We start from the raw sequence: 62,104 nt of genomic DNA, 5'->3' as shown, positions 1-62,104 counted from the left end.
CATCGGGATCCCTAGGTTAGAGTTTGAGTCGAGTCTGAGATGACGCGTTGTTTGAGTCGAGTTTGAGTCTGAGTGTGATTCATTGCTTGATATTGAGTTATGTTTCTGATTTGATACATGTTATGAATATTTGTTATTATGCTTTTATATATGTTTTTATATGATTGCATGTATACATTGTTTATACTGGGATTTATTCTCACCGGAGTTATCCGGCTGTTGTCTTGTTTTGTATTTGTGCATGACAACAGGTGGGACAGGTTCAGGGTTGAAGAGATGAAGAGAGATCATGAGTAGAGTGGAGGCTCCGGACTTGGATTAGAAATAAGGTTAGACACTTGATATTAGATGTTGAACCTTAGTTGAATAAATGTATGTGATACAGCACTTGTACCTTTATACTGAGATGTATATACGTTTTATTTCACTACGTTCCGTATTTTAAAAAATAATTTAGACCCTGTTTTATAATTGATTAATTAGTCCCAATGATGATTAAGAACATGATTAGCGTCCGGATCCCCACAATATGTAAAATATAATTCCACGTCTATAATTTTATTTTATTTTTGTGATTTGAGTTTAATTTCGACATAGATTCCCGGCTATTGAAGAACGTCCCAATAAAAAGGGAATTAATTTTTCAAAAATGGGTCCTTGAGTACTGAATTAAAGACACAAGTGCCAAAAATATCTTGCTTAGCTTCTCGGTCGTTTGTTAAAACCAATAATGAATATTAATGTCTATATATTATTATACAAAGCAAAATACCCAGAAAACTTTATTAACAGTATTTAAATCATAAAAATTATTCTTAAATTTTCATAAACTCGTGAATATATTTAGTAATTTAATAATTGTATTAAAATACATGTGTGTGTGTGTGTGTGTGTATATAAATAGCCTAGCTTGTTGCTTAAAGAGAGTCACAGACTTCTTTATTTCTTATTTTAATTAGTATATAATAATATAATAATAATATTTAATAAATATATAATGCTAATGATTAACCGTAATTGCGTGTTTAAGAGATTATTTTATTATGCAATCAGCTGGAGAATCAGCACTTGAAAGCAATTGAAGTGTAAACATAAAGGCTTAAATACAATTAAATTAAAGTCAATAATTTGTAGATGCATGCATCTTATTATGTATGGCCAGGGGACTGGTACATTTTCCTTTTCCCCCTTTAATTTTACTCTAGTTTAATTTGGCGAACAGAATATGGATAAACTCCCATGAAAACACATTTGTCCGTTCAATAATAATAATAACTTTTAAAAAATTATTAATTTTTAATATAAAGTTTGATTTAAACCTCTAATTACTCATATTAATATTAATAGATTTAAATTTAGATGTTAGCGCAAACATCTTTATAAAAATATACAGTAAATAACATTCCGAGTGTAGCATAGAACGACCCGCAAATGAAGGTGGCCTAAATAATGGTACTGGAATCCTTGTTTACAAATTTAACAAAATTACTCTCCAGACTTTGTCTTTTTTTTTTTTTTGAGATTTTCTTAAATAGTCTTCACCGAATTACTATAATCGATTTTAGTCTTCAATTAATTGAATTTATAACAATAATCTTTTTATTATATCAAATTACAAAGATATCATTTAAACCATACTCACCATCAATTTCTCTCTCAATCTCTTTTATTTTCTCATCAATTTCACGATTTAGGAGCTTTGAAACACATCTATTCTAGTTCTTCAAACACGTATAGATTTCATTTTTTTTGTCTACCTAATTTTTTTACACAAATAATGATTGATTTTTTGTTTATAATAATATATATGCATAAATATATAGCAAACATTTTTGTTTCTGTCAAATTGTTGAATATATTGACTCCAATAAAATTTTCTACTTTTGATTTTAATTTTTTTTTTGAAATTTGACTTGATTATTGTCAAGATTTTTCCATAATTTTAGTTTTTTTTAATTAAGAATATTTTTAAATTGAAATAAGTGGATGATTTGAGATTTATGCAATTGAAATATGTGTGAATTTTTTAAAGTTGAAATACGTGTGAATTTTTTAATATGTGTGAATTTTTTTATTTGTATGTAGTAATGAAGGGAAGATTCACGATATATTGATTCCAACAAGAATATTTTGAAGTTGAAATATGTTTGAATTTTTTTTATTTGTATGTATTAAAATGTGTATATTTATGTTTATTGCTGATTGTTGAAATAATTCTTTTGTTAAGTTATTGAAAACCATACAAACTTCACATAAATCCGAGTTCTAGGATCTTATTTTTGGGAATTGATGGAATGTCACAGTGTTATGGTGGACTTGAACCGTGTCCGATAGAGCCTCTTATGTTGAGTTAAATATTCTTAAGATTAGATTTCAATAAATGACGGAGAAGGGAATGAGGTCCATGGCAATTGGCATGAATATGCCTCTTTATTTATTTATTTTTTTCCGATAACTAAGCAATAAAGAATTGGAGCAAATAATTTAGAATAAAAAAAAAGGTAATATATGATATTTCAATCATATAAGACATGATGTAAAATGTTTAATAGAGAAGACCATTTTTAAAATATGACTTTGAAATATGTTAAAATAATCAATTTTATTTTTTTTTCATCTTTCGTTCTTTTGTCGTTCATATGAGGAAGACTTATTTTTAAATCTCTATCAGCATAGTCATATTTATGTTCTGTCTTTATCAGACCAAATTTTTTTCTTCAATCACTGATTCACACAAAAAAGAAAATGTTTATGCACTCCTTTGGCCTACACGTGTTTTTTCGAATGAAATCTAGTTAAAAAAAAATGGAAAATCTATAACTAATATATGATATTTGGATACTAACTGTTTAAGATCTGATACAAAATATACAATTTTGATTATAAAATTAAAACAATTATATTAATAACAACAATTGCTACACTAGTTTGTATGCTCAAATATCATATAATAATACTAAATATAATAGAGTTAATAGTGAAAAATCATATATTAATACTATATGTTTAATGTTGTGTATTGATTAATCAAAAAGACACGAGTCGATACTTTTTATATATTTTTGGGTACCCAAAAATCATATATTAGTATCAAATCTAAAATATTTTGTACTCAAATATCATATTTTCAATATTTGTATCGATTTTAATATAAGAAAAAACGTGTTATTAATATCAATTATTTCTATATATGTTCGAGTACTCAAAATCATATATAAATGTCAGATCCAAACTTTTTGTACTCAAATATCATATATCAATACTAGATTTTTAATGTTTTGTATCAAAATTCATCAGAGAAAACAATTGGAGACTCAGAAAGTACAAAAACATTGTGCGAATCAAGGACTGTAAAAAGAAATTTAGTCCGACAGATACTAAACAAAAATACAAATATAGTATGAAGATTTATTGATCATTTACTCTTGAGTGGGTCTCATGTGAGACCGTTATGATCCGTGAGACGGACCAACCCTACCCATATTCACAATAAAAAATAATACTCTTAGCATAAAAAGTAATATTTTTCATGAATGACCCAATTAAGAGATCCGTCTCACAAATACGATCCGTGAAACCGTCTCACATAAATTTTTGACTTTACTCTTCATGTGAGACATTAAATCGGCTAGATAGATAGTAAGCACCAAAAGACATGAGAAAAGCTAGGGAGAATCATTTTGACTTTCCGATTATTGCATGCACAGGATACAAAATGATATTTATGGCGAAGGCGACAAAATCCCGGCCGATCCTGGCTTATCTATGCCTTCTAATACATACATTCACACATACTTCGTGCTTTCTCTAGCCCTCGAAACGACGAAAAATCCAGAGAGCAACTGGCATCACGATGAAAATGTTTATTTTCTATTTCTTTCAGATGGGGAGAAAGTACATCCGGAGAATTAAATTAAAAGGAAAAAAGAATTCATTTCAGTAAACTCCGTTGGAGTTTTATCATATTAAATTTTTGCTCTTTTCCCGCATTTTTAACCGTTACTTTTTCCTGTGGATAAACCTGAACGACCAACATAGTAGCATGCAACTGGTCAAACCCTGTTTGACAAATTCAAACTTTTGATAAATGTACGCCACACTCAACAATCCCATCTACTCGGCCCTTTTCCGGCATTGTTGGTTTCATTTGGTTTGGTTTGACGGAAAGTGGTATCGATGGAGAATTTTGACAAGTTTAAACAAACTCATTGTGGAATATTTTGAAGTTGAAAATAAGTAATGTTAGCATAATAATGAATTAGCTAAAAATCATACTATATTTAATAGCGGAATATGTAGTGTTAAGTAAATATATATTTTCGTAGGCAAAAACTTGTGTCAGATTGTCTCACGGGTCGCATTTTGTGAGACGAGTCTCTTATTTGGGTCATCCACGAAAAAATATTACTTTTTATACTAAGAGTATTACTTTTTATTGTGAATATCGATAGGGTTGACCCGTCTCACAGATAAAGATTCGGAAGACCGTCTCACAAGAGACCTATTTTTATTGGAAGTACAGTAAAGTATTTTGAAGTGGGCAACTGGGCAGCGAAAAACTTACAACTGTTGCACAGTTAATCGACCCATAATAAAAAGCAGCAAACACATCCAAGCATCACGCGTGTATCAGTCAATTATTCAGCCCCGAGTTTCGATAATCACAGTAGGACTTCAGTTTCCACCTTTAAGTCCCACCACATATTTGAAGCTATCCAACATAAAAAAATAATGTTGAAAAAACCCATTAAATTAATTGCATAACGTGAACGGGTTATTTACAAATATGTACCTCAGCAAGGCCTAATCTGGAAATTGAAACTCTAATTACGAACATTCAGTTTCCAGGGTACCTGTACCATCATCTTGGGACGAGAATACTCAAGGGTCACTCCAATTACTATCATGATCACTGCCAACAGCCTGAATGTGTAAAAGAAAGTTAAAAATAGATAAATAAAGGCCAAGTCAACTTTTGTTTTTGTTTCAGATTTCTGAATAGTCCTTTGATTAGTGAATGTGATGTTACCTGGCGAACTGCATATGCCTTTTCCAGAATGGCAGTGACTTTGATGTTTTCATCCCCAACATATTGCACAAACCCGTTGACCCGGTTAACCGGCCAGTGCAACGGGTCGGTTCCAGTTCGGGTCCGGGCCAGACCCAGACCTTGGCCAGGTCTGCACTGACTATGAATGTGGGAGCAGAGAAGTTCAATCCACCAACAATAACAAACATATTATTAAAAAATTTAAAACTAGAGAACTAAGATGACGTCATGTTTCTAATACCAGAAGCTGAAAAGTGACATATCTTCGCGACTTCTACTTCCAATTTCATTGAAATTTTGAGTACTCTCTGGGTGAACTGACGGTCAAATAATGAACCCGGTCAATAAGGAAAAGATAATATACCTAGACTCCCATATCTCTCTCTGTATATCTACACGAAGATTGCAAGGTACTAATACTTAAGAACCACTCAATTTCATTAGTATATGCAAGGTTCAAAAACTCGAACTCAATTTCATTAGTATATGCAAGGTTCTAAAACTCAAGTCAAAAGCTTGAAAATAGCACTATTTTCTGGCAACTCACTCTTGTTCTTATTTGGTGCAGGAAGTCCTCATTTTATCTACGCCGCCCTTCTGCCGATTGTCTTCTTGTTTTGCATCAGACTCGAGCAACGCAGATTGCTGTTTACATAAATCACTATTATAAATTCTTTTCAACATAAAATATTAAATGAAATAGCAAGAAATATGAAGGGGACTCAAAATAGTTGACCTCACTATTCTGTATGTCTGCGTTCTCAAAAGTATGATGTTGATTCAAATGGCCTGGCTTAGGTTGCTGAGACACGGTAGATCCTGAAAGCTTAAGCTCAAATACATATTTAGAGGCTTTTGACAATGCCTCAGAATTGTCATCCATAGCATTCTGATTGGGCTTCATACCCCGCCATTGCGCAGGAGGTAGAGGTGGAGTAGCCAGGACTAATAAATTGTGGTCCTAAAGGGTAATGTGAATTGACGCTTTTTGTATGTTCCTCCATGAATGAGCTATTTTGGGTGTCTGAGCTCTGAAGATCAAATGAATGCTGAGATTCAGAATTTTGCACGCCATTTTCAACAAAAGGAGACAGAAGTTTGCTATTTTCAAGGTTATCTCCATGGTTTTTCCTCCCAGCATCACCAACTGTTGAAACAGAATCTGTCAAAGAGATTTGGAGAAAAGAATCATAAAAATCACGGTCCTTGGTACAGGGAGATTTGCCAGACTCCCACCTATCAGAATTTGATCCTGACTAACGACTGATACAACCATCTTCTAGAGAAGGCGACGATCTATAGAATATGTCATCATCTGAGTCTGAACCGTTATTTTGCAAAGTGCCAGACACCTCAGGTACCAACTGAAATGAAGGAAAGATACAACTGCTGCTTTCGTTATTACCGTTTCTATCAGGAAACTTTAATTTCAGCTTGGAAGTTTCAAATCCATCAATTGGTTGGAATGATATTTTCGTGTGATCAAGTGGAGGAGATGCTGAAGGAGAAAGTACCGGAGTTTCACCTCCTATTGGGTCTTGAAATGGTCTTGACTCTTGAAAATGTTTGATGTGCAACTTTTGATTATTTTTCTGCTCAAAGGCACCGGTAGCTTGATAGCTGGGCTAGTGCTTTCATTATGATCGTGCAATAGTTTCCCGTTAGCTCCCATTGTAAACAATCTATTGCTAAGTTAAAAAATACGAGAAGAACTTGTGCTATTAACTTGCTGATTTCTGGAAGCTTGGTATTCTGAATATCTAGGTAGAAGACTTCTAGAGGCCGCTGTACTGGCTACAGTGTAACTGTCATTACATTGATAAATTGAATTCCCAGTATTTCCATGTCTGGTTGCTGAATCAGCAGGTGGAATTTTGCAAGATGTTTTCCATCATCATTTTTGGACAACTGAAATCCGGTGGTTTTGATGGCTTGAGGCCTAGTAAGCCACCATTCGTCCAGAACATGACAGAAGTCGCATTAGAAGTTTCTGGTGCAGGCTTCTGAGACTCAGAACTGCTCCTTGCTCTATGGGTAATTGGCAACCCTGATATATCATCTTTACAGTCGGACAATATGGAATTTGAAAAACATCCTTCAACTGCACCATAATCAATGTTAACTTTCTAGAGAGGGTCAACTTTCTGCGGACCTCCTCGATTCAATGACTCCCCTGTTCTTAAAGCTGATTGGAGATTCTTGTCATCCGTCAAATCAGTTTTCACGGTTCCTCCATTAATAGAACTGTAAGCTGTAGAATGGGATTTTGGAGATCCAAAATGGGATCTTGTTCACAACTTATAGTGATCGTAGAACTGAAGGCCAATACATTACATTCAGATTCCAAAGATTGGTATTCCAAGTTATAATTTGTGAGATCACCCACTCTACCATCTGCTCCTATGTCATCCAAATCAGAGTGACAAGCTTCTTTCTTTTTAGTGCAATTTGTATCAGTTTCAAACTCTGACTCGATGGTATTAACTATTAAGTGCATCCATAAATCAATCAGCTGTCAATGTCTTCAACAAGGATATCACCGGACTCCATGTTGGCACAGCTTCATCACGGCGTGATATCATTTTTGTCAACAGTTTGCATATTAAAGTCATTAACACCCCCAGTTTCAAAGTTCAATTTTGAGGAACATGACACTGTATTTCTATCATGATCAAACTCCTGCGTCGTGCCACTGGTATCATACTCTTGTGCTGTAGACTCAACTGTATCCGTCTTTTCATCCCAAGTAACATAAGATGAATTATAGTTAGGCTGGTCTTGTGATGGACGGATCTGAAGACCATCATCATATATATCTGTAGCTTTTTGCTCAAGAGAATTGTGATGTAGCAAATCACTGTCATGTCTCTTTGCTGGAAAAGACAGATTCTCGAGACTCTAGTTCTTCATGTTGGATTGAGTAACTCGAACAAAAATCACTTTCAACGTAGCCAAACCCATTTCGCAAGTCTAAATTCGAGTGTTCACCCATATCTGATCTTAGTATATCCTCTGATAGGATCGATTATGGGGGTAATCGTTGAGCTAAAATAGCTCGGTTCTTGAAATATTGAACACCGATGAATTAAATCGAGTTTGGTGTTCAAACCAAGCGGAAAATACTCGAAATAATCCTTCGTAGAAACCGAATAAATAATTTTTAAACCATTTAAAATATATGCACGTTGAATGAGTTAAAATATTCAGTTGAAGCATTTTATCAAACACTTGGTGTACAATATTTTGGTATTTGAAGAACACATAAAATGCTTCAACAATGCATCTTTAAAACTATGAAATGATAAGTAAATGCAATAAAGAAATAGACACAAATTTGTTTATGGATGTTCGGAGATTTCAAACACTCCTACGTCACCCCTTCTTCCCCTTGGGAAGGATCCACTAGAAGACTTTGATTTATACAACTCATTGTACAAACCCATTCAGCTAGGGCTTACCCACTGCCTAAAACTGAACTCCTAGCACTCAAGATTGTAGGCAGCACCTCACAATCAGCATATTGTTTAATGTCTCATATGCAAAGACTACATACACAAGTTTATTGTCTTTGTGCAAGACTCACTCAACTAATCTTTGAAGCTCAACTCTCTTGTATAAGTGTGAGTGAATGTGTGTGAGGAATTTATCATTACAGTGTACATCTCAGTATCCTCACACAAGGGCTTGTGCTCTCAACTAGGGGTGTTCAAATTTCGGTTAAAACCGAAAAAACCGACCGAACCGTAAAATTCGGTTTTTACGGTTCGGTTTTTTCGGTTATTTGACCGGTTTCGGTTTCTATATTACGCATTTTCGGTTTTCCGGTTCGGTTTTCGGTTTTTTTTAAAAAAAACCGAAAAAACCGAAAAACCGAATATATGAGAATTATTTGTTTTTTTTATTGTATTGTACTCCAAACATGTCCCAACTTAAAAATTAAAAATAGAACTTAAAAATAAACCAACATGTCCCAACTTAGTTTTGACATTCAAAATTTCAGCCGCAGTCGCACACCTTTGTTGAATTGTTGTGCTTGTGCCTTGCTTCACACATTTCCTTTTCAATAAACCAACAACACAAGTCTAGATTGGAGAAGAAGAAACATGTGTTGCTTTGGTAGTTCTCTGCTCTCTAATTTATATATCTCATATCTTTAATGTTATAGTTATTTTATTCTTTATCGGTTGATGATACTTGTTTTTAAATTTTTCTAGATTTTATCAATGATGGAAGATATTCTTGCATTATTGCTATATAGTTGTGACTTGCAATCAGGTTTGTTAAGTTGATCTAATTTATATGAACTTATTCTTTTTATAATGTGTTGATATTTTAATTTCCATACACATGAGAATTTTTATTGCAAGAGTTGATAAATCCATTGCTGGAATTATTCACTATCAATATATCCAAATTCCAAATTGCTTATAATTGTCATTGCTGTAATTTTTATTATTTTGATGTTTGTGAGATACTTGACAAATTGGTAACACGAATGATAGCTATGCCTATTTTTGATTACTTTATTTTGGTTTTTGTAAGATAATCAAACAAATTTGATTGTGGTTTTTTATTATATTTTTTTTAAAATTTATAACGTACAACTTTATTTATAATTAAATTTATTACACAAACCGTAATAACCGACCGTAATAACCAAACCGTAATACAAAAAAACCAAACCGGACCGAATTAAAATGGTTTGGTTTAGGATTAGGCATTCGAAAAACCGTAAACCGAAAAACCGAACCGAAGTTTATTAAAACCGAACCAAACCGACCGTTGAACACCCCTACTCTCAACTAGCTGATTTCTTCATGCTAAGTGCTCATGCTTTTAATCTCCTTAAAAAGCTCTTGTTTGATCTTCAAGATGTTGTATTTATAAGCCCCAACAATGATATATACGTTAGACACAAGAATATGACCGTTGGAAAGTTTCTGTACTGTTTCGGGAAGTGCAACGGTCAAATTCAGCTTACTGGGCATTTTTCCGACTGGTCAACTAGTCAACTCTGGTCAACTCAACTGGTCTTTCAGTTAGTCTGGTTCAGTGGGTCAGTTCAGTTTCAGCAGGTGTGCTGAAATCAGCCCAGCTGATTTCAGTTTGTGCAGAACCAGTAGCTTCATCGCCATTTAGCAGCATCTTAAGCTTCGATTCAGACTTTGACTTCTATTAATGATTTGTAGATCTTTGTCTTGTCTTTCCAACGCATACTGAATCGCTTCGTTTCGATGACTGAGCTGAGAGATATGACCAAAATACCGCAGCTGCTCAAACCCAACTGATTGCTGTTTTCGTGTGATCAGTTCGGTGGTTCAGCGATCAGTTAGGCCATGATAACATCCGATTTTGCCCAACTGACGTGAAATACAACTTGTTCGAAATTGAGTTTTCTAATCAGTCCAATTGGCGGATTGTCGTTTGGATCATCCAGCTGAGAGATATCTTCAAAATACAGAAGCTCGCCAGAAATTCAGTTTGTGCAGAATTCAGTTTCGGTTTGCTTCTTGTGTTTGCAACTTCACACTTGAGTAAATATGTTAGAAACACAATAACAAGTTTTGTTAACATCAAAATCAAGATTGCGAACTTGAAAAGTTCCAACAATCTCCCCCTTTTTGATGATCACAAAACTTTAATAAACAATCAACTCAACTAACATATTTCTCCCCCTTTTTGTGTGAATCAAAAAGTCACATTTTCAAAATATTTTGTGCACAAAATTTTCTCCCCCTACAATATTTAAAAATAACATACTCATTAAAACTATAATGAGTTCTCCCCCTATATTTTTGAAATTTTGAAAATTATAAAAGAAGAGGGATAACTAACCAATTTTCTCCATGGCTCATTTTCTGCCGCAGCACATATGCTCTGTCTTCAAAGATTAAACTGCATTTTCTCAAGCATAATTAGGCTGCAAATTTTATACCGCTGTAAACCTCTACGAGTCTAGTTTGCAACGCAAAAAACGGTTTGTCATTTGGACACCCGAGCAAGGAGATATGTCAGTTTTCCCATGGTCGCTACAAGCTGCGCGAAAATTCAGTTTTGCATATATATGTGTAAAAAATCTGAAATAATGAATTTTAAACATCAAAATCAGTTTCAATGTTCTTTCAAGAACAACCCGCTCTGATACCAATTGATAGGATCGATTATGGGGGTAATCGTTGAGCTAAAATAGCTCGGTTCTTGAAATATTGAACACCGATGAATTAAATCGAGTTTGGTGTTCAAACCAAGCGGAAAATACTCGAAATAATCCTTCGTAGAAACCGAATAAATAATTTTGTAAACCATTTAAAATATATGCACGTTGAATGAGTTAAAATATTCAGTTGAAGCATTTTATCAAACACTTGGTGTACAATATTTTGGTATTTGAAGAACACATAAAATGCTTCAACAATGCATCTTTAAAACTATGAAATGATAAGTAAATGCAATAAAGAAATAGACACAAATTTGTTTATGGATGTTCGGAGATTTCAAACACTCCTACGTCACCCCTTCTTCCCCTTGGGAAGGATCCACTAGAAGACTTTGATTTATACAACTCATTGTACAAACCCATTCAGCTAGGGCTTACCCACTGCCTAAAACTGAACTCCTAGCACTCAAGATTGTAGGCAGCACCTCACAATCAGCATATTGTTTAATGTCTCATATGCAAAGACTACATACACAAGTTTATTGTCTTTGTGCAAGACTCACTCAACTAATCTTTGAAGCTCAACTCTCTTGTATAAGTGTGAGTGAATGTGTGTGAGGAATTTATCATTACAGTGTACATCTCAGTATCCTCACACAAGGGCTTGTGCTCTCAACTAGCTGATTTCTTCATGCTAAGTGCTCATGCTTTTAATCTCCTTAAAAGCTCTTGTTTGATCTTCAAGATGTTGTATTTATAAGCCCCAACAATGATATATACGTTAGACACAAGAATATGACCGTTGAAAAGTTTCTGTACTGTTTCGGGAAGTGCCAAATTCAGCTTACTGGGCATTTTTCCGACTGGTCAACTAGTCAACTCTGGTCAACTCAACTGGTCTTTCAGTTAGTCTGGTTCAGTGGGTCAGTTCAGTTTCAGCAGGTGTGCTGAAATCAGCCCAGCTGATTTCAGTTTGTGCAGAACCAGTAGCTTCATCGCCATTTAGCAGCATCTTAAGCTTCGATTCAGACTTTGACTTCTATTAATGATTTGTAGATCTTTGTCTTGTCTTTCCAACGCATACTGAATCGCTTCGTTTCGATGACTGAGCTGAGAGATATGACCAAAATACCGCAGCTGCTCAAACCCAACTGATTGCTGTTTTCGTGTGATCAGTTCGGTGGTTCAGCGATCAGTTAGGCCATGATAACATCCGATTTTGCCCAACTGACGTGAAATACAACTTGTTCGAAATTGAGTTTTCTAATCAGTCCAATTGGCGGATTGTCGTTTGGATCATCCAGCTGAGAGATATCTTCAAAATACAGAAGCTCGCCAGAAATTCAGTTTGTGCAGAATTCAGTTTCGGTTTGCTTCTTGTGTTTGCAACTTCACACTTGAGTAAATATGTTAGAAACACAATAACAAGTTTTGTTAACATCAAAATCAAGATTGCGAACTTGAAAAGTTCCAACAATCTCCCCCTTTTTGATGATCACAAAACTTTAATAAACAATCAACTCAACTAACATATTTCTCCCCCTTTTTGTGTGAATCAAAAAGTCACATTTTCAAAATATTTTGTGCACAAAATTTTCTCCCCCACAATATTTAAAAATAACATACTCATTAAAACTATAATGAGTTCTCCCCCTATATTTTTGAAATTTTGAAAATTATAAAAGAAGAGGGATAACTAACCAATTTTCTCCATGGCTCATTTTCTGCCGCAGCACATATGCTCTGTCTTCAAAGATTAAACTGCATTTTCTCAAGCATAATTAGGCTGCAAATTTTATACCGCTGTAAACCTCTACGAGTCTAGTTTGCAACGCAAAAAACGGTTTGTCATTTGGACACCCGAGCAAGGAGATATGTCAGTTTTCCCATGGTCGCTACAAGCTGCGCGAAAATTCAGTTTTGCATATATATGTGTAAAAAATCTGAAATAATGAATTTTAAACATCAAAATCAGTTTCAATGTTCTTTCAAGAACAACCCGCTCTGATACCAATTGATAGGATCGATTATGGGGGTAATCGTTGAGCTAAAATAGCTCGGTTCTTGAAATATTGAACACCGATGAATTAAATCGAGTTTGGTGTTCAAACCAAGCGGAAAATACTCGAAATAATCCTTCGTAGAAACCGAATAAATAATTTTTAAACCATTTAAAATATATGCACGTTGAATGAGTTAAAATATTCAGTTGAAGCATTTTATCAAACACTTGGTGTACAATATTTTGGTATTTGAAGAACACATAAAATGCTTCAACAATGCATCTTTAAAACTATGAAATGATAAGTAAATGCAATAAAGAAATAGACACGAATTTGTTTATGGATGTTCGGAGATTTCAAACACTCCTACGTCACCCCTTCTTCCCCTTGGGAAGGATCCACTAGAAGACTTTGATTTATACAACTCATTGTACAAACCCATTCAGCTAGGGCTTACCCACTGCCTAAAACTGAACTCCTAGCACTCAAGATTGTAGGCAGCACCTCACAATCAGCATATTGTTTAATGTCTCATATGCAAAGACTACATACACAAGTTTATTGTCTTTGTGCAAGACTCACTCAACTAATCTTTGAAGCTCAACTCTCTTGTATAAGTGTGAGTGAATGTGTGTGAGGAATTTATCATTACAGTGTACATCTCAGTATCCTCACACAAGGGCTTGTGCTCTCAACTAGCTGATTTCTTCATGCTAAGTGCTCATGCTTTTAATCTCCTTAAAAAGCTCTTGTTTGATCTTCAAGATGTTGTATTTATAAGCCCCAACAATGATATATACGTTAGACACAAGAATATGACCGTTGGAAAGTTTCTGTACTGTTTCGGGAAGTGCAACGGTCAAATTCAGCTTACTGGGCATTTTTCCGACTGGTCAACTAGTCAACTCTGGTCAACTCAACTGGTCTTTCAGTTAGTCTGGTTCAGTGGGTCAGTTCAGTTTCAGCAGGTGTGCTGAAATCAGCCCAGCTGATTTCAGTTTGTGCAGAACCAGTAGCTTCATCGCCATTTAGCAGCATCTTAAGCTTCGATTCAGACTTTGACTTCTATTAATGATTTGTAGATCTTTGTCTTGTCTTTCCAACGCATACTGAATCGCTTCGTTTCGATGACTGAGCTGAGAGATATGACCAAAATACCGCAGCTGCTCAAACCCAACTGATTGCTGTTTTCGTGTGATCAGTTCGGTGGTTCAGCGATCAGTTAGGCCATGATAACATCCGATTTTGCCCAACTGACGTGAAATACAACTTGTTCGAAATTGAGTTTTCTAATCAGTCCAATTGGCGGATTGTCGTTTGGATCATCCAGCTGAGAGATATCTTCAAAATACAGAAGCTCGCCAGAAATTCAGTTTGTGCAGAATTCAGTTTCGGTTTGCTTCTTGTGTTTGCAACTTCACACTTGAGTAAATATGTTAGAAACACAATAACAAGTTTTGTTAACATCAAAATCAAGATTGCGAACTTGAAAAGTTCCAACATCCTCACTTGAACATGTCACTGAGAAGTAGAATTCCCACCAACATTAAGTTGAGTGAACCCTGCAAATGTAAAAATTGCAAATTTATTACTGATCAACATCACGGTAGTTTTCATTTAAACAAATCTAAAGTCACCATTTCCCCCAATTTATTTCTCCTTTTCCAACTCCACACACAAAAGAGCATAAACAGCAATTACCTTCCACCATGGTAGAAAATGATGGACCTCGTGATACTTTTTTATCCTGGGATTTGACCTCATTTTTTGCTCAAGTTTCAAACCTCGTATGACCCAATTTAACCATCGCTAATCCCATATGACCCGATTTAACGCAGCGCTAAACCGTCAGCGCCAAGGCGCCATGCACCAGCGCTGCGGCGCTACAAGGGCCGAACATCGGGCGCTACGGCACCACCCTCTACGACCAAAACCCCAAAACGAATTCCTAAGCCGAACTCTACCACACTCTCAACCAACCCGAACCAGACTCGAACCAACCTCTCCTAGTTCACCACCGAATCCTCCTAGACCGACCTAACCACTGCCCTCAGCCCCATGCACGCAGCTTACTCGATTCCAGCGATGCAAGCCCAAAAATCCAATCACTCGACCCTAACTTGCGGCTAGCTCCTTCGATCTCCCTTCCACCCGAGACCAGCCGTGCACGAGCTGCTCCAGACCGTGTCTCAGACCCACCAAGGCCTTCTCCACGTCCCTGGACGTCCCATGCATCCAGTGGCGGAGCCAGGAATCTGGCGCTACCCGGGCTAGAATTTTAAACTCTAACATTTTTTAATATTTAAAATTGATCTACCCGGGCTAATATCAAATTTATCCAAAATTATACAAAAATTTACATATAAATTTTTTTAAAAAATTTGGACTGCCCGGGCTAAAGCCCGGGTACAAGAACAACTACCTCCGCCCCTGCATGCATCGGCGCCCTTCTATTTTTCCGATCTAACCGAATATGCACTCACCCGAGCCAAAACCGATCGACCCCTTGCTTTACTATGAACCGATGCACTCTCAGCCTTAGTCAACTTAGTATAGCCCCCCCTTGGAACCTAGGTCTAGCAGCCCCTTGCACACGCACAAGCGAAAACGTGAGTTGCATGTAAAAGAGTATGCATATTTCATGTCAAAACCATATAAATCTGATGCACACGATAGACCTAAGAATCCCTCATGCAAAAACATACAAATCAACTTATAATGATGTGAATAATGAGAAAAACGAGATTTAGGGCGTGCCTTTGCATATTTACACACGAAAACCTTGATATAATTGCGGAGAACGTGCACCAGAACGGGGAAGAAATCTTTTGAAAAAGCTTGAGAAAATTAGGCAAGCTGCTGAATTTTGAAACTTGCTGCTGCTGAATGGGGAAGGGGCGGTCGAATGGTAATATGGATGTTTAGGATTTTTTTGGGGGTAGGTTTGGTGTAATATAATTAGTATAATGACCCTTAGTTAAAATTAATTAGGAGTAGTAGGAGTTTAGGCCCAATATAACTTAAAGTAGGACCATTAAGCCCAAAAACACCCTTGCAAAATATTTTGTTTAAGTATGTTTTTGAAAATATTGTCCGAACCCTTAAAAAGTCCCCCGACTTGCTAAAATTTGCGTACCGGTTTAAAATATTACTTGATAAGTAAAAATACCCCACCAAACCCATTTTCGAAAATCTCACCTATAGACACCATGTATCAAATAATCAAAGATAATAATTAATAAAAATATTTTTCCTTAACTGTCATCGGTCACTGTTCCTTGGTCAAATGCGAAATACTACTAGAAAGTCCTAATTCATGAAATCTTAACAACCATGAGACGTAAAACTTATGTCCTTCTACTTGACATCAATTTATCAACATACAAATCACTCCTTAAATGCCCCTACAATTGGAATTAAGGATATATTCATTTTTCAGAAAATAGATGTCCAATTGACTTTCTACAAATTAAAGTTGGCAAAAACTTGTGTGAGACGGTCTCACAGGTCGTATTTGTGAGACGGATCTCTTATTTGGGTCACCCATGAAAAAATATTACTTTTTTCATGCTAAGAGTATTACTTTTAATTGTGAATATGTGTAGGGTTAACCCGTCTCACGGATTATGATCCGTGAGACGGTCTCACATAAGACTCACTCATTAAAGTTATCATCCTTGTGCATATCCAAGATTAGCAGGAAATGTTGTTGAAACAAATTTACATTGATTGTTCTGAAACATCTCACCTCTAACTCGCAGCCAACCTCTCTCCTACAGTCCTACTCCAACCCTTTTGCTCAGTGGATAGGTGCATTGCATTGTGCATGCGCCTAAATGTTTTGACAATCCTTATTCCTGGACTTCATAGCTCAATTAGTATGATTCGCACTTAAATTTATCACACAATACGAATTTTCGACCATTTAAATGAAAGCTTTACATATTTAGCAAAGTAATGCGTCGAACCCATCGCAAAACTGAAAAAATCGGAAAAGTAATTTCGATCACATATCAAATCGAATTCTCAGAAACAACATTAACTTGAAACGACCAAAATTCAAAGTCGAAATCAAACAACTCTCACTACAACAGGAAAAATGTGCGAGCCAGCATCAAGAAAGTAAAGCACAGTTCCCAAATAAAACCAATTAAAGAACCAAACTAAATTTTAGTCATATTAAGCAAATAAAAAAAGAACTTCAACCCACAAACGAATAGCTGAACAACGAACTAATCTGCCCTTGGGATCTTCCTTGTTAACCTGTCCGTACAGGTCCGGAGCTCCGAGTGTGTACTCACTTCTCACCTCCAATCTCACCGACGGCATCGTTCTTCCACCAAGGATCGCAGGAAACGGGGAATCCCAAGAGACTCGCTACTTCACTCTCCATGCCTATTTGATCTAAAACAATAATTTATTTGAATCTACTCCACACATTAAGATAAGAATAAATAAATAATAAATAAAAAATTAAAACTCATATCATTTTTTCTCCAATTAATTTCATTAGAGGGATCCGACTTGACTCAAAATATAATAATAAAATATTAATTTCTACATCAAAAATATCATTTTCATGATATCTATGGATCGAGTCGACTAACCTCACTATATAAATCTGTGAGCGTTTCACAATAAACATATTCATAATAAATTTAATATGTTCTATACATTAAGAAAAAAATATGCTCCATATGTTTATATATATCATCCCAATCTATGAAGATAAGGCAGCGTTTGGTTTGGACGATAAAATAAATTAATGATTAGTATGTAAATGATAAAGAAAATGATTGTAGTAGAAATGTAATATAGAGTGTAAAATAGTATTTTGTTTGGTAAGATTTTTAAGTGTGGGATAATTTTGAATTTTTTGATTAAAGGACAAAATTGTCATTTCCTCTTTTTTTTTTCCTTCAACTCCGGCGGCAGTCGGCGGCGGCGACTGGCGGTGGACGGCCGGAAGAGGTGGTCGGCAGGGTCGGCAGCTGGCGGTGGACGCCGGAGGCGAGGCGGTCGTCGGTCGGAAGTTGCTGCGCCGCCGGCAGTCGTCGACGGCGGCAGTGGTCGGTGGTTACCGGCGACGGTGGTCGGCGGCGGTGGTCGGCCTTTGGCGGGGGTTGCCAGTGGATGGTCGTTGGAAGGAAGTAACGGTGAGTTTGAATTTAGGAGAAGGGTAAAATTGGAAAATACGATGGATTAAGAGTGGGATAAATAATCCTAAGGGGTGAGAAGGTATTATTTTAACCTATCTAATATAACCTAATCATTCATAGGAGGGATTGACTTGGTTAAATAAAAAACGTACCAAACGAGTGATTAGGTGGGTTTAAAAAAAATAAACCAACCTAATCAAACAAACCAAACGTTACCTAAGTGTATTCGTATGGTGGATGACACTATTATCCGATTTCCATATTGCTAGTTCAATCGAGAATCACCCAGGTGCAGCTCATAATCGAAATGCTGAGAAGAAATGGCAACCACCGAGTAGCAGCACATTTAAGCTCAGTGTGGATGCTTGTGTTAGTGAGAGGCTGGATCCATACAGTGTGGGCGGGGGTGCTACGGGATAGATAAGAATGGCTCCTATTGGTATTTGGTAAATAGATAAACAAACCTCTTTCGGTTGTTCATGTAGAATTACTGGCTATCCGGGAAGGTTAGCAACAAGAATTTCTAGGATGTCCAAGTTGCATTAGATTCTTTTCTGGCAATCCAAGTAGTTGCGGCCTATCATGAAGATTTTAGCTACGTTATAAAGTGTGCATCAGAAATTCAAGATCGTTTGATGACTCCAGTTATTACAGACGTTGTTCATGAACATAGATTGGCTAATATCGTAATTCATTCTATAGCACATTCTGTTTTTATCTCACATCTTTTGTGTGGTTGGATGATGAGTTTTCTTCTCAGTTGGTATGTTTTGTTACAAACTATTCCCGTAAAAAAAGTTACAAATTTATTGTCAAAAGAAAGAAGAAAAAAAGCGTATCCTATATTTTTACATTTCTTTAAATTATTTGTATCGATTTTAAATAAAACGGATCAAATCTTTTTTTATTTCCTTTGTCCAAACAAATAAACCAAGATTTCCATATCTGATTCAATTTTTTTCCTCAGTTAAATTCTTGGTACGAGACTACGAGTTAAGGGTTTTTGACTTTCATGTAGGAGCGTGTTAGGTATCTTTGCATTTAATTAAATATTTACTGACTAGTCTCACCCACTACTCTTATTAACCCAAAAAAAAAAAACTTGTCAATAATGAATTGGAAGAATTTTTTCTTTGCATTTTATTAAATAATTACTGATTAATCTCACCCACTACTCTTATTAACAAAAAAAAAAAAAAAAAAAAACTTGTCAGTAATGAATTGGTAGAATTTTTTTTTTGAATTCACCGTCAATACTAGATTTGCAGGTTTATAGAAGTCTGACATAGTTTAATTTATGTTATCTATGCATAAATATTTGATTGTTATACGATTTAAAATATTTAAGTCATACATTATTTCCATTGACTATAAATTTTGTAAGGTTATAAACATTATATCTTACTTGAGTCAAATAGATTACTACTTCTTAATCTGAACCAACCAAATTGAATTTAGTTTGGATATTTAATTAAATTATTTCATATAAATCAATTTTTAATATATTTTTTTTAAAAAAATCCATTATGAAATATATATATATATATATATATATTTATATATAGAAAGATAATTGTGAGACGGAAAGATCCGTCAACTCTGATCATATTAATAATGAAAAATATTATTTTTTAATGAATGAGCAAAATATAAGAACTGTCTTATAAAATTGACTCATAAAATCGTCTAACAAAATTTTTTGTATTAGATAAATCAGCTATAATATTGTATTATATAGTCCATAACCATACAAATTTGTGGGCTGGAGTGTGAAGTTTAGAAGGGTGTTTTTTTTATAATTAATGTTAAAAAAAATTCAAAAATAATTTTGAATTTTTTTTTTTTTTGCAAAACTACTTTAATCTTTAATCCGCGCTTAGTGCTTACAAAACGCGGACTCTCCACGTGGACGAGCGCTCTCGTCCACATGGAATATTATTTATTATTATTATTTAATTATTATCATTTATTATTATTTTGTGATGGGCACTTGTCCATTTAAGCTTATTGTTATTATTGTTTTTTATTATTAATTTAAATAATTAATTTAATTCGAATATATTATTATTATTATTATTATTATTATTATTATTATTATTTATTATAATTTTTAATTATTAATTAAATTCGAATGAAATATATAAATATTTATAATATATGTTAATTATTAAATATTTTGTATTATTTGGTTGGATGATTGAAAAATTAGAGATATGAGAGGATTGAAAGGAGAAAATTAAAGAGATATGTGAGGATTGAAGGGAGAAAATTAAAGATAATAAAAATAGTAGTCTTTCACCAATACACCGATAATAGGTTTAACTTTAGCATATAGTATCGATGAAACTTAAGCTGTATTATAATATTTTCATTCTATTATTAAATTTATATTGTTTATTTTCTATTTAAGCTATTATTATTAATTTAATTTCAATCGCAACATAAAAACTCACACGACGTGAAAGTATATTTATAAATATGCTATTATTATTTTTAATATAATTAATTTAATTCAAATGAAAATATATATATATATATTTATAATATAAGTTAATTATTAAATATATTGTATTATTTGATTGTGTGATTGAAAAATTAGAGATATGAGAGGATTAAAAGGAGAAAATTAAGGAGAATAAAAATAGTAGGCATTCATCAATGAGTGGGTCTCATGTGAGACCGTCTCACGGATATCAATCTGTGAGACGGGTCAACCCTACTGATATTCACAATAAAAAGTAATAGAACCATTTCCAAAATAACACGCTAATAGACAACGGTTCATAGAACCGTTGTCATTGACCCAAAAACCGTTGTCTTTGACCCCCCAAAGACAACGGTTGTTTAAAACCGTTGTCTTTGGCCCCTCAAAGACAACGGTTTTAAAAAACCGTTGTCTTTGATCCCCAAAAGACAACGGTTTTGGCTAAAACCGTTGTTAAAAACTCTACGACAACGGTTTTGCACAAAAATCGTTGTCGTATGTGTGTTGTTGTATGGCGTTTTTCTTGTAGTGACTTTTTCATAGATAATCCAAATAAGAGATTCGTCTCACAAATACGATCTGTGAGACCGTTTTACACAAGTTTTTGCATTCATCAATACACCAATAATATGTTTAACTTTAACATATATTGTCGATAAAACTTACACTGAATTACAATATTTTCATTCTATTTATAAATGTACATTGTTTATTTTCTATTTAAGCTATTATTATCAATTGAATTTCAATCACAACATTAAAATAAAATATTAATCACAACATAAAAATACAATATTAATATATTATACAAGTAATTATTAATGCTTGCTTGCTTCCTCCACTGTTGGCCTTCTCATTTTTATAGATTGATTTATTTAATAAATCTATTAATAATAATAAACCCATTATATATAATTATATGTTTTACAATTAAATTTTTTTATGAAATATGTGTATATATAATTTTGAGAGAATTTGAAATAGGTCTTCCTAAAATATCTTTTTGAACAATTGATTTTATGTACGTTTTCTTGGAACAATAATTTAAAAATAAAAAATATTTTTCAATTCTCTCATATCTCTCATATTTTTAATCATCTCATATTTTTAAAATGGAACAATAAATATTTTTTCAATCCTCTCATATTTTTAAAATGTTGATTTTATGTACGTTTTTTTTCAATCCTCTCATATCTCTAATTTTTCAATCACCGAACCAAATAATACAAAATATTTATAATTAACATATATTATAAATATTTATATTTTATATTTTTAATTTGAATTAAATTAATTATTTAAAATAATAATAAAGAATAATAATAATAAGCTTATGTGGACAAGTGCCCATCACAAAATAATAATAAATAATAATAATAAAATAATAATAAATAATAATAAAAATATACGGAAAATACTTGTGTGAGACGGTCTCACGGGTATTATTTGTGAGACGGATCTCTTATTTTTGGGTCATCCACGAAAAAGTATTACTTTTTATGCTAAGAGTATTATTTTTTATTGTGAATATGGGTAGGGTTGACCCGTCTCACATATTAAGATCCGTGAGATGGTCTCACATAAGACCCACTCAAAATATACAGTGCTCGGCCACGTGGATGAGCGTCCGCGTTTACAAAGCGTAGCGCAGATTAAAGTAGTTTGCAAAAAAAAAAAATTAAATTATTTTTGAATTTTTTTTTTACATTAATTATAAAAAAAAACCCAGTTTAGAAAGACTATCTTAAAAATCCTGACTGTAGAACACAAGGCTCATTTTGCGGCAGAGACGGGAGAGATGAGACCAACGTATAAGCCGAATTATTCCTTGTATTGTAATATTTAATTATTAATTCATAAAACTCTACATATTACTGACATTGAATAATCAAATAAATTCTTGAAATACTCCGATCTACATTTTATAAATACCTCCTTTAAAATTTTTATAACTTATCATGTATCGCATTCCTCAAATTAAATTTCAAATTTTAAAAATAATTTCCCCAAATAAGAAAAAAAAACTGAATTAATATGTAATTTGCGTTTACTTATCGATTTTTAAATGTAGAGAATCTCAATAAATAATAATTTAATCACTTTGATACTCACGGGAAATTTAGGGTCTGATTTCAGCAATTGTCACTAGTCAAGGCGCAGGTTTCAAAATTGTCTTGAGCTTGAAATCACGAATAAGACCGTTAGAAGGGGGGCCAGGAGAGTGTCCTGGCGTAGCCACTCCGATGCTCAAGTTAGAGACCGATGATATAAGTAGAGAGCAGCTAAGAGTGCTGCTGAAAAAGAATATAGTGAATGCAATATCATATGCTCAAACCTGGTATTTATAGAAGAATACTTGGGCCCTTGATAGGCCTATATTTCATTTGGGCTAGGGATGGGCCAGGGGTAGTGGGCCCATCCAGGGGTATCACCAGTCTCCCCTTCTCCCGAGTCCAACTGAATCGTAGGTTCGAAGTTCGATTTATTTTGTTGTCCTTGGTTTACAAGGCGTGAATTATGCAGTTTTCCTCTGTTGCTCATTACATCGACTCGTCGTCCCGTTGGTGTGCTGTCGTTGTGCCACCAAACTTAAATTCCTACTCTTTAAATAAAACTAGTGTAATGGTCAGTATGGTCGAATCCACAGGGAACGGGGGATAATTCCTTTCGAGTAAAATACAAATAAAGGGGGGATTTTGGATATGAATTAAATAAAATACTAGATTTAATTTAACATGCAAGAAGAAATAACAAATCAAGATGAAAAACTAATTAAATGAAAATTAATATTACCAAGCTCGATTCAAGGGATTTCTACTATTCAATTGTATCACTGTTCATCGGCGAACATATATTTATTCATGCAATTACAAGCAATTAACTTTAGAATTATATGGATAGCCGCTAAAATTCTTGTGTTTTCCTAAAATAATTGAACAAACCCAGCATCCAGTCAAAACTTATTAATAATTAACTGGGCACGATAGCGTTCCATATTAATTAAAAATAGCATTTTCGTTTTGTGAAAACAGTTAATCCTAAATCTAACAATCGAGATAGCTGCAATTGATAGATCGAGTTTCGTTGATTTATTTAGATTAAATATGCTATGATAGCACAACACACCTAATCTATCGCTACTCATGTACCAATCGTTCATGACAATTACGGATCACTGAATTCATGGATAGCAGTAGAAAATTATATATCAAATTAAATTGTCAGATTAACCGAGATATAACTTTCATATAAATAAATCATAAATCAACGAATACTTGAACAAAACACGAATATTAAATTAAAGTGCAAAAAACCTCACAGTGATAAATCGAAATAGTAAAAATATCCCTTGAATAGAAATAAAACTTAGCCTAAAAGTGTGGAGAGAGTTTGAGAGAAAATCCTTGAGCCCCTTGTTCCTTGTGCTTCACGTGAGATTTTTGGAGAGGAGGGTGAGTTCTCAAAAGTGAATTGATTGTGCTTCCGCCTCCTCTTACGTGAATAGTAGGTCAAAGAAGGAAAAATTGGGTCCAAAATCTTTGCTAAAAGCCACTAATCTCTAATTAACCTAATTCTTAAAATATAATATAATAGATAATATTTTATCTATATTTTCCCTCTTTGTAATTTTTGGCAGCTGAAATATCATCACAAGGCGTGGCCACGCCTTATTCCCGGACCTCTTCTGGTTTGGCCATTTTCTTTCAAACGCTATCTTGGAAACTTCAAATATGATAAACATCACCTTTTTAGCTCAAATTTGCTCCAAGACCGTAAAAGTTCCTCCTACAATAAAATTACACAAAAATGTATCAATTAAACATATCGGAGGTTGAAATAACGGGAAATATGAAAATAAAATATTAACTATTACGAGCCTATCACCCGTCTTGCCTATCTCATCCTCACCCCTTCGCAGCCACGCCTACCTCTCTTTCTCCACTCGCCTCTCAACTATGCACGCACTTCCTTCTCCCTCGTCATTGCACTCCCTAGATATCTCAAAGCTAATGACTTGGTCTTGTGGTAAGTATGCACCCCAAGATATCTCAAAGTTCTCCAACTTTCTCCCATGCGCCTTCTTTGCTCGCCTAGAGTCTCCATCAGTAGCACCCTCCGAGATCATATGAATCATTTCTCTAATATGGTGGTTATCCTCATTTATTCCCCTCGGTTCGACGAGCTCCTGAGGGACATCTTGACCTCGACGTTCCTCTCTCTGCTCCCCGAGCCTCTGATTTATCCACGGAGGGCCTTGACCATGCCTAGGGGACAGGCGAGACCTCTGTCGACTCCCGGATGAGGATCTTTCTCGTCTGTCCTACGAAGGCAATCTAACACTTCTCTCAACCTTTTGCAACTTCTCCCACCTCCCCTCGGGCTCCCTCACCTCCATCACCTTGTCACGACTCCTATCCAGAGGAACAAAGGATGAGAATTGTGGTCTTCCCCTAGCTTTATCCTCCTCCCTCTCGCCCGCACCTCTCTTCCTGCCTCCTCTTTCCGCTCCCTCAACTCTACTTCCCCCAGGCCACTGCTCCATCATCTTATGATGCTGGGCATCTTCTAAATTTACATGTTTTTCCGCCCGAGATAACAGATCATCATAATTTGATGAAGGTTTCTTGACCAATGATTTAAAGAACTCCGCTCCCCTCAGTCCTTGGGTAAAGACACTTATCATGATGTCAGGGGAAACATCTAGTATATCCAGTGCCACGTCGTTTAAACGCCAGATAAATTCTCGCAGAGTTTCAGCTTCTTGCTGCTTCATCACAAACAGGCTCAAATAATTTCTCTGGCGTCTCTTGCTGGTAGTGAATCTGTGCAAGAAAGCAGCAGAAAAATCCTTGAAAGATCGTAGAGAATTGTGCTGCAAGGTGTTAAACCATTGTTGAGCTGACCTCACAAACGTGCCCAAAAACATCTTACACTTAACTCCATCTGAATACTGATGCAACAGAGCTGCGTTCTCAAACCTTCCAAATGTTCTTCTTGGTCAGTACGTCCATCGTATTCTCCCAAATTCGACTGCCGGAAATTTGGAAGAAGCCCTTCTTCCAAAATGGCCAGTGAAAAAAAACTTTCTCTCTTCCCTTCGCTTGGGAGGGGTTGTGTCTCTTCAATCCTGCTCTTCTGGCCCTCAGCATTTTCCCCTCGCTTCTGGCGAGTGGCCTGCTCTTCAACGAACATAGACTCTTGGTTCATCTTCATGGCCTCTTCCACTGTCCGGGTAATAAAATGGCCCAACTGTTCCAGGGTCAAGTTCCTCACATTCTCATTAGGACGGGGTGGCTCAACCTTTGTCTCATGACGGGGTTGCTTAGCTCTTGTTTCTTGACGGGGTTGTTCATGCCTCGTCTCAAGATGCTGTTGTTCATGTCTTGTCTCAACACGAGATTGTTCGGGTCCCATATGAGGACGCGACAATGATGTGTTAGTTCTTCTACTCCATTTCCTACCTGACATCTCTACGTCTCTGTCCAAATTTCCCACAGATGGCGCCAACTGATACGCATGGGAAATTTAGGGTCTGATTCCAGTAAGTGTCATTAGTCCAGACGTAGGTTTCAAAATTGTCTCGAGCCTGAAATCACGAAATAAGACTGTTAGAAGGGAGCCATGAGGATGTCCTGGCGTAGCCCCTCCGACGCTAAAGTCAGAGACTGATGATATAAGTAGAGAGCAGCTAAGGGTGCTGCTGAAAAACAATATATTGAATGGAATATCATATCCTCAAACCTGGTATTTATAGAAGAATACCTGGGCCCTTGATGGGGCTTGTCTTTCATTTGGGCTCGGGATGAGCTAGGGGTAGTGGGCTCATCCATGAGATATCACACTTGATATATATGGTACCATTTTTTCAATACTTTTTGTATTGAAGTGATAGTTATATATAAAATATTATCCCAAAAATATAGTAAAGAATATATATTTTACGCTCAAATAAGATGAAATCGAAAAGTCACAAAAGATGCTAAGATAAACAAACCTTCATCGTATTTTTCAGAATATGTGTAATATAATTAATTAGTTCTTAAACTTAAGTATAAGATATATGACTAAGACATAGAAATTATCATTAGCCCCGTGAGATTCTTGCTGTTTCTAAATTTAATAAAGACACTGATTATAAATTATAGAAGGTCACGAAAATAATTTAAAAGAGACACCTTTCGGTCAAAACGGATGGTTAGACAGATTCCTACCGGTATGTATATAACAAAGTAGGGGAAATAGGCCAAAAACTCCAGCAAAAACGACTATTATTTACGACATATATAAATAAAGTAAATCAGTTCTATCAAGTTTTTATATATCAAAGATTTTATATTATTTGTGGATATTAATGCACCTCCGGAGCAAAACTACTCCCTTCGTCCCATTCATTTAGGATGAATGTTTTTTCATCTGTTTTAATTATAAAATCCTTTTTTTTATATTTAGTATCATTTTCCTCGATCTTTTAACAATAAACAAGATTAAAGAGTCACAAGAATCGCAGATTACTCCACCTATCGCTGTATTATCTCCGTAACTGGAGTTGATCGCAAAACATTAAGTGTAAATAAATGCGTTTTATAACTTATAATACCTTCACCGATTAGGTGGAGTAGCCACTTTTTTCCTAGAAAACAACGTGCTAAATGCTAGAACTATTTTCATTAGCACAAATATTTTTGTGAGGAGGTGTCACGAGTCAATTTTATGAGACTGATATTGTTGGGTGCAATAATTGTTTCTGTTTGGTAGAGTGATCGAACCGTGATACTTGTGCTGCTGTGTGGTTTAAAAGATTTGAGTTGCACCATAACCACTAGCTATATATAGCTTATGGTAAAGCGACAAACGCTCGGTCCTACATATATCTTATTTGGGCTATTCATAAAAAAATATTAATTTTTATACAAAAAATATTACTTATTATTGTAAATATTGACAAAGTTGAAGCGTCTCACGGATAAAAATTTGTGATACCATCTCACAACAAACTTGATGATTCATTAGTTTTCCAATCACCCCTTGGACGATAATTTTGCAACATTATTTTGAAGGAATTAAATGCCTGGCATGATAAATAAATACTAGAAAGTAAAAATTATTGAATATCGATAAAAACTTAATCTAATATTAAAATCAACTGCTAAAACGTACATCAATTATGAAAAACCTAGTACATCATTGCGCTCACTTATAACTGGTTATATTTTGTACAAGGTTTCAGTATGAAATAAATTTGAATTCGATTATTTGCTCACTTTGTGCCTGAATAATATAATACACCAGGCTATTCTCAGATATAATTAACCAAAAAATAATCGAGGGTCTGTACAAGGTATGATCGTATGAGTGTAACTGTGTAAATTTTAACGGTCAGGGCGGATGAGACAAAATTATCTGTCATACTTAATGTTCCAAATCATGCTACACTTTGTTCAAATAAGCTCCGTTTACAAAATTTATTAAAAAGTAAAGGCACTAAACATCATTTATGAACAAAATACAATTGATCATTGATAAAACTTTCAATTCATCTATTTTAATTTAAAGGAATCGACAATAAATTATATATCAAGCATGATAAATGATTAAAATGATATGTGGATGATTTTTTTTATTTTAAAAAATATATGATCGAAAGTTTTTAGTGATTTATTATATTTTCTTCATGTATGGTGTTTATGGAATTTACTTTTTAATAATTTTTGCAAACGAGACTTGTTTGAGCAAAATGTAACATGGTTTGGATCATCAAGTATTATAGAGGACTTCGTCCCAGGGTGGATATGTGTAATTCGAAAAACAATTATGGGTCGGGTCTCGGGTCTTAGTGGACTTGACTTATATCTGATCTATTGCCATCTCTAATTGCGCTGACGCTAGTAAGAGTTGTGGATTCAAACTCGTGATTCAACAAAGTTGCAAATGAGAAATAATATTTCAGTTAGGATGTTTTGAATTTTATCTAAATATTTTGAATAAAAATTTCAATAATAAGAATGAATAAATCAAATATTCAAATCTTTTAAAATTATATGTTTATAGCCTAACCACAAAATTAAACTCTGATTACAGTTATGAAATCAGTATACATATATGCGTTTAATTAATAAATTAATTAAATAACCACATATTCAAAGACTAAGTAATGCCAATTGATAGCGTATTGTACCTGGTGTATTTAATAAAGACAAGTTGCAATTAATTGTCCATCGATAAATTGAGTAGGTCTCTTGTGAGAAGGTCTCACAAATCTTTATCTGTGAGGCCTGTCAATGCAACCGATATTCACAATAAAAAGTATTACTCTTAGCATAAAAAGTTGTGTTTTTACATGAATGACCCAAATAAAATATTTGTCTCACAAAATACGACTCGTAAGACCGCCCCACACAAGTTTTTCCCGATACATATAGTATTACCTTTACGACATTGTTCTAAGATTTATTCAACGACAGTAAATGAATTACATGCATTTTTTCTTGTTGTTCCATGCATTTTATCATATTAGAAAAATATTATGGTTCGTGTAGCCATTGAATCAACCATTGGAGTAACAACGAACTAACCCTATATAATATTAGAGGAATTCAGGCATCAAATAACCACCGATAATTTTTTTTTTTATATTATGACTATGTATAGATATTATCCATAATCTATAAAATTGATAGAGAATATTACAAATGTTCAAACGATGAAAACTACTCTACTTAAATAATTATTTTAGTTAATAATAAAATAATTTATTATATATATGTAAAAGAATTAATTCATGCAGGTACGGTATGATGATGGATTACGAAGTATCGGCAGCGGCCCCAATATTTCATGTCTACTTAAACAAAGTGAGGCATGATTGATCTCATCTCTCTCAAGGTTCACCGTACTCTTCCATCTGCAGTAATTTCTGTCCCCCACCCACTTTCTTTTTCTCCAATTGCCGAAAATAAGCATGAATTCTTCTTCTGCAACAATCATCTCAAACGAATATCATGTTGGAACCTCCGAGGGCAACAATATTCAGGGACCGCGGCAGCTCAGCCGCTATGAATCCCAAAAGAGACGAGACTGGAACTCTTTCGGGCAGTACTTGGAAACCCAGAAGCCTCCTCTCTCTTTATCTCAATGCAACTGTAACCATGTTATTAAATTCCTTCGATACTTAGATCAGTTCGGAAAGACCAAGGTTCATTTACAAGGTTGTGTGTTCTTTGGCCGGCCTGATCAGCCGGAGCCTTGCACCTGCCCGTTAAGGCAGGCTTGGGGCAGTCTCGATGCTTTGATCGGACGACTCAGGGCAGCTTACGAAAAGAACGGTGGATCACCGGAGAGAAACCCTTTCGGGAACGTGTCGATTCGGGCATATTTGCGTGAAGTGAAGGAGTGTCAAGCTCAGGCAAGAGGGATTGTGTTTGAAAAGAAGAAGAGGAAGAGAGTAAAACATCCGATCATGAATCTAAAGCCGCCAGCTTGAATCAAGTTAGCCCTTCTGCCGTGGAATAAATAAAATGGTAGATTTCTCACTCGATTTTCATCGCCATATGATTAAATAATTAATTAATCTTCAGTCCGTCCCATCAAATATGTCAGAAAAATATCAGTTAACTGATATTGCTCATAGTTTAGCAGAAACCGATGTTGGGGATGCCGACAAGATAAAAATGCCCTAGATTCACTAACAAAAAAACCCTAGTTTTGGTGTGCACCTGAGTATAACATTTACTCATGAGAACTGCATACATACGTATAGTGAATAGACGATCGACAATTAATATATACTATATATTAAAAGGTGCACACGTGTTGTATGTGTTATTATTATTTTTAATTTGACCAAATAATATTAATCAATTAACACGAAATTATTTTCAATTTAGAAGAGTTGTTTGTTTAAAAGAGAAGTTTTGTTTAGATTTTTTTCTATGTAAAATATGGAGTGACTTGAGGAGGTTTTTAGTGAGGTAAGAAAGGTAATTATGAAATTAAATATTTTGATATCCTCTAAAATAGTTAATATGATGATCACATTTTTAATATAATAATACAGATAATTCCTTATCAAACGGTTCGCACTCTACATTGTTTCTCCCTTTCTTCTTGGTTTTTTCTAATATATCATCATTGACTAAGTTTTGCAAATAAATGCAACCATTTATTGAATAAGTTAAATAATCATAAAATATGAAGCTTGTTTGTATCTCAAATCTTTTTAACGAATGAAACAATTTGGAGCCTGATTTCTGTAGCTCTTATACGGCAATATAATTATGCTCTCAGCAATCATCCTCCTGACAATTTTCTTATCTTATAATTCATGAAATTCGAACATATCAGGTTGATTCTAGTTAAAGAATCGAGCTCTTATCGTTGTACCAAAATCTTCAATTGATGATAAAGCTGCAATTAATTTTTTTAAAACCTTAAAACCACCCAAGAAACATATATATTTTGATGACTCTCACAAAATGGGCAATTTACTACTCTCCTTCATTGACCAACTAAAAGTGTACTTAGAATATATATATGACTCCTCAAGAATTGTGGAGTGGATTCAAGCCAAATATATTACATCCTTGATTTTTTGGAAGTGTTTCCATACAAGAAACTGATTTTTAATTAACCAATATTTGATAAGAATTAGAAATAATTATTTTAAAAAGAAAATTAAAATAATTAAGCTAAATAATTTAATTGTGTGTTAAAAATATGTAACTAGAAATATCGAAATTGTAGACTATATTAAAGTACGTACACAGTAAGTTTAAAACATACAAGAGTTGAAATAAACCAAAAGAAGGTCGATCATTTGCGTACCGTTACTATATATAGCCATCTCCACTATCCTCGTCCTTCGCCGCCCCTCTTCGGTCGGAAACAAAGCGCAGAGCTCTCCTAAGTCTCTCCCAAGTAGTCTCGTTACGTATTCAAGGCAACCGAGCTCGTTCTTGTTGCTCTTTTTCTGAATCCAGCAACGAGCATATGCTCGACTTCCAGCTTTCTCCTCCCTCGATTTCTTGTTCCTTAGAGCTTGTAGAGGCTGAGTTTAGATTTCAAATGGTATAGCCTAAGGATTTCTAGAAGTTATACCCAATCTCCAGGGTTTAGAATTTGGGTATTTTTTTATTCGATTAAATTCCAGTGATTGATATGTGTCATATTATTGGGTTGTAGGTTCTATTGCCAGACGATCAATCTGAGTCATATGTTCGATTAAATTCTATGAATGTTTTGGTTAGGAATCTCGAGTTGATGTTCAAAATGAAATTTATAGAAATATGTTTTTATCTTTGAAATGAAACTAAAATTGTTCGATTAGGTTAAGAATCAAATGAGTTGTACACATTTTACTGAAACTACCCATGTGTTGGATTATCTTCGCGAGTTCATATTGATGCACTGTGTTATATTAGTTTCTAGGTGTTAACTATTGAGATTTTGAATTTGGTCCCTGCTACCAAAACTTAGAAATCGAGTTATTTTTTATTTCCAATGGGTGGAACTTGATTTGGGTAAAAAAAATGCATTAGATATGAATTTTATGCTGTTAACTGACGTACTTTAAATCTGTCTCAGAATATGCTGCACATAGTTTCTGTTTTATTGTGAATTAGCATTTCGATCACATTTCACTTCAATGTCTTTTTTTAAGATGGAAAATTGATTTAGGATTCCAGCCATGTATATATGGTATGTACATTTTAGATAAGTATGAGATGAATTATGATCTTAAAATCGATCATAAGTACAAGTTGAAAATGATAAACTTGAAAAATGCCTAAATTTATGATAACGAGATTTTTAGGCTTAAAAGTTAATTGTTAGCAAATAAATAACCCAATTTATCAAGTTTAATTAATTGGAAAAAATGAATTAATTGAATTTGGTGAGAATAATTATCCATCATATGTTTGAATTCGTCAAGAAGTACTTAAGATATTTTTGTGGTAATTTAAGTACTCAGTGGAGGTAGCTTAGACCTATTATAATGTCACGAGCCTACTGATCTTTTGGGCATACAATGACATCCTTCACAGTATCTCATATACATTACTCATAGTGCTATCCCAATTTTGTTTTTGAATGTCATGACCCTATTGATCTTTTGGGCTTGCAATCGCATCCATCGTTGTATCCCATGTACATTACTCATAGTGATATCTCATTCCTGGCAATGGTTTCTCTCGCTTTCCTCATCACTCGAACACAATATCTATCACTACAACAAAAACGCTATACGACAACAGATAAAACTGTTGTAATTGACAGTGTTGTTGAAAATACGTTCAACGACAAACAACGGTTTTAAACCGTTGTCGTAGCTATATTTTGCGACAATTTTTGTAAACCGTCGCTAATTAGCGACTGTTGAGTCGAAAACCGTTGCCGACGCTAATTAGCGACGATATAGACATAATCAATCGCTAATTTTTAAGTAAAATAAAAAAAATTACTTTTATTATTTAATAAATCTAACAAAAAAACTTACTATCTTTCTAAGCTAAAATTCATGATTTTAACTAACACTTAGAAATTTACCAAGAATTGAAACGAAAAAACTTACCCTAATCGAAACTAAAATCGTATAAAAGAGAAAATTTATCGTAGATGTGGAAGGTGTGGCGTAAAATGAACCGAAAATACGAGTATTTATAGACAATTTACGACGATTTTTGGTAAAACCGATGCTATGAGCGACAGTTGTTTATTAAACAGTGTCTAATAGTGACGATTAATTCTTAATGTCGCTATTAGCGACGGTTGTTTGTTAAACTGTCCCTATTAGCCACGATTAAGCAAAGACTATCGCTAGTGGCGGCAGGTTTTTGTTTAAACTATCGTTAATTTAAAAATTGCGACAGTTTTAATAAACCCGTCACAAATTTTAAAATAGCGATAATTTAACAATGGTTCACTAAAACCGTTGTGGTTTCTCCAAAAAAAAAAAAACACGCTAATCCACAATCGGTTCACTAAAACCATTGTCGTTTCTCAAAAAAAAACCACGCTAATCCACAACGGTTTTAACAAAAACTGTTGTCGTTTGTAAAAAAATCACGCTAATCTACAACAATTTTTGTTAAAATAGTTGTTAAAAGTAAAAAGACAAGGGTTTTCCAATAAAACCGTTGTCTTTTGAGTGTTGTTGAATGCATATTTTCTTGTAGTGTATAGGTCAAATACAATAGCTCAATTAGTACTCACACTATAATAACCTTTATGTATGATCTGGAAATACTGTGTTCGATTGCTAGGGAAGACCAGAGAAACCACTGTAGGAGTGAGATAATATTGTGAGTAATGTATATGATATATTGTAAAGGATGTGCATTTAGGCCCAAAAAATAAGTAGGCTCATGGCATTACATCTATACTATTACGACGCTTATAACGACATGTATCGATGTTGAGTATGTATGTTGCCTGGTATTTGTTGCATATGCTTTAGATTAATTTATCTGACACATTCACGCAAGTACTTTGAATTGCTATGCTGAGTTGAGAATTGATCTCTATTTTCATCTTTTTAAAATAAAATAAAAATAAATTTTATTTCTGGAAAGAATATTTGGGAAATTCGTTGACCGGTCATATTAACTATTTTTACATCAAATTTTGATCATTGACTCATTTTACTGCTATTGATATCGATTTGCTGAGATGTATTGAGTCATCGATTGAATAAGTGACATATGATTAGAACACTCCTGATGACAACATGAGGAAGATCGGGTAGCTCCATACCCTTGATGCTACGTGCATGGATGATCGGTGACTTGATGTTGCATTCCTAACATAGTTGACCACTGTTACTGTTGTTGATGTGATTCGTTTAGACTTCGTTATTTCATTGTTACTATTCATGCATCTCATAACATTGCATCTTACTTGGTATTGCTACATTTAATTTATGTTTGTCGTAATTTTATTGGTTTATACTTTATCGTATTGGGACCCGACCCCTGTTTTTTTATGTTGTAGTTGTTTTTGTTGCAATAGAAGGTTATCCAAAGGGAGTTGATGTGTCTGGTAGAGCGTCAAATAACGGTGCCAAGCATGTTGTCATTGTCATTTTGAATTCTCAGATATTAATATATTTATATTTGAGTCATTTTGGGTGAAATGCTCCATGTATCTTTATGTTGTTATGGTTGATTGATTGTTGGATCTTATTTGGTGTGATCGAGCCTGGTCGATTCTGCATGCGTTTGATATCTTGTTTGTGGAACTGAGATACTATTTCAAGTATATACATGTTGTTTTGATTTTTTGGTATCTTCTATTTACTCGGAAAGTTTATGACGAAATTTCTGTAGGTACAAATGAAAAAAAAAATTACTCGTTTTCGTGATTTGAATATTATTATGTTGATCTTTGAATTTACCCAGTGTGTATAAAAAATAGTGACCGCGAGTTCCCAATATTAATATAATATAATATATATAATAAGCGAAAATAAAAAGAGTCTATTATCTTATTATAATGAATCTTCTCTCCTCGTTACGCACCACCATGCCATAAATAAACAAATTATTATTACTTTCTAATTGGGAAAAAAGCTAGGCTAAAATTGGAGAAATGCATTGTAAGCAGATTTCCTTCTTTCTAGAAGACCTGTCTCGTAAACCATGTCAAACCAAGACCAATCAATATCCGAACGGAACGGATTCGAACTTCTCCTTTAGCTTCTTGTTCATTTTTTAAACTCTTTTTTTTTTCTATTTTATCATAATTAACTTCGCAATTTTTATTGTGGAGAATTTAGACGAAATTAATTGTGTGTATTTATGTAAACAAGAAAGCTTATCAGTCTATCATTAAAGGATAATGTATTTGGCTCTCGGTAAAATATAGAACTGGCAAAATATTTTTTGCGATAGGGATAAATTTTTTTTAAAAAAAAATATATTTGCATTTATTTTACATATACATTATTTTGATTTTTTCCCTCACCCGTTATTACTTCAACGTGCATCATTATCCCTGTAAGAAATCTTACGAGTCAATTTTGCAAGACATATATTCTATGCGTATCACTTTTTCATGACAGAATATTATTTTTTATTGTAAACATGACAAGAATTGATCTGTCTCACGAATAAAGATCCGTGTGATTGTCTAATTACAAGATATCTTCTCATAATATAATATAATAAGAAATTAAATTTAGGAGTGATTAAAATAGATACGATCTTATTAGATTAAATTTATGATTTATGGAAAAAAGGGGCTCAAACTTCCACTTTAAAATATAAGATAAACATTAGTAAAAATAATGATTTCTACAAATTTATGATAATTATGGAATAAACTAAAATAACATGGGCTCAAACTTCCACTTTAAAAATATTCAGTATAAATTGGAACAACAACATATAAATTATATAGTAAGTATTAAACATTAATTATGTTAAAAGGATACCTACATTATATATAATCTTGTCATTTAGGCAAATTCATTTTGGCTGGATTTTACTAAATCTGAGCATACAAATTTGCTTGTGTATATATATGCGATGCACGAGATTTTAGTTTATATATTTAAACATTAAAATTATAAAGAATGCACATTTGAATAAATAATTAAAATTAAAATACTAATAAATTAAATGGACTGTATATCATTAAATTAGAAAACAAAAAAAATTACAAATTTTGAAAAACTTCCTTAAATACAACATTTGTCGTTGATTTTTTCGGGTTGCTATCACTATCACATATCATAATTTTTAGACCCTTAGGATTCGTAACCCTGGATACAGCAACGTACAACTAACCATGACTAAAAACAGGGTTCCTCAAAAAAAGTCCTACATGAGACAATGATTGCCCCTGACTTTTGTTTATTGTCATTGCGTATGAAATTGTTGTCTAAAGACGGATACGTACTCTCAACTATTGATGCAATAGGATCTTTGCAATCTTTGATCAAAAGTTCATCAGGAATATCTATTGTCCCATAACCGTCATTCTGTTCTTCAATTTCTCCAATTTTTCCATCTCCTAAATTAGCAATCCAATCTGAAATTTTTTTGATTTTAGCACATTCTTCATCAGAACCTAAATTCTATAATCGCATATTTTTCGTCAATCTCAAAACTATACAATGTTTCCAAAGATATGAAGAATTGATAGTGGCGTGAACAATATCTTGCCTACTGCCTTTTGGAATAACAGGCAGTATTTGTCGAAAATCGCCACCAAAAACAACTGTTTGCCTCCAAAAGGCATATGATGGCTTGAAGGATTGACAAATCTCATTATATCTTTCATGCTTTTATCCAAAGCTTCGAAACAAAACTTATGCGTCATTGGAGCCTCATCCCAAATGATAAGTTTAGATTTTACAATAAGCTCTGCAAGATGACTCCCTTGTTTGATATTGCATGTTGATTCTTAACTGGGATTAAATGGAATTGCAAAACGGGAATGAGCAGTTCTTCCACCAGGTAATAGAAGATATGCTATTCCACTGGATGCCACATTCAAAACAATTTCCCCCTTCGATCTCAAGTATGCAGACAAAGTCTTCCAAACAAATGTTTTTCCAGTACCTCCATATCCATATACAAAGAATACTCCTCCCTTATTTGAAACAACTGCTTTCATTTTTAACACTCAACCAATTTTATTTTAGAAAATTTAAATAAACTAATTAAATATTGTATTTCTTTTTAGTAAGTAATTTGGGCAGTAAATTACTTAAAATAGCAAAAATTATTTTTGGATGATTTACCTCATGAGTGATACTGAACAACTGGAACAAGTCGGGAAAAAAAATAATTTGCAAGAGGGATAAATGTGTTGTGAAAAAGTAAAAATTATGGTAAAAAGTAAAAATTTCAAACTCTCAAATTTACCAAACTACACACTTTATAATATTTTTCTATCTACTCAATTGTGATTTTCTTCACAAATGAGAGATCTATTTAGTAGAGTTTCATTACACATAATCCAAAAATAAAATACATCATTACCTACATCATCACACACAAATTTCTAACTTTAAAACTCTTATTTTCAACATTCAAATATTCAACTATTACTTTTCAATATTCAAATCATTTATTTTCAACACTCCCCTTGTGATGATGATCATGATACGATGATGTCTTCATTACGTGTTTTGTACTGCCTCGTTAAAAACCTTACTTAGGAAAAACCCATTGGGATAAAAACCATAGTAAGAGAAAAAGAGTGCAGTCACGTAACTCCTCCCCCTGATGTTGACATGAACAATTCTTCACAAATTTCGTAGATTGCGCATCCCAATATTATATATGTGCTTTCTGAATATTGACGTAGGAAGTGCCTTTGTGAAGAGATCTGATGAGTTTTCGCTTGATTGAATGTGACGAACATCAATACATTTATTCTTCTCAAGCTCCTTGGTGAATGCGAAGAACTTAGGAGGAATATATTTAGTTCTGTCGCTTTTTATGTATCATTCTTTCATTTGAGCAACACATGCAACATTATCTTCATGAAGAACTTAAAGGATTTGCTTTATCCATATTAAAACGTTTAAGGATCTTTTCTGTATAATTTGTCTGGTGAACAAACATTCCACATTCTTTTTGTTCAATTTGTAAACCCAGACAATACTTGGTTTTTCCAAGATCCTTCATTTCAAATTCTTCCTTCAAGTATGACATAACTTCTTGAATTTCCTTATTTGTTCCAATGATGTTTAAATCATCAACATATACAACAATAATTACGCATCCGGATGTTGTTTTCTTAATGAAAACACAAGGACATATTGAACTATTTACATATCCCTTTTTCATCAAGTGATCACTTAATCGATTATACTACATTCGACCTGATTGCTTTAACCCATATAATGATCTTTGTAATTTCACAGAATAATATTCCCTGGGTTTTGAACTTTGTGCTTCAGGCATCTTAAATCCTTCAGGGATTTTCATATATATATTACTATCAAGTGATCCATATAAGTAAGCTGTAACAACATCCATAAGACGCATTTCTAAATTTTCAGATACCGCCAAGCTAATAAAATACCGAAACGTAATTGCATCCATCACAGGAGAATACGTTTCTTCAAAATCAATTTCAGGCCTTTGAGAAAAACCTTGTGCAACAAGTCGAGCTTTATATCTTACTATTTCATTTTTCTCATTTCGCTTTCGAATAAAAACCCATTTGTATCCAACAGGTTTTACACCTTCACGTGTAAGGACTATAGGTCCAAAAACATTACGTTTATTTAGCGAATCTAATTCAACCTGGATGACATCTTTCCATTTTATCCAATCCTGCCGATTTTTACATTCACCAAAAGATTTTGGTTCATGATCTTCGTTATCATTTATGATGTCGATTGCCACATTATAAGAAAATATATCATTAATTTCATCTATATCTTTTCGATTCCATATTTTTCCAGTATTAATGTAATTGATAGAGATTTCATGATTCTCGTCAGTTTGTGGTTCTGACAGAACATTTTCATCATCATGTGTTTCTTCAGGAACACCATTCTTTATTTTGTGATCATCATGTGTTTCTTCAGAAACATCATTCTTTATTTTGTGATCATCGTGTTTCTCTATGAATTTTCTTTTTCGAGGATTTTTATCCTTGGAACCGACTGGCCTTCCACGCTTCAGGCGTTTAATGACATCATGAGTATCTTCCATTTGTTTCTTTGGAATTTCAATTCGAGCAGGAGCATTTGCAGCATGTATATATGATTTAGTTACCCCTTTTGTGTCTGCAAATGCATCTGGTATTTGATTTGCTATTCTTTGCAAGTGTACAATTTGTTGTACATCTCTTTCACATTGTTTTGTTCTTGGATCCAGATGTAACAATGATGATACATACCATGTAATTTCTTTTTCGGTATGTTTCTGTTCTCTCCCTAACATTGGAAAGATTTCCTCATTAAAATGACAATCAGCAAAACGTGTTGTGAAAACGTCGTCTGTCTGAGGTTCAAGATATCGAATGATTGATGGATTATCATAACCGATATAAATTCCAACCTTTCTTTGAGGTCCCATTTTCTTTCGTTGTGGTGGTGCAATAGGCACATACACCATACATCCAAAAATTCTCAGATGAGAAATGTCTGGTTCTTTACCAAATGCAAGCTGTAATGGGGAGTATTTATGATATGCACTTGGTCTGATGCGAATTAATGAAGCAGCATGTAAAATTGCATGTCCCCATATAGAAATAGGGAGCTTTGTTTTCATAATCATTGGTCTAGCAATCATTTGCAGATGTTTAATCAATGATTCAGCCAATCCATTCTGTGTATGTACATGAGCAACAGGATGCTCAACAATGATTCCCATAGACATACAATAATCATTGAAAGTCTGGGAAGTAAATTCACCAGCATTATCAAGTCTAATTTTCTTGATTGTATAATCGGGAAACTGATTCCTCAATTTTATTATTTGAGCAAGTAATCTTGCAAATGCAACATTTCGAGTTGACAATAAACATACATGTGACCATCTGCTGGAGGCATCAATCAATACCATAAAGTATCTGAATGGTCCACATGGTGGATGGATTGGTCCACAAATATCACCCTGAATACGTTCAAGAAACATTGGTGATTCAGTTTGGATTTTGACTGGTGATGGTCTTATAATAAGTTTTCCAAGAGAACATGCTTTACATTGAAACTTATTATTCTGAAAGATCTTCTGGTCTTTCAGTGGATGACCATGTGTATTTTCTATAATTCTTCGCATCATTGTTGAACCAGGATGTCCTAATCGATCATGCCAATTGGTTAATATCGAAGAATTATCAACTACCATGTTTGATTCAATGGGACTTATATGTGTATAATGCAATCCAGTATGGAGCATTGGTAGTTTTTCAATCACATATTTATTTCGTGATTTATATGTGATAAGGCACATATATTTCTCATTCCCTTCATTCATTGTTTGAGTATCATACCCATGGGAATATATATCATTAAAACTCAACAAATTTCTTTTCGATTGTGGTGAATATAAAGCATCATTGATAAAAAATTTTGTACCATTAGGTAACAAAAATTGTGCTTTACCACATCCTTTAATCAAGTCTACAGGACCTGATATTGTATTCACCGTTGTTTTTGTTGGTTTTAGTTCCAAGAAATATTTTTTATCTCGGAGGATAGTGTGTGTTGTACCACTATCGGGTATGCAAACTTCAGCTTTGCTCATAGCATTTTCCATATTTGAACTTCAAAAAAATATGCAATGAAATAAAATTACTGAAAATACATATGTAAATATAACACATATCATAATTGTACAATAAAACATTATTACATGAATACATGAAAAATAAATTATTTTACATTTATATTCTACCATTAAATTGTTCAATTTCAGAGAAATCATTGAGAAAATCTGTAGCATCAATATTGTTCATTTCTATGCCACCAACATATTGATCATTTCCAGATAAATCATTCATAAAATCACCAGCATCAAAATGAGTTGAATCACTCAAACGGTCACTGCGTTAAGTGAAGTTGGTCTCCTTTTCTTTCTCCTTTAATGATTCTTTATAAAGTTTACAAATGTGCTCAGGGGCTCGACAAACTTTGGACCAATGTCCTGAAGTACCACATCTGTAACAAGAACTTTCATATCTTTTTGAGTGATTCTCATTAACACTTGTATTCTCATGATGCCTTTTCAGTGGATGGTTTGGGACGCTCTTTTGAGATGAGTTATAAAAATAACTATCTCTATTATTTTCAAAACCACGGCCGCGTCCACGACCACGACCAATTCCACGTCCACGTCCACGACCTCGACCAAAACCTTGTCTTTGAAATTGATTTTGGTTTTCAGGTTTAAATTCATTTTTACTTACAGCATTTACTTCTGGAAATGCTGTTGATCCAGTGGGTCGGGACTGATGATTTCTCATTAATAGCTCGTTGTTTTTTTCCGCCACAAGAAGACAAGTGATGAGTTCAGAATATCTCGCGAATCCACGTACTCTATATTGTTGCTGTAGAGTAATATTTGATGCATGAAACGTAGAAAATGTTTTTTCAAGCATCTCAGATTCTATGACCTCATGTCCACAAAATTTTAATTGCGAGATTATTCTATACATCGCCGAATTGTAATCACTGACTTTTTTAAAGTCTTGGAATCTCAATGTATTCCATTCATCCCGGGCGGTCGGAAGTATAACTTCTCTTATATGTTCGAATCTTTCTTTTACTCCCTTCCACAAAGCCATGTGATTTTTTTCAGTGAGATATTCACATTTCAATCCATCGTCGAGATGTCGACGCAAAAATATCATGGCTCTTGCCTTTTCTTGTGACGTGCATATGCCATTTTCTTTATTGGTCTCGCTTAGACCCAATGACTCAAGATGCATTTCTACGTCTAGAGTCCATGGCATATAATTCTTTCCCGTGATGTCGAGCGCAACAAATTCGAGCTTTGTTAAATTTGACGTGGTGGTACTTTTTCTTCTGTTTGGAGCTTGGAAAAGTATGTAGGACTTTTAGAGCTTCGTGCTGATAACGTGTTGTGAAAAAGTAAAAATTTATGGTAAAAAGTAAAAATCTCAAACTCTAAAAATTTACCAAACTACACACTTTATAATATTTTTCTATCTACTCAATTGTGATTTTTTTCACAAATGAGAGATCTATTTATAGAGTTTCATTACACATAATCCAAAAAATAAAATACATCATTACCTACATCATCACACACAAATTTCTAACTTTACAACTCTTATTTTCAACATTCAAATATTCAACTATTACTTTTCAATATTCAAATCATTTATTTTCAACAAAATGCTGATTAATTTGGTATAAAATGGATTTATTTATTATACCTACTGGTATGAAATTAATTGAGCGGCCCCCTCCACTGTTGGCCCATTGAATCATCCTGCGTAAAGTGGTCAAATAAACCAATAAAAAAATAAAGTCAGTTGCTTTATTACTTCAACTGTCTAACAGTATACCTGTGACGACTTTGTCCCTTCGCTTGTTACTAGGATGGATGCATAATTTTACGTGTTCGGGTCTACACTGGAATTTGTGACCAAATGTTATAAATAAAATATCAGAAATCATGTTTCACGAAAGTATTAATTTTAAAAAAGACAACTCGACGATGGTTTTTCAAGAACTGCTTAATCCATTCGTCAACTCGATCGAAAATTATGAACAAATCAATAAAGGGTATCGAGATTTCTCTCTCAATGCCTAAGTCAGACAGCATAGGAAGAGTAACAAAAGTGGATAATTGAAGTAAACTAGACGTCCCCTTGGCACATCTGGGGAATATTTTACCATACCTTATGGGGCACTGCTTCCATGAAAAGATCAAAGCCCCAATTTTAACCACACATATGCGGGGTGCACCAATTCATATGCGGAGTCCATCAATTTCTTTAAAATCAACGGTCCAGATCTTGTCAGGGACACTGCCTCACAGGTAACATAGACACTACCCACATCTGGGTCCTGTGATGTGTCGCACTACACATATTTGGAGTACAAACAAATTTGAAATATCATATGATGAATTCTTGTTTATGAATATACGAGTTTGGTGAAGAAGAAGAATTAACTTTTGGGATTTCAGGCCCGCCAAGTCTCAAATCCACATGCACGAAGCAGTCAAAAATCACTATTAATCCCTTCATTTTTTGGGATTTCAGGCCCACCAGAGTCTCGATTCCACATGCATGAAGCAGTCAATAATCACTACTGCTCCACCTCCCTACTAAATGCTCACTTTAAAAGCACGGGCAAGGACTTCTCGGAAACCTTTTAAATTTCTGCATGTCCCTCTCTCTTTTGTGTTTTTCACGCCTTTACTCCGCTTTTGTTGCCGTCAATCAAGGAAGGCGATCGTCTTATATTTCACTCTCGGTCTCGGGTAAGTAAATGTAATCTGGGTTTTTTCCCTGGTTTTGTGTTTTCTTGGATTTTTTTTCCCGGAATTTTGATGACCCCTTTGGGATATTTTGAATAGAGTATTGTTGTAGTCTACTTTTGAGTAATTGATACTCCTCATTCTTCGCGAATTGGATTTCTTGAATTTTTTTTTTCGATTTATTTGGGGGAAAGGCTTGTGGGTTATCCTTTATGAGGAATCAAATTTTGGCATTAACTGTCGGTCGTTTCGTGCAAATTTAGTGTCAGACTTCTTTTTCGGTCAAGATTTGTCGGGCTTGAAGATATCGGCAAGAGATTTTGATCCTTTTCTGTAAAGATTTTCTCAGTTCTTGGAGAGTAAATGTATGCGCGCGCATTCATTTAAAAGAGAGAAGTAACAAATTGAAAGAGTGCCCCTCGAACAATGGCTCAGTAATGACGAGTTCTGGTGTAGAATTCTAGAGAAATTCCATAACTTTGCGCTTGGGTCGAGGTAACAAGGTCGGTGAAGAAATGTTTTCCCTCTATTTGGTCTTTGCAGTCCTTACTTTGGTTTATCCTTGCATGAGTGATTCTTTTATTGGAAAGATTCTGCTAATATCAGTATCAGGACCCCGACCCATTAGTGGCAGATCTCCTCCTCGAAGAAATTTCTTAAAAGTATATGTTTAATATTTTTCAAGTTTTACTTGCAAATCCATTGAATCGCCTAAATTCTTGGTCGACATTGGTTTATTTGATTATGTTTAATCTGTTCATCTGTGTCTGTTATTTATGACATGATTCTTTCTTTGAAACTTATAAAACCATCAACTGTTTGGTGTGATCTTGTGAGGGCCGAGTGTAGATACAGGCGTGCAGGTATGGATATGTAAATGTTAGAGAATTACATTCTCGGAGTTATGCATGCGTACTATGAAGAAAAGAATTGTCTATTTATGATTATGATTTATGTCTCACTCATGGGATCTGAAGCATCAGCACTTTGATGCCCTAAATCTTTATTTTCCTGAAGAGACAATTCAAGAACAACACTTGTAGTCATGGCCCATTAATCTATTATTTTCCATTTCCTTGTTCTTTCATCCATGTTAAGTGTCTTGTGTATTAAGTACCTCTACCAATTTGAAAAGATATTGCTTTAACGTGCTTGTTTAATAGCATCGAGAGCAGAGCTCCGTACTTCAGGGTGCTAATGGAGAAAAGGCAAATAAATTTTAACTCACCGCTGCTCTCTGTAAGGAGATATTCATCACCTTCAAACTCTTCAGAGTTCGTGAGAGGGAAGGTGACAGAAAAGCCAATATCCTCCCGACAGCAATCTCATACTCTAAACAAATCGGATTGGGAAATTGAGGAGGTGACAAAACCAGGTGCTGTTCCTTTTCACTGGGAACAGGTCCCTGGAAAACCAAAATGTGAAGTTGAAAGCCAGGTTCACACTGTAGAGGAACGATTAAACACCATCAGACGTAATTCAGGTGAAACTCCAAGGCTGCCTCCAGGAAGGGTATCGGTTCTTCCCTCCCAGTATAACTCTTGCGAAAGATTTGTTGATCAGAATGTTTACATGCCACAGATTGAAGCATTTTCCTTTAGTGACCATGCTAGCGTTATGGAGAAATTGAATGAGAGTTTAAATCATGGAGATGAATCTGACACAGATAGTGGGGACGATGGGTTTTCTGATGCACTTGACACACTGTCAAGGGCATCATCATCCTTTGCACCATCTGGAACTTTTTCTGTCGACGAAAAAACAAGAGATTTAATGATGGATAGATTCTTGCCTGCTGCTAAGGCCGTTGTTCTAGAGACAGCACAGTATGTTGTGAAGAAGCCATTGGTGGTCAGCGAGCAACAGAAGGAACCAGCAAAGAAGGTGGTTTCAGGGGAAAGAAAGCTCTTACTTGAGCAATATGTTTCCAATCCATATTACAGGCAGTGTACTGATACTGTGGAAAGTGAACATGATGACGAGCGTTCAACTATGGCGAAAAAATCGGGGAAATTGTGGGGGATTCTTCCTCGATTTCGTGTAAAAAATTCTCTGTGCCTGTTTAATCCACTGGCTGTAATGAATTTGAAAAGTTGTTCTACGTCTTCTTCTGCCAGTGATATTAGGAAACAGACTGGGAAAGCGTTCAGTGGACCCCTGGATAAGGTAGTTTTCAATTCTCACTTGCAAAATTTTATTAGAGCAGTAAAAATAATTATTCATTGAACTATCGAATCATTGCAGAATTCTTATCACATTCCTCGTACAAAAAGAAGTCATTCTGGTTTGCTGCCTAGGGAATTGCTAAAATCTGAGAAGAAGTTATCTAATGGGTCAAATCATTTCCTGAATTCCTTCGAGTTGTATAAATCAGGATTGTCTCCATTAAGACCGAACAGAAGTGGTAGCATATCTCCCTATCGCAATGAATCCCCGAAGTCTCCATTTCGTGAAGGAGTTGGATTTATTGGTATACCCAGTAACATTGATAATTCAAATGCCAAGAAAATAGCATCGTCCCGGAAATTGTTTAAGGCTTTGCAAGATGTGTCAAAGAAACAAATAAATGAGCGAGGACCAGATACTTTAGGCAACACAACTGAGAAGACTCTGTACATGGATTTTGTTAATAAAACGGAGCTCCCAGTTTCAAATTTATCTCGTGCAAAAACAGAGGTGCCGGTGGATATCTCCGGTGAGAATTGGAAGTTTTTGGCTGGAAGAAAACAAATGGTAAAAAGTAATGCATTTAAATCTTCTGTTCCTGAAACTCTATACCCTCCCATGTCAATGCCTGGAAATGTAGCTGGTTCTGATAAAGATGTAAGGCCCCTGGAATGTACAGAAGTGCTATCAGAAGCAAACTTTTGCACAAAAGATGAACATAATCAAGATTCAGATAGTCAAAGAGAATTTGATCCTGCTTGTTTGAAGTCTCCTTTACCTCCACCTTTACCAAAATCACCTGCTGAATCGTGGTTATGGCGGACATTGCCTTCCGTTTCTCTAGGCAATCCATTTTCCAGTCCACGCCAGACAACCCAATTTCACTCCAAGAAACAGAATCTGAAAAGTTCCAATACTGATTCCAAGTGGGAAACTATCGTGAAAAATTCTTACCTACGACAAAATCATGTCCGATATTCAGAGGTATCTGTGGCCATCTTGTGAACTTTTTCCTCTAAAGCATTGGTTGAATTTGGCCTAATTGTTTCTATATTACTCTCGGATATTGACAGGAAATTATGCAAAATGCTTCCAACCGTAGAAACAAATCATAGAAAAGAAGAAACCCCTCTAGGGATCCTCATCCACGTACACAAGTGCAAGATTTTTCAAGCACCTAATTTTACTGCCATTTTTATAGTTTTTCACAGATAGAGAAACCCAATTCTAGGAATGGAGGAATGGCATACGATCTAATGGCTGTATTTGTAAGCTTTGTGAAGCCAGCTTGATATAACACAGATAGGCATAAGAAATATGAAACCTTAACAAATTACTCTACATGTGTATTTGTGTTTCAGCTAGAATATTTGCTCTGAGCCTGTGCTGTTCCATTAATCTTGAGAAAATGTGTATTGCTAAATTTCATACTAAAAAATTGAAGACATTTTTAGAGTAGGGTATCTGGGATGTAGTTGGTTAATGTATCATCACCTTTTATTATTTTTTTAAGAGAAAATTATGAAAACACCAAACTAAAGAGTTTTATGTACAAAATGCTCATATTTTTTTTCCTTTTAAAAAAAAAAATATATATACGTTTTTAAGTAAAAGATGTAATGGTTTTTCCTAGATTGGGTATGTTTGAAAGGAGTAGGTTTTTATGATACAGTCTCATATATTTTTATTCAGTGAGACAAATTGATCCGATCTATAATTTTCGTGAAAATTATATTTTGAAATAAAAAATAATATTTTGTGAGTTGGGTTGGACATATATCCGTTTTACAAAATTGACTCATGAGAAGGTTTCATAAGATTTTTTTGTGTATTTGAAAAATAATAATCTTCTTACTAAAATATATTCATTCAGCTAAGAAACATTTTAATCAAGAATTTGATATAATTAAATGAAAGCTTCATATTATCAAATCAAGCTTTTTCAAAATAAAATTATGAGTAAAATTTTTAATCTCATAACTTCCCGTGTTTGGAAGAAAATACTATTGGAATATCAGTATTTCAAAATTACGGCCACATTAATATAATTTTTTTTTGAAAAATGAAATTTGTTTTTTTCCATTATTTTCATGATTTTTATATAATGAACGAACAATAACGAGAGAATAACTATATGGAAACCCTTTTATTTTCTCTTATAGTTCCGAACTTCCGAATCATAACATTTCTCTCAATAAAGTAATCAAATCTTCATTACAAGAAAGTAAATATCTAAGACACTGTTTGGTACACGAGATAAGAGTGAGATTGATAAATAATCCGCCTTATCTCACGTTTGGTACGTTTTTAGAAAGCCCATGATAATATTATAGGTCCTTGATAAATACATTTTTAGAAGGATAAAACATCCTTAGTAAGAGGTGTGATTTTTTAATTTAGTGATAAAATATACTATAAATTACTTAATTACTCTCATTTATTTAAATGCATTTAAGTTAATGTTAAATCTTTATTAAATACATACATATATACAAATATATAGATACATATATATACACACACAAGTAGTTACTAGCCCCTTCGATATGAAAAATATTATAAAAAAATAAAGAAAAAGGCAAAAATCAAATTTGACCGATGTTCACCTTTGAAAAAGGAAAAAATCAAATTGTTTAAATAATTTCCAAAATAAGACAAAAGAATCGAAAATTATTCTTTAGGACCATATATATATAAATATATATATATATATAGCGTAATTTAAGAATTGAGATATACAATTACAAGATCTCGATAGCGATGAAATATAAGTTTTTGTGAGAGGGTTAATATTGTCATTACATGTCAATATATAATTTAATCACTCTGGTTAAAATCATACCAAACATTCAACATATTATATTATCTTTATATTTATCCTTGATTTATCCTTATACTGTATATCCCTTACGTATCATATCTTATGTACGAAACTGTACCTAAAATGATAAATGCGTTATGTTAAATATTTTCAATCATACCAAAATAAATCTATTTTCGATATCATGTAGTTCATGTACGACCAATATCTCGAATTTGAGACGAAATATTATGTCCCAGACTTGATCGTAACAAATCACTCCTCCACTAAAGCAAAACAAAAAAAAAAAACTCCTATTGGACTGACTATTTATAATTTGACATTATCAAATTGGATTTATTCTTGCGACGTTTGATTTTCCTTGGTTTCTCAGACATCCAGTAACCTTTTCTAACCAAAATTCAATGGACTTAGCCCTGAATTAATATCTGGTTCGCCGGGCCGGCCAAACCGCCCGTTAAGGAAGCATCGGTCGGTCCTATGGGGCGAACTGTCTTAAATGTACAAGAATGTAGAGGGCAGTTGAGTCCCATGAAATTGTCAAAATTTTGTAACACATGCAGGGACGTAGCCAGGAATTAAATTGACCCCGGGCTGGATGATAGCCCTAGTAGCGACGGCTCTTCTAAAAACCGTCGCCGATCTAAATCGGCGACGGTTTTGATTAAATCCGTCGTAAATCAGCGACGGTTTCTACAAAACCGTCGCTATATAGCGACGGTTAGAACAAAACTGTCGTAACTTTAGCGACGGATTTAGTAAAACCGTCGCTAATCCACCGTTTTTTTTTTCTTTTTTGTACTGGGCTATGGGCTAAAATTTTTAACAAATTCAAAAATTTTAGCGACGGATATGGGAAAACCGTCGCTAATCCGAAAATCTAGCCTGGTCTACAGCCCACCTTAGCCTTTGCGGTGGCTCCGTCCCTAAACACATGACAGCTAACTGTTGGGCATTAATAGCACAGTTATGAGTAATAATTAATCTTTAATTTAACGATCGTGAAGGGGCCCGTCTCTCCGGTAGACCAACACACGAAAAACGATTATATATATATATATATATATATATATATATATATATATATATATATATATATATATATTTGGGGATTTCTTGATAGAATTTAGTTGATTTATTATAAAAATATGTTCAAATCACAATCAAGGAACAACTAATCTTATTTAATTTTAGAGGTCAGCATAATAATGACCATTAAATTTGTACAAATTGACCCATAACATCTTGTCACATTCTACTCTCGAAATAGTTGTTCACACATTTCTTTGTGTTATTAATGTTTATATATACATTAATATCGTGATCACCGATGAGGTGATACTCATCTATTAGATGTATTAAAACATATCCAAATTGTACATTCAATAAATGAATGTCACCTCATTGAAACACACAATAGACGTACATCATATCAAAACTATTCTATATATATATGTGTGTGTGTGTGTGTGTATATATATATATATATATATATGTATATGAGACACACACGTAGAGTAAGCATCTCACAGTATCATTTTCATTAGGGGTTCCATGAGTATTGCCTACATCGTTATTAATGTACGCGGTGGGGGACACGCAATGTTAAGCAGTGGATTAATAATTAAGCACTCTCAAGTCTCCTAGTGAAAGATAAATATCGAAATATATATAACTATTTGAAAAACTAATCACTCGTTCAGTCTCAATTATTTAAATTTTTTTTTTCTTTTTGTGTCGTCTTCAATATATAATTCACTTTCTATATTTAATAGCATTTTTTTCTTTTTCTTTTTATTAATATACCCCAATGTAAATGTGTAGGAATGTCAATGAGTCCGAGTTTTACCCAGACCGCAACGGACCCGCGTGTATAGGGTGAGTTTGGACATACTAAATGGGTCATGGGGTGGGTCTCGGGTTCAATTTTTCAGACCCGTCCGGATATGAGGCGGGTTATGGATCTTATAATATCTGCCTCATACCCGCCCCATATATGTGGATATTCTAGGGTTTTAGTTTTATTAATTTTCATTTTTTTAGTATTTCACCTCAACCATAACGATCTTAGCTATTTCTATGTCAACGGTTACATTTGAATCAGCTTTTAGCAATAGTGGAAGAATAGTTGGTCCTCATCTTAGTAGAGTTAAATATTGCCTACTCGTTGATTTTATATTGATCTGTTTAAATTATATTATGACTTATTTTTGGGGATGTCAAGATTTTTTTGGAGAGCTAGTAACTCTTTTTTTAAGTAATTCTTTATGTCGTGAAAATACTTTGTTTGTTATTATTAAGTGTAGTTGAAGACATGAATTAATTTTCCACAATGCTGTATTTAGAGGCTTGTGTGTTTCATAATTCAGTCATGTGAGAAGAAATATTATTTTTTTATTTTAAAAAATTCGAGTCTCACGGGTCTCACGGGTCTACCCGGCCCCATTTCGTATTCGAGGTGGGGTGGGTCCGAAGAATATTTAACCGGGGTGGGACGAGTAATGAGTCAAAGTTTTTTTCATGGGGAGGGTCTTGGGTTTAGCTAAACCCGCCTTATACCCACCCCATTGACATCTCTATAAATGTGTCAATTCGTGTGGGGTAGGTTGGGTCGGGTTGATCAATAGTACTATTAAAAATTATTCAATCCGAAAACTCTTAACAGGAACTCGAATCAACACGATCAACCCGATTTTGAATTTTTTTAAAATAAAATAAATAAAATTTTAAAAGAAATAATATTAAAATTTTAATTTAAACACATAATAACAAAATCTCCATCATATATATGATTTAAATTTGAAATTCTAATTATATAAAAATAAAATATATTTACTAAATCAAATAAACAATTGTTTAAAAAAATAAAAAATGTTTAAAATAAATATTAAATTATGAAAATTTATGATATAAATATACAATAAATATTTTTTCAGACATACAATATATAAAAATATGTCGGGTCAGCTATCGGGTCCAACCCGAACTAAAAAACACCAAACTTAAATTTTCGGGTTGAACCATGTCGAGTTGGTAGGTCGTGTCTGATTTTGATATCTCTACCCCCAATGAACTAAATTTTGGAAAATATACAACTATTTTTTAAAATAAATTAAATATGCACAAAATATGAAGTTTGTTTCTAAACTTTAATTTTCCAATGGGTTTTCTTAATCTGTATGAAAAAAAAACATATATATTTGAGACGTGGAAAATAAGTTTCATCTCCTCAGTTTTAAAATTTTTTAATGCAAGAAATTTTAATTTTTTGTATAATATTTGAGTCAACCTCTAATAAAAATTCTTGCGTGCACAGAAATATTTTTAAAATGGAAAAACGGCTTAAAGGTTATGTGTGGAACTAAGTCTGAAATGGGTGCATCTGCTAATATTTTATATATTCGGCAACATATTCACTTTGAGATCATCGCTTAAAGACTAAAAAATATGACAAAAATTTATGTGAGCCGGTCTCACAGGCGTATTTTATCAGATATATATTTTATTTGGGTCATTCATTAAAAAATATTATATTTTATGCTAAGAGTATTACTTTTTATTGTGAATATCGATAATATTGACTCATCTCATAGATAAAGATTCGTTAGACTGTATTACAAAAGACCTAGTCAAAAAATATTGAATGCGTTAATATGTATTCATTTGCTTTTTCTTCCCTCACTGTACTGCGGTACATAAACATGATGTAAAGCTTCAGATGCAGTATCAAAAAGGAAGGAAAAAAACTTGAATTGTTCCTTATCCTGGAAATTAACGAGTTAAAACACATGTGATACCTCCTCAATGTAGTCAACCCGGCCCAGTCCTAGCCGAACTATTCCATAATGTGGCGCCCCAAATCTCGTCACGTAATCATGCAACATATGACGTCATATGCATAAATTTTTTCTTTTCGACGACGTAATAATATAATGCATATACGACAAAATAGTGCAAACACCACACTATCTACGTCAGTGTAGCAGAAACAGTATAATAAATACACACATACAACTCAAATAACACAATAAGCTATACTGTCTCTATCTACTATCAACTACATGACTGTTTGACTAGACACACCTAGTCATTCACCACTATCATGTCTCACGCATAGTCCTGTAACCTTGCCCAACAGAAACAGCCCTCAAAGGTGAGCATATACAACAATCATCATCGTAATACATAACAGTTATATTAACAACATAAAATATAACTGAAATCATAATAGAAATACCCCCTTTGTCGTTTCTGGACAATCAGCCAACAACAATCTCAACAACATCACAATGCAACAACATCGACGATACGTCGCACCCCAACACCGACGACAGCAATATCGTCGAACGAACAACAACATCGACGATACGTCGCACCCCAACACAGGCGACTAGCAATATCGTCAAACGAACAACAACATCGACGATACGTCGCACCCCAACACCGGCGACAGCAATATCGTCGAACGAACAACATCAACGTGACAACATCAACGAGACATCTCCCAACAACGATAGTCAACAATATCAACAATAATAAACAACAAATATAATATCAAATCACCCAATTCTGGTGATTTATCATCGTTCAACACAATAGTATTCATCAATACTAAACAATAACAACATACGCTCGTACGTCAACACGTACCTGATAATCGAGTATATAAATAATCTGGCTATTTCTTTGATCTCGAGGCTTGTGATGTATCTAAATAATTCAACAATAATTATCAGATCATTATCACCGTATCAACACAATCATAATAGCCTCAATATACAACATCAAATAGAATTCAATAAAATTATAAAACTCGATTATAAATTCTTATCGTTCAACAATTTAATATTCTGGTGTATTTAATTCAAGAGACTACCATCAAATACACCCTAATTAATTAACTTCAAATAATAGGCTATTTTACAACATCCGTCAAATTACGAAAACTTTATATCAACGTGTAGCCTATACTTCGTAGACTCCGAATATATAATCAGAATTAATAACAACTGACAAACAACTCTCCAATCTCAATTCAACGATTAAAAATCCCTAATTATAATAAATTAGGAATAATTCAAAATAACACAACTATAATCATCTCTACTTCGTTAAAATCATACACTATTCAACAATCTTCAATTTCAATATGATTTAACAATTTATCGGATTTATTCCAGAAATCGACGAATTTCAAACATCACCAAAACCTATAAAATTTATACCTCAAATCGAAGACCTCGTGTCAACGATTCCAAAATTGAAGTCGGTTCGTCGATTAGATAAACCGATAAATTACACGATCGAAAAGAAATTCTCAAAACTCTCTGATCTTCTCTCTCTTTTTCTTATCTCTGTTCGTTTTATTCGAACAGTTCGGTGGAATTCATATTGAATTCCACCGATTCAATCTTTTTTTTATTATTTTTTTAATATTATATTATATTATATTAATAATATAATATAATATAATAAATATATTTAACATTTTAACACCGGTATATCTTTTTGGACCAGTCAAACGATCAAATTTTCCAAAACTCAAAACATGAAACTTCTATATCTTTGAGTTTTCTACGGTATATCCAAATTTCAAATCATTTGGACTTCATATGGCCAAGATATGTCATATTTCATTCTTTAAAATCATTAATTATTTAGTAATCTCACATTACTAAATCAACAACTTGTGATATTTACTTCAAGCATTACATTTCTACCCCCTTAAATGAATTTCGACCCCGAAATTAATCAACAACAGTAATAACATGCATAAATAAAGATACGTCATACTATCAGAATAAGTAGGGGTAGAGCTCCCTCATATGCCGCTCTGTCTCCCAAGTAGCCTCTTCGACACCTCTATGCTCCCACTGAACCTTCACCATCGGTATAAGCTTACTACGAAGCTTCCGTTCAGATCGATTCAAAATACAAACTGGTCTCTCAACATAAGACACATCAGGATCTAACTGAACCTCAGAAATATCCAATACATGTGAAGGATCCGGCTCATACTTCCCCAACATCGACACATGAAATACATCATGAATACCAGATAAATATGGAGGTAGAGCCAATCGGTAAGCCAAAGTGCCTACCCGCTGCAATATCTCATACGGGCCAACATACCTCGGTGCCAACTTTCCTTTCATACCAAATCGCACTGTGCCACGAAAAGGAGAAACTTTCAAAAATACTCGATCGCCCTGCTGAAACTCTAAAGGTCTTCGTCTTTTATTGGCATAGGCGGCCTGTCTATCTTGAGCTGCTTTCAATCGTTGCTGTATCAACTTTACTTTCTGTTCCATCTCATGAATCATATCAGGACCGGTAACTGCAGCTCGATCAACGTCATCCCAATATAACGGAGATCTACAGCGTCTCCCATACAATGCCTCAAATGGAGCCATCTGAATACTACTCTGATAACTATTGTTATACGCAAACTCCACCAATGGAATAGATGACTGCCAAGCAGATTTAAAATCCATAACATAAGCACGCAACATATCCTCCAGCGTCTGAATAGTACGCTCAGTCTGACCATCTGTCTGGGGATGATAAGCTGTAATCAATCTCAACTCTGTCCCCATCGCAGTCTGCAATCCTTCCCAAAAATGAGAAGTAAACCGAGGATCTCTATCAGAAATAATAGACACTGGAATCCCGTGCAACCGTACGATCTCTCGTATATACAACTGTGCCATCGTCAAGTACGTACTATTCATGCTATAGGGTATAAAATGTGCAACTTTCGTCAATCGATCAACAATCATCCAAATAGCATCGATAGTTTCAGTGCTTCTTGGCAAATGAGTCACAAAATCCATCGATATGTGCTCCCATTTCCAAGTCGGTACTTCTAAACTCCTCAACTCACCTCCTGGTCTTCTCCTCTCAGCTTTGATCTGTTGACAATTGAGACATCGACGTACAAAATCAATCACATCACGTTTCATTCCCTTCCACCAAAATTGAGAACGTAGATCCTTATACATCTTCTTGCCACCAGGGTGGATAGAATATCGACTACAATGTGCACGCCGCAACAGGCCCTGGCGCAACTCAGATATATCAGGAACTACCCATATATCATTCATCCTCAAACTGCCATCATCAGCGACTCAAAAATGAGTATCTTGTTTCTGAGAAACTAACTCCTTCCATTGCTTAACTCTCTCATCTGTCATCTGTGCATCACGAATACAACCATATATATTAGGTTCAGCTAATAAGGTAGATATCTGGATAGGAGTCGTCGAGATATCAAAATCATATCCAATGAACAACAAGACATAATCATAGCTGATAAACGACTCACATCCTCTGCAGTACAACTCACTTTACGGCTCAATGCATCAGCTGTAAGATTGGCTCGACCAAGATGATATTCAATCTCACAATCATAATCCTTCAGCAAATCTAGCTATCGTCTCTGTCTCATATTCAACTCTGTCTGTGTAAATAGAAATCTCAAGCTCTTATGATCAGTATAAATCGCAAACGAGGTACCATATAAATAGTGTAATAGCCGAGCCTGGTGAACGGTACGGTTTAAGTTTTCGTATGTTATAGATTTATTGATTAAGTTTAAGTCTAGTTGTGATGTTAAGAGTTGTGATTATGGGCCATAGTATGGTTGGTTATTCTTGTTTTGTGGTGTTGTTGATGTTTGTAGTTGGTGGTTGTTTCGTTTCAGAGTTTCGGTTAGATTTTAGTTGCTTGAGATTTTGTTTCTGCCATGGCAGTACCGCACCCGCGCTCAGTGTAAGGACCGCACCCGCGGTCGTAATTGTTGGATTTTGGTGTTTTTCCCGTAGTGGCACCACACCTGCGGTATAAGAGGACCGCACCCGCGGTGTAGACCGCACCCGAGGTAATTGCAGGACCGCACCCGCGGTCGTCGAGCATGGATTTTTGGATGGGAGGCCGTGAGCTCAGCGCACCCGCGGTGCTTGGTGTAGCGCACCCGCGGTGATGAACAGTAGAGGTATGGTCGAGATTTAAAGTGCTTTTTGGATAAGTTGACTTCACTTTTTCCCTTTCCTTTCTTCTCCATCTCGATTTTTCTCTTGGGAGACAAGGGGTTTCTCTTATTTCTTTCATTTCCCATCTTCGATTCAAGCTTCTAGTTGGATTTTCGAGTTGAGAGCGAGGTTCTTGGTTGCTCTAGGAAGCTAAGGTAAGCTTTTGGTTGTGTTATTTCATGGTTTTGGAGAAGAGATTATTTGGGTTTGATGTTTATGTTGGTTTTATGGATTAATTGACATGGGTTCTTGATTATTGAGTTGATGATGATGTTATTAATGGATTATTGTTGTAGGTGGTGTATCAAAAGCTTAGATTGAGGTGTTCTTGTGGTTTGTAAGTGGAATCTCATCCCTTGTGCTCACATGATATATATGTATTGTATTTCAAAGGTTTTAATGTGTTATTCCCTTCATTGGCTTCATACTTATGTATTGATTCACTTGCATATCTATTGGAGGCATTGTATGTCTCAATTGTATTGAAAAGGGAATACAAAGAGTATAGTTTCCAAAGTGTTTGATAAATGTCAAAGAGAGATAATTCAAATGTTTTATGGATTGATAGATACATAGTCAGAGATTGCATGCAATTAGTTGATCAACGACCATAGGCTTATATCCCTTAGAGTTGTCGATTTATATCGATGGGATACGAGCACCACAGACAGAGTTACTATTGATATCAATCCATACCAGAGAAAAGAGAAATACCATCTCATTGTTATTGTTATTGCTATGTTATTTATGATTCATAGATTGATGGTATTCAATGTTTTAAAGCCATGTTTTACAGAGTATGCTATGTTCATTGCTATGTAAGAGTTCCACTTGCTGAGTTTTATACTCATTTCAGTTATTTCATGTGATGCAGATAAGAGCGACGGACCAGGACGTTGACTGTGGATTGGAGTCATATGCATACGAAGATTGGAAGGAAGAAGTTTATTTTGCAAGCAATATTTTGGACATGATCATTAAAATGATGTTTTGTATTTTGATGTATCATTTAGTTGATCATGTTGATACTTTTGTTGATATTTGGAAATGTATTTTGAAATTCCTTCCATTTGAAAGAAAATTTTAAATTCCGCTGTATTTTTATTGTAAACGGGTCAAGGTGTCACATTTAGTGGTATCAGAGCACCGTTCTTCGGACCAATGGATATGACTTCGTCTACTTTCAACTGTCCGGGTATGTTTTCTTTGGCATCTATCCATTGTTATCTATTGATTTACTTTTCGTGAGCACATTGTAGAGTATGGCTCATAAGCGTAAAGCTGTAGAGGGTGAGGATAGTTCTTCCTCGAGAGTTGTCGACGAGTTCGGCAAGTTGCTTAAAGAGCAGGCCAAAGTCCATAGCGAGTAGATTCAGCAGCTGCTTCAATTGCAAGGAACAGGACAGGGTAGAGGCCAAGTGATAGGCCAAGTAGCTCAGGCAGTTGGCACTGATGCCATCTTTTCTGCTTTCAAGAGGATGGATCCGCCAGAGTATGCAGGGAGCACCGATCCTTTAGTTGCTGTAGAGTGGATCAAGGCTCTTGAAGCTATCTTTGATCATCTCCACTACGAAGACAGAGACAGGATCGGCTGTGCAGTATTCATGTTGGTAAAGGCTGCACGTATCTGGTGGAATGCGACTAACGTTGGTGTCGATGTTTCAGCTGTGAAGTGGTCAAAGTTCACTGATTTGTTCTATGACAAGTACTTTCCCGACGCCCTTCGAGCTAGGAAGGTGACTGAGTTTCTGGAGCTTCGACAGGGAGGCATGAACGTTGATGAGTACATTCTCAAGTTCGAGGAGGGTTGTCTATTTGCTCCGTACATTGCTTCCAACGACAAGGACAAAGGCGCTCACTTCATTCGAGGCCTTCGTGCAGAGATCAGGAGGGATATTAACATGTCCAAGGCCGTGACTTTCAAAGAGATCGTGTCGAAGGCGTTGTTGGCCGAGCAAGACGAGAAGGATATCGCTAGAGAGAGACAGGAGAGGCATCAAGTTATTGCTCAGAGAGGCCAGGGCCCGAATCAGAGAGGCAAAGACTGTTTCAAAGGGAAGGGAAAGATAGAATCGAGTCCTAGACCACCGTCAGTTCCAGTTGATCCCGAGAAGCCGCTGTGTCCTAAGTGCAACAGACATCATCGAGGAGAGTGCAGATTTGGCACTCATTCTTGTTATCATTGTGGCACTGCAGGCCACATTGCTAAAGATTGTCCAAGGGGAGCGAGCAAGGATAAGGTACAGGGTCGCATCTTTGCGATGACCAAAGAAGGTATAAATCATGATTCTTATGTGATCTCTAGCACTATTTTGATTTCAGGCAGAGTAGCTACGACTTTGATTGATACAGGTGCTACTCATTCTTTTATGTCTGAATTGTTTTTGAGATCGTTGGGTATAGTTCCTTCTGTTATTCCCCTCCAGTTCAATGTTGTTTTGCCTTCGGGGGACGTGTTGTGCCCGATGTCTATGGTTTATGCATGCCCTGTTCGTATTGAGGAGCGAGTTGTCTTTGCTGACTTGATTGTTATCCCGATGGTTGCCTTTGATGTTATTCTTGGCATGGATTGGCTATCGACCTATCGTGCTGTTATTGATTGCGTTGCTAAGACGGTGACCTTTGCAGATGATAGCATTAAGGGAGGAGTTCTCGCCAGTGCAGGTACTTCGCTGGTCCTTCCTTTTATTTCTTGTCTTGAGGCTGAGAGGTTGATATGTAGAGGTTGTGATGTATTTCTGGCTTCTATTGTGGATGTGGATAGAATGATTAAGTTGAACATTGATGATATCGATGTTGTGAGGGAGTTTGCCGATGTGTTTGAGGATGATGTGCCGGGTTTGCCGCCGGACAGAGATGTTGAGTTTGTGATTGATTTAGCTCCAGGTACGGTTCCTATTTCTAAGGCTCCGTATAGGATGGCCCCTACTGAGATGAAGGAGTTGAAGACGCAGTTACAGGATCTATTGGACAAGGGTTTTATTCGTTCGAGTTCTTCGCCTTGGGGAGCTCCGGTTCTTTTCGTTAAGAAGAAAGATGGGTCGTTGCGGCTGTGTATTGACAATAGGGAGCTCAAAAAAGTGACGATCAAGAACAAGTATCCGTTGCCACGGATAGACGATCTATTTGACCAACTTCAGGGTGCCACCGTATTTTCGAAGATTGATCTTCGGTCCGGCTACTATCAGTTGAAGGTTAGGGAGTCTGATATCCCTAAGACAGCGTTCCGGACCAGGTACGGTCATTATGAGTTCCTTGTGATGTCTTTTGGTCTGACCAATGCTCCTTCGGTCTTCATGGATCTGATGAACCGTGTGTTCAAGCCTTATTTGGATAGCTTCGTCATTGTCTTCATCCACGACATCTTGATCTATTCCAAGACCAGAGAGCTTCATGCAGAGCATCTCAGAGTTGTTCTCCGATTGTTGAGGGAGAAGAGGTTGTTTGCCAAGTTGAAGAAGTGAGAGTTTTGGTTGGATCGGATTTCTTTTCTAGGCCATGTTGTTTCGAAAGATGGTATAGCTATTGATCCAGTGAAGATAGAGACAGTTCAAAAGTGGCCTATTCCTACTACTGTTTCTGAGGTACGCAGTTTCCTTGGTTTGGCGGGTTATTATCGTCGTTTTATTTCAGATTTCTCCAAGATTGCCTTGCCATTGACCAATTTGACGAGGAAGACTGTGAAGTTCGAGTGGTCCATTGATTGCCAAAGTTCATTCCAAGAGTTGATAGATAAGTTGACGACAGCTCCTGTTCTTTCATTGCCCAGTGGTTCAGAGGATTTCGTTGTGTATACCGATGCGTCGAAGAAGGGTCTCGGTGCAGTGTTGATGCAGCGAGGTAAGGTTATCGCCTATGCTTCTCGCCAGTTGAAAGACTATGAGAAGAATTATCCGACGCATGATTTGGAGCTAGCAGCTGTGGTTTTCGCCCTGAAGATTTGGCGACATTATTTGTATGTCGAAAAGTGTGAGATCTTCACAGACCACAAGAGTTTGAAGTATTTGTTCTCTCAGAAAGAGCTCAATATGCGGCAGAGGAGGTGGTTAGAGCTTGTCAAAGACTATGATGTGACTATCAGTTACCACCCAGGGAAAGCGAATGTTGTAGCAGACACTTTGAGCCGTAAGTCGAGTTCTTCCTTGAGTTCGATGATTCAGAAGCCGTTGTTGTTGGACTTGCAGCGAGAGGAGATTTCTTTGGTAGTTCCGGGAACCATTGCTCGCTTTTCAGCGTTGGTCATTCGGGCTACTTTGACGGACATGATCCGTAGAGAGCAGAATGTTGATGTTCAGTTGATAGAGTTGAGAGCTAGAGCAGATGAGAGGGGTAACTCAGAATTTGGTTTGAATGGAGACGATTTGGTGACTTTCAGAGGCCGTATTTGTGTTCCCGTTGGTGATGATATTCGGCGAGACGTCTTGACAGAGGCTTAGACCGCGCCATATTCGATACATCCAGGCAGTACCAAAATGTATCAGGATCTTCGTAGACTCTACTGGTGGCCAGGTATGAAGAAAGATATTGCTTTGTTCATTTCTCAGTGCCTAACTTGTCAGCAGGTGAAGATTGAGCACCAGAGACCTGCTGGGACATTGCTATCTTTGCCGATTCCTCAGTGGAAATGGGAGCATATTACGATGGATTTCGTGACTGGTCTTCCCAGGACGTAGAAGGGTTTCAATTCCATTTGGGTTATCGTTGATCGATTGACCAAGTCAGCGCACTTTCTTCCAGTCAAGACGACGTATTCCATTAACCAGTATGCCGAGGATTACATAGCAGAAATTGTTAGACTTCACGGTGTCCCTGTGTCGATTGTGTCTGATCGTGACCCTAGATTTACCTCAGAGTTTTGGAAGAGTTTGCACAGAGCTATGGGTTCACGGTTAGCTTTCAGTACAGCTTATCACCCTCAGAGCGACGGTCAGTCAGAGAGAGTTATTCAGATTCTTGAGGATATGCTCAGAGCTTGTATTATTGATTATCCTGGTAGCTGGGATTCCAAATTGCCTCTTGTTGAGTTCACGTACAATAACAGTTACCAAGCGACGATTGGCATGGCACCGTATGAAGCACTTTATGGCAGGAAGTGTAGATCTCCCTTGTATTGGGATGAGGTTGGTGAGAGGAAGATGTTGGGACCAGAGTTGGTCCAACAGACAGCCGATGTTGTTTCTGTTATCCGTGAGAGGATGAAGACTGCGCAGTCGAGACAGAAGAGCTATGCAGATGTTCGTCGTAGACCTTTGCAGTTTGAGGTTGGCGATCACGTGTTCCTGAAGATAGCACCTCTCAAGGGTGTGATGCGGTTTGG

At 35.1% G+C, this 62,104-nt stretch overlaps 3 protein-coding genes and 1 long non-coding RNA gene across 11 annotated transcripts; 2 read left to right on the top strand and 2 right to left on the bottom strand.

Moving 5' to 3' along the window:
* Positions 1 to 3,878: 3,878 nt before the first annotated feature.
* Positions 3,879 to 8,058, bottom strand: LOC140838753 (uncharacterized). Of its 4 annotated transcripts, none has more exons than XR_012119655.1 (5): positions 5,787 to 8,058; positions 5,598 to 5,695; positions 5,030 to 5,185; positions 4,793 to 4,923; positions 3,914 to 4,711 (listed from the first exon to the last, which is right to left on the bottom strand). XR_012119655.1 is itself a non-coding variant. In XM_073205287.1 (4 exons), the coding sequence occupies exons 2-4, from the start codon at positions 5,236 to 5,238 to the stop codon at positions 4,688 to 4,690; spliced, it is 303 nt and encodes a 100-aa protein (XP_073061388.1). In that variant the 5' UTR covers positions 5,239 to 5,695; positions 5,787 to 8,058; the 3' UTR covers positions 3,879 to 4,687. The 4 variants fall into 4 exon arrangements, 1 of the variants encoding a protein (XP_073061388.1); XR_012119654.1 differs by having other exon boundaries at positions 3,921 to 4,711; positions 5,030 to 5,189; XM_073205287.1 differs by having other exon boundaries at positions 3,879 to 4,711; positions 4,854 to 4,923; positions 5,030 to 5,695.
* A 6,653-nt stretch (positions 8,059 to 14,711) lies between these two features.
* Positions 14,712 to 17,630, bottom strand: LOC140838754 (uncharacterized). Its single transcript, XR_012119656.1, has 3 exons — positions 16,959 to 17,630; positions 14,912 to 15,786; positions 14,712 to 14,772 (listed from the first exon to the last, which is right to left on the bottom strand). It is a non-coding gene; the product is annotated as an uncharacterized lncRNA (long non-coding RNA).
* Positions 17,631 to 29,813: 12,183 nt separating this feature from the next.
* LOC140838936 (protein LIGHT-DEPENDENT SHORT HYPOCOTYLS 10-like) lies at positions 29,814 to 30,335 on the top strand. The gene has a single exon (XM_073205564.1). The coding sequence runs from the start codon at positions 29,814 to 29,816 to the stop codon at positions 30,333 to 30,335; it is 522 nt and encodes a 173-aa protein (XP_073061665.1).
* Positions 30,336 to 43,515: 13,180 nt separating this feature from the next.
* On the top strand, positions 43,516 to 47,275 carry LOC140838752 (uncharacterized). 5 transcript variants are annotated; one of them, XM_073205281.1, is made up of 4 exons: positions 43,516 to 43,773; positions 44,934 to 45,936; positions 46,015 to 46,920; positions 47,010 to 47,275. In XM_073205281.1, exons 1-4 carry the CDS (start codon positions 43,622 to 43,624, stop codon positions 47,049 to 47,051), a joined length of 2,103 nt encoding a protein of 700 aa, XP_073061382.1. In that variant the 5' UTR covers positions 43,516 to 43,621; the 3' UTR covers positions 47,052 to 47,275. The 5 variants fall into 5 exon arrangements, with proteins under 5 accessions (XP_073061382.1, XP_073061387.1, XP_073061386.1 ...); XM_073205286.1 differs by having other exon boundaries at positions 43,646 to 43,773; positions 44,120 to 45,936; XM_073205285.1 differs by having other exon boundaries at positions 43,668 to 43,773; positions 44,110 to 45,936.
* The last annotated feature ends 14,829 nt before the right edge of the window (positions 47,276 to 62,104 follow it).

This window comes from Primulina eburnea, chromosome 8, assembly GCF_022965805.1.
Source record: "Primulina eburnea isolate SZY01 chromosome 8, ASM2296580v1, whole genome shotgun sequence".
Taxonomy (NCBI): Eukaryota; Viridiplantae; Streptophyta; class Magnoliopsida; order Lamiales; family Gesneriaceae; genus Primulina; species Primulina eburnea.
The sequence above is the reverse complement of the archived record's forward strand: the minus strand, read 5'-3'. Positions and strand labels throughout refer to the sequence as shown.

Excerpts from the sequence above, each read along its gene's own strand:
- LOC140838752 (XM_073205281.1), top strand. The coding sequence starts at position 43,622 with ATGCTCACTTTAAAAGCACGGGCAAGGACTTCTCGGAAACCTTTTAAA. Across the intron at positions 43,774-44,933 it reads TATTTCACTCTCGGTCTCGG|CATCGAGAGCAGAGCTCCGT; the intron begins GTAAGTAAATGT and ends CTTGTTTAATAG. Across the intron at positions 46,921-47,009 it reads ATCATGTCCGATATTCAGAG|GAAATTATGCAAAATGCTTC; the intron begins GTATCTGTGGCC and ends GGATATTGACAG.
- LOC140838936 (XM_073205564.1), top strand. The coding sequence starts at position 29,814 with ATGAATTCTTCTTCTGCAACAATCATCTCAAACGAATATCATGTTGGA.
- LOC140838753 (XM_073205287.1), bottom strand. The coding sequence starts at position 5,238 with ATGTTTGTTATTGTTGGTGGATTGAACTTCTCTGCTCCCACATTCATA. Across the intron at positions 4,924-5,029 it reads AGGCATATGCAGTTCGCCAG|GCTGTTGGCAGTGATCATGA; the intron begins GTAACATCACAT and ends TTACACATTCAG. Across the intron at positions 4,712-4,853 it reads GTCCCAAGATGATGGTACAG|CTTCAAATATGTGGTGGGAC; the intron begins GTACCCTGGAAA and ends TATGTTGGATAG.